At 40.1% G+C, this 72,089-nt stretch overlaps 2 protein-coding genes and 1 long non-coding RNA gene across 10 annotated transcripts; 1 reads left to right on the top strand and 2 right to left on the bottom strand.

Moving 5' to 3' along the window:
• Positions 1-7,421: 7,421 nt before the first annotated feature.
• Positions 7,422-9,273, bottom strand: LOC145450832 (uncharacterized). The gene is made up of 2 exons (XR_013918597.1): positions 7,685-9,273; positions 7,422-7,603 (listed from the first exon to the last, which is right to left on the bottom strand). It is a non-coding gene; the product is annotated as an uncharacterized LOC145450832 (long non-coding RNA).
• Positions 9,274-14,651: 5,378 nt separating this feature from the next.
• On the top strand, positions 14,652-15,933 carry LOC145449894 (uncharacterized). The gene is made up of 4 exons (XM_080328333.1): positions 14,652-15,083; positions 15,145-15,226; positions 15,284-15,513; positions 15,829-15,933. Exons 1-4 carry the CDS (start codon positions 15,039-15,041, stop codon positions 15,931-15,933), a joined length of 462 nt encoding a protein of 153 aa, XP_080184459.1. The 5' UTR covers positions 14,652-15,038.
• A 3,097-nt stretch (positions 15,934-19,030) lies between these two features.
• LOC145449853 (spectrin alpha chain, non-erythrocytic 1-like) lies at positions 19,031-69,360 on the bottom strand. 8 transcript variants are annotated; one of them, XM_080328290.1, is made up of 51 exons: positions 69,201-69,360; positions 68,104-68,259; positions 67,865-67,990; positions 65,952-66,092; positions 65,732-65,872; positions 65,467-65,609; positions 64,673-64,817; positions 63,603-63,758; positions 62,656-62,784; positions 62,413-62,591; positions 61,307-61,463; positions 60,476-60,667; positions 58,041-58,196; positions 57,325-57,529; positions 56,563-56,744; positions 55,100-55,216; positions 54,912-55,038; positions 54,319-54,441; positions 54,095-54,255; positions 53,476-53,625; positions 52,836-52,967; positions 51,546-51,775; positions 49,992-50,217; positions 49,736-49,882; positions 49,002-49,031; positions 46,893-46,943; positions 46,696-46,787; positions 45,400-45,826; positions 45,006-45,154; positions 43,950-44,074; positions 42,981-43,161; positions 41,649-41,811; positions 41,550-41,567; positions 39,970-40,101; positions 39,778-39,915; positions 38,794-39,011; positions 38,157-38,264; positions 37,559-37,688; positions 36,809-36,963; positions 36,227-36,416; positions 35,427-35,561; positions 34,866-34,967; positions 34,662-34,798; positions 33,979-34,168; positions 26,515-26,816; positions 25,677-25,694; positions 24,078-24,162; positions 23,350-23,516; positions 20,479-20,679; positions 19,923-20,070; positions 19,031-19,269 (listed from the first exon to the last, which is right to left on the bottom strand). In XM_080328290.1, the coding sequence occupies exons 1-51, from the start codon at positions 69,288-69,290 to the stop codon at positions 19,144-19,146; spliced, it is 7,629 nt and encodes a 2,542-aa protein (XP_080184416.1). In that variant the 5' UTR covers positions 69,291-69,360; the 3' UTR covers positions 19,031-19,143. The 8 variants fall into 8 exon arrangements, with proteins under 8 accessions (XP_080184416.1, XP_080184417.1, XP_080184419.1 ...); XM_080328291.1 differs by lacking the exon at positions 41,550-41,567 and having other exon boundaries at positions 39,970-40,099; positions 41,629-41,811; XM_080328293.1 differs by lacking the exon at positions 25,677-25,694.
• Positions 69,361-72,089: the final 2,729 nt, after the last annotated feature.

Raw genomic sequence — 72,089 nt, 5'->3', positions numbered from 1 at the left:
TATCGCTCTTGATGTAGTGTGATTGCGGGTCAAACTCACAGCAGAGAGTCACTAAATATTCACAAATGGAAAGCTGGATATTTCGAGCAAACTTTTGTAACAAAGCATGTGAAATATTTGAGATTGGCGGGCGCATGGCCGTTTGGTGATGTTTATTTTTATGATGCCAGCGCCATGCATAGAATGGTGCGAAGTTGAAATGCAAAGAATTTCAACGAAAGATGACGTGATAATGACGTGAAAATTGGTAATATATGAAAAAGGTTCACACTCCAGAACCTACCAAGGTTCGTTTGTGAACGTGAACCTCTAAATTTCTGAGGTTCACACACAGAACGCGAACGTGAACCTCACGTTCACACCATCCCTACATGGTATGGTATGAAATAGGAATCCAACCCAATCGTTTCATACCATACTTGACAATTTTCCATACCATGTTTGATACCTTTTCCATACTTTTGCAACTTGACCAATTTCTCAAGTGATATTCTATTTTTGATGTGGGGAAATGTTCCGGCGTTTATATTCTGATTATTTTGGATGAGATTATCCATTCAAACAGCCCCGATGCACGAATGATATTCCCTGTTTCTCTATAATATATCATCTGTCGTCAGCGATGTAAGAACGTATAATAAAGGCCTGTACACACGGGATTATTTGGATATCACATCAGAATCTCACGACATGTATATCTAGTGTGTTAACGCGCAACTATCAGTAACCCCATCCACAGAATTACATAAAACAAAGCTATTGTCAAATTATAACATGGGTTCCCACCCAACCATTATACACTTTAAAATTGCTCCTCCAATAAAATTTGGTAAGACTTTCTTTTGTAAGGACTTGCTATTGGCAAAAGTTAAGACCCCCAGAATAGAACAGGAAGCAATAAAATTAATCAGCAGTGAACTGGTAACCGTACACGCAATGCTGCGCCTCCGTAAAATGGATATGTGAGGTAGGCCGACAGTAAATATGAAAGGTTCGAAATTTTACCGAATGTACCAAGGTAGCAACAATTTACGTGTGTAAATGCGATTATATTGCATTGGTCGGATAAACTTCCTGGTGTTACGAACTTATGCGTATGGTAGAAGCCACCATAACCTACACTGTCGCACGCTACTATAACTCGAGCAGTAAGAAGTATGTCATTTCATTAGCAACGAGTCCAGCTATGCTATCAATTAGCGATTCCACGATCTACCGTGAATACCTATTCATATTATTATTCATATTATCATTTTAACGAATCAAGTGATTTCAATCACTCCATTTCGGATACGAATGAACAACAACCTATATGGGGGAGATCGCGTGCCGCTGTCCAATCGATTGTCGCTCGCGTGCCGCTGTCCAATCGATTCTCGCTAATTGGAGGCACCGATCATACGAATTGCTGAATTGCAAATGAGCGAAGAAATATTATAAATGTATATGATCGGCATTTAATACAGACGTTTGATTAACAAATTTATTAATGTAAAGAATTTTATTTTCAAGGAAGTCTATTCCAGACCAGAAGTCACTAAATTCCCCACAATTGGGGTGTTCCCCACCGGTTAGAAACACCTGCATTGGAATGTATCTTTAAATATAATTTTACATCTCTACAAGCATTTGGCGACAGCTGATCAAATGTCTAGGCCTATTTTCCCCGCCAATCTGTGGGTCACATTCATTAGCTTCATTAGCCAACATCACGCTGTCCGCTGTCCATTATATCAGAAATAACCAGATTTCATGAAGTTACAATGCGTTTTGTAGACCGGCATATCGTAATGTCGCTCCAAGACAAGCTACATATTTTTGAATTACAATGATGATTATGTCAAATAGATATTGCGCGATGATCATCCTCCCAAAGCGCAGAAAATTATTTCCAAGTTCAACAAATTGATAAAAATATTCATGTAACTTCTATATTCTCATTGGATTATCCATTGGTTATTTACGCACTGGAAGTTACGATAAGAAAAATGCAATTGTAACGCGACAGCGGTGGAATATCATTTTCTATGCTATTTAAATTGGAAAAATTGTCAATAATATTATTTTCATTCATATGCGCGTCGCGAAACTTTGTTGTCTTCAGATAGATGTTGACCGGAATCAGTGAGTCATGAATCGCAATTTGAGATATGAAGAATATGAACATCGTCAGTAAACGATTTTCTGTGGTATGCAATCAATTTGACAAAGCGAAAGAAGGATAATTGTCATGGTTCTGGAAAAACTGTCCAAGTATGGAAAAGTATGGAAGTATGGAAAACACTTTCCATGCCATACTTGGTAAATTTCCATACCATACCATACCATACTTGCACTTTTCCATATTCCATACCGAAATTTCGTTCCATGCCATACCATACTCCCATACCTGACCATGTCCTGATTAGCATTGCGTCTACGGCTATATATCATAGCCAATTTGTATCGCGCTAATTGCATTTTTGCACTCTCGTTTTGTGAATTATCTGGCTGTTGTTGTTATACCATTCTTACGTCACACCATCTATTTCATCTTCATATTTCGAATGGCAAACTCCGTATTTATCGACGGCCGCTCCCGATGATTGTCGGTTAAAAAGCTTGGTGGAGTGGATAAATAGCGAATACGAATGTGTTGTTCGTTGCAACATTCAAATTCTGTACCACGTGGAACTTATTTTACAATTGTGAATATCAAACCACTATGATGTCACATGAATATACGTGACGTCATGGCAATAAATCAAGAAGAATATTTCCTGTAGATTTATTAAACTTAAAGTTAGACTTTGAATGCACATCACGCGATGTAGCGTTAGTTCATCCGTTATAGATGTTACTTCATTCCCATAAGATTTCAATATGGATACCAACCCAAAAATATTCTAAAAAATAAGTTTTAAATATATACATAATTTAGAGAAAGGAATGTAACTGCATTCACTATTGGTGCTAGAAGCTGATGACACACTTTAGTCTAGAGACGCTAGACTTCGCCCATGCAGAACCTGCTGATGAGTGACGGTTCGGCACAGACATTTCGGCGTTTTGCCGGACATGCTAATACCAGAGTTGGATCAATTACATTACATCAGTTCAATTACAATGAAAATTACAATTACTTTTATACATGTTTCAATTACATTACAATTACAATTACTCCATGCTAAAAATATCAAATTACAATTACAATCACAATTACTCCTTGCATGCTTCAATTACATTACAATTACAATTACAATTGCTGCTGTTGAACATGTAATTCAATAATCATAAATTCAACCGTGCTCCTTGACAACCGAAGCGTCGTATTTAACAACAATTCAAGTCTAGTTCAGATTGTGTAGTATAAATGCGTTTATGTACGTACATAGCAGAGATGAGCATGGATTAGGATTACAATTAAATAGTATATTCATATTGAAATGAACCCGAATATTTTCGGCTGACACTAGGTGATACACCTAAAAATAGTACATTGAACGCTCTCGAATTCGAAATTTCATGCTGGTGACGTCATATTTTGTGATACGATTGTTGATATACAATGTTCTTTCCAATTCTCTACTAGTTGCTGACGATTACCCCTGACGAGTGTCAGCCGAAAATATTCGGGTTCATTTCAATATGAATATACTATTTAATTGTATATTGAAGTTCTGTGTACCTCCAAGAAGCTCTTCGGATTAGGATTAGGTTTTGAAAAAACAGGATTTGTGAAATTTTGTCGGATTTGGATTGGATTTGGACATTTTTTTCAGAACGGATTAGGATTTGGATTGGATTTACCTATTTTCTGGGAGATTGAAATGTCGTGTGGCGAATGCCGACAAACTTTATTCAGATCAGTTATTAATGTACTTTTGGTTACTAAGTTATCTTGAATCAAGTGAATCGTTGGTTGTGAAAGAAAACTTTCAAATCCCTCCATTGCATAAATTAGTATTTTTTCTGAATTTCCAGTTGGAATCGTATTAGGATTGGACATGGACTTGAATATAAGAATGTTATGGATTAGGATTTGGATTTGGATTGGAAGGTTCGGATTTGGATTGGATTAGGACATAGAAATTTCAAATCCGCTCATCTCTGGTACATAGTATGCTATGTAAGATGTCATTGTGACGTAATATAAACGTGTTTTGTATGCTCGGTAATTATGGCTCACGTAATTGGAAATGTAAAATGTTATTTACCTAATTTCCTATGGGTTAGGATTAAGGATAGGCTGCAGTATGTCGTTGAAAAAGTATTTTAATATATGCACGTGATGGATTTGCGTATATAGTATATAATTAAAGAAATAATATTATTTTTATCGAGGGACGTCGGAATTAGGATGAGGAGTAAAAACAAAACCGTGCTTTGTCAGATAAGGCGTTATATAATATCCAGTGGTCTGGTTAGTTAGCCAGACGAAGTAACGATGCAGCATCGTGATCTGAAATCGTATTGTAGATTGCCAACCCACGGATAGATGTGCAAGATGTGAGTCACGGATGAATGCACCGACAGACGTACTGCAGAGCCGGCTAAAAGCAGCAAACTTTGTAGTCCTAGAGCTGGCGATCCATGCGTCCAAATTTGATGCATCTGGTCTTTATCGTAAGCTATTGACGTACAAATTCCCAAAATACAAAATAAAATCTCGTCAGGGCAATGTAACTGCTCCAAAATAGCCGTTTAAGGCCGACTGTTCTGAAAAGTGAGAGCGCTGCAGCAGCATGACCACAACAATTACCAATTACGACCAGCGATTGTTCAGAACAATGCCGATTCCCAGACTTTCACGACTATTTTGGGATGATACCATTGCCTGGAAATATACTTTTATTGCGGAATCAATGCGACACTAGCTTTCGATTAGGACCATACATATCAAATTTCGACGCTTGGATCGCCAGCTATGGGACTATCAATTCTGCTGCTTTTAGCCGACTCAGCATTTCGCTTCTCGGCGTATTCAATCGTGAGTCACGTGTTACGAATCCATCCGTTGGTTAGTAATCTAAAAATTGTATACAATGGCAGCCGAGGCCAGCATAGCGGTAAAAATAAAAAAAAACTTCGCCCGCAAGGGCGCAGTCAAGGGCTTCCGCGAATGGATCCACCAAATTCGACATTTAAAGAGAATGCATTATTAGTCAATTATTTTATGTTGTGCTTGTCAGGTCTCAATAGCAATTTAATGTAATTGATATTGTAATATAGCAAAATTTTTGTCAAATTACAATTACAATTACAATTACACAAAATAAAAATGCTTTAATTACAATTACATACAATTACACAAAATAAGAATGCTTCAATTACAATTACAATTACAATTACACAAAATAAAAATGCTTCAATTACAATTACATTACAATGACATTGAAAATGGAATTAATTACATTCAATTACAATTACAAATTACAATTGATCCAACTCTGGCTAATACAACTGCGATTTAGTACAGGGGTTCTTAACCAGGGGTTGGTGGACCCCTTAGGGTACGACATACCAAATCAGGGGTACGAGATACATAATGGAATTACGCCAATACGCTATATTTCGAGCTTAACTTGTTTTGCACACCGACAAAAAGTTCACATTCCCATCAAGTCATTTTAGCTGGAATACAAAATAACTCACTCACTCTCGAATGACTTTCCACTGTGACAAAATATTTCTACCTTCATTTATTCTACACTAATATAGCTGACCGTTGCTGGATATGCGGTGCCTGTACGATGCATTTTCACCATGCATATATTTGAGTAAGCAGCCTACCACCATACCTAGATACCAATGATATCATATATTTCAAAATAAGACTGAATGATTCCTATAGTAGCGATGGGAATCTATGTCATCATCACCCGTCGTACGTAGGATATACAATGACTGTTTCATATACAATTGCCTACCATACCTAGATACCACTGATATCAGATATTTCGAAATAAGACTGACTGATTCCTGTAGTTGCGATGTAAATCCATGAAATCATCAATCGTCATAAGCCTGATATACACAATGGCTGTTTCATATACAACGGTTTGCGTTGCCGTGACGGGCGGTTCGCAATGAGTAGGTTCATCATTCTTATTCACTCTCTCATTTTGTATCACAAAGTATCTATTGTTCTGCGGGTCACGGGATCCTCTCGTATATAAGTCACAATGAACATATTTGACATTACGTAAGGAGGTTTATCTAGGCTAGGGATGGTGCGAACGTGAGGTTCACGTTCTCGTTCGGTGTGCTAACCGCGGAACATTCGGAGGTTCACGTTCGCCAACGAACCATAGTAGGTTCTACACCAGTGGCTCTCAACCCGGGGGTGCACATTAAGGTTATGTCTTGAAAAATATATTCAAAGTTTTGTGTGTCCTGAAGTTACAAAGGATGAACTTATGTGTCCTGATTCGAAAATTCATAAGAGTTAGGACTGTTTAAACAAAAACCTCCCGCACAAAGATTTTCTAGATTTCACTGTATGAAGGATAGGCTTTGTTTTGTAGGTACAGAATATAACGGCGAAGAAGAAAAAGTAACCTAAATATGATAATCGCAATTGGTCTCTGTACAAGATACAGATCCAATGCTCATCCAGTAAGTTATAAACTCAGAATTAGTGAATGTTTCCTAAGTGGGCCTACCTTGCGTCTTGTCATCTACATTACCTTAGGGTTGCCATACGTCCGGAATTTCCCGGACATGTCTGGAATTTCACTGTTCAAACTAGCGTCCGGGAGGAATTTCTAAAATATGCCAAATGTCCGGAATTTTGAAGATTTGACGACGTAGGCTCATAATTTTTTCGTAAATCAACATAAAAACATTATTTTGGGGAATATTTATGCTGATGCATGATATTTTTCCATTACCATCTCATTTGTTGATTTTTGTATGAAGACTAACACACCCTCGCAAAAACTGCAATAAAATATAAATAAAAACAACCTTCATTTACTGGAATAAGCCTAATTGTAGTCGCAATTATAGGAGAACGGTATATTCCTAGAGATCGTTAAGGCCCTTTTAATGCTTTATTCAAAGATAGTGGTTCCAAACGTGGGGGTCGTTTGCCTTATTTATTCTGGTGTTCGCAAATATGTTGAACGTAATCAGCTTCCAATATAGCCCGTGAGTAAGTCCGGGCAAAGGTGCTGACTTCTTTTAGTAATCAGCTCGTCAAATTTTAATCTGGGCCACGGAACATTTTTAAATTGGAGATGGAGTTGCGACCATGAAAGGTTGGAAACCACTGGATGTGGGGTGTTTATAAAGCTCCGTGGTGCGCACCGGAATAAGACTGATAAACGATCTTATCGGACTTAACGATGTACAATTACGCTCCCTGTATCTTCATCATCATCCTCCACCAGCTCTACCGCTAACTTATGTGGGCGGAGAGTATAGTAACCAGGGCTGTGGAGTCGGAGTCGGAGTCGGTGGAGTCGGAGTCGGAGTCGGGGTGATTTTCGCTTGATGGAGTCGGAGTCGGAGTCGGAGTCGTGCAAACTATAATAGCTGGAGTCGGAGTCGGAGTCGGAGTCGGTGGGAAAATACTGACTGGAGTCGGAGTCGGAGTTTGTGAGAATGACCCTGACTTCGACTCCGACTCCGACTCCAACTCCAACTTCTCTATCATGAAAACATTTGCTTTCAAAGAATTTTCAATATAATTTTTATGTACCACCAATCACTGTTAATAATAACCATACAGATCAGGTGCGGCCAGCCCGTGACACGCAGGCCAAATTTGGCACAGGAGAAGGTTAGGTGCGGCCTGCGAGGTAATTCCCGAAATTATTTATGACATCAGGTACAATTGCAAGGCCAACGAAAATTAGATTAACATGACCGCGAAATTTGATGATGAGTAAAACAACAGTTCTGACGCATTGACGTATCCAGGGGCCAGCCACATTTATCCCAGATCTTCGTATATGACCGTAAAGTAGAATATTTCATAGCAGATTTATTTGACTTGAAATTTTTCTCGGTACTTCGTATGATTCATTGTCACTAGATTTCTTGCATTCAGTATTTGAGCCCCCTTCTGAAAATTATAAAGACATCTTATTTACAGAATTGAGTCTAACTATATTCGCAATTAGGAGATAACGTGCCGTCCAACATGCGGCTTCGCTTGTGCACTCGCAGCGAGATCGTCGACAAAACATTTGCACAAAATGATAGAGGCATGTTCACTGATAACGTCGATTTTGCTATGTCTAAACGTCGAATAATCCTGTCCTTGCCAAATGAGCACAGTAGTATACAGATGCGACCCCCAATGTATGTTAGCGACATATTTATTGATATAGCCTAATTCAGTCGTTATCTTGCAAAAAAATTTCGCGCTTAGCGCGACCAGGGCCTGATTGCGCGCTGCACAGTTGCATGACATATTGTTGTCAATTTTAGAGCGTATTAATATAAGTCTTGTTTGCAATGTTACCTAATTCGGTTCGCTCCTATCGACGACTAAAAAAAGGTTATCAACATTCCAGTTGCCCGCGCAATGGTTCGTAAATCTCAGGTGTCCCTTTCGCCGAAAAAGTTGCCCACCTCTGATATAGATAAAATTAGACATTACTTGCAAATTACAACTCAGTTGCAAAGGGGAAGAAAATCGCAAGATGCATTTTCGTGATGCAGTCAAAATTGATGCAATTTTTGGAATTATACCATGATACTGTGGCATAGCAAATGCATCGGCTGGTTTTGTAAAATTGTAATGATGTAAATATGACCAAACGATGCTTCCCACTTGACAAAATTAAAAATATTTGTAGTGTAGCTTAGCTGTTTGGGCCGAACAAATGATGAAGAAAGACTGCAAGTCTTAGTCCGTGAATACTTGACTAAGGACATATAGACTAGACATAGGCTATGGTATTTGACTAATTACTAAATTTCATTTATCACCAATGTCTATAAGTAGTAAGAGTGTGTGTGCTTGTAATCAGAATAGTGTGTAATGAGAAAATTAGTAAGTTCAATCTCCAGTGCTTTTCAACCTTTTTGAGCTTCATTCGCACTTTTTTTGTAAAATAAATTTCATTCGCACAAACTAACCGAATATTGTTATACAAACAGAAGATGAAAATACATTTATTTGCTGAGATGTTCAACAAATTGGCTACTATCTATCTTAAGCTATTAAGTGTCTCATTAAATAGGCTACTATTTTCGCTCGTTTTGATTTCAACTATTTCACTAAAACCCTTCTACTAGTGCTTGGATGACTAGGTCTTGAAGTCTTTTCTGCACTCCTATCCAACAAATTTTGAGATTTTGAGAGCTGACAAAAAGGTCTAGGAGGCTCCAGTATGTCGGAAGTGTGAATAACTCACCTGTTTGTGTTGAGGCTTTTGCCTTATGTCTTGGAATGTAAGGTCCAAATGATCAAGGAGAGTAGGCCCATTAGAGCTCGTTACCTTATTATACGTTGCTCTAACTTTTTTTTCGATTTCCCATTTTCCGTCTCGAGAGTATGTGGTAAGACCAAATAAACTCACGATACTGTGTGTTCTGCTCTCTATAGCTCAATCTAACTTGAGAATTCCTGACAGTTTAATAGTGTTAAAGCAGTTTTTAGACTACCACTAAAATCCGAGTTTTTGTGGCATCTCGCGACCCGAGCCTCACCCAAAAAAGGAATTCATTTTTAATATTACAGTAGTATGCTATGATGTGACGGACATTGGACATGCATGACATACAGAACGCGCACACAACAATTCTATCCAACACAGCTCTACAAAATATGTCTGACGCACGCGAGTTCAAATTATGGGGAATTAAATTCCTTTGCGTGTCGCAGTTGTACTACTGTCTACTCTACTCAGGTTGCAAGAACGGGACTATTCCGAGCTGACAATGGAGCATATCCATATCTAATGAATTGGCCATCCAGTATCGGTCATTTTTTGTCCAAGATTTTGTCGACATAATGTTTTAACACCGCATTTTATCAGCTGTTTGTTGACCAAAACTTTCCGTCTTCATGTGACCCGACGCAGAAGGGGTTGGCTTCGAAATCAAAGAGTCTCATAGACGTGAACTCGCTCGTTGCACATCCCTAGTCCCTACAGTAGTTCATCCCGACGGTCTTCGACCATGTTTCCCAGAAAAACGGGCAAATATTATCATGAATTCTCATGATAAAGCTTATTAGTTCCAGTACCCAACACCGTGACCTTTGTAAAAGCTATCGCAGGATCTTTTCAATAAATTCTACAAATATTACATACATATTAACAGATAGCTCTGGCACCGTGTCGACCCAAAATGATATATTTTGCAGTCCATACTTTAATAACCCTTGAAGAGGTAAGATTTGCGTTACAGTAACCTGCAAATGGGAGTCTGTGATGATAGTATTTACTACTATCCTCGGGCCTCGCACTAATCGAACAGGTATTACGGAAGTATGATGATTGTTTAGCGAAAGTAAGCAGAAAGTCAATTTACCGTCATTTTCCCAGCCTGTCGCAGGCTCAGACGGGCTGATATACTGTAAGTCTGCCACTACACCAGGGGTCGGCAACCTTTTGCTAGTCGCGGGCCAAATTTCGGGTGTACAACTTCTTGGCGGGCCGGAATATTTCTTAGTACTATATTTTACGCTCACTTCGGTATATTATCCTACATTGCTGCAATCTCAATCATACCAATCGGAAGACACATGTATTTACACTTCAACAACACAGAATAAATGTGACAATTGACGCAGCTTGCTTTGTGAAAGGTTTTCAACTTCTGGTAACAAGTCAGATGAAACAATAATCAGACCATATTCAAAATGGACATCCGAAATACGTGATCTTAGCTTGCTCTTCGTGAATTTCATTGATCAAAACTATTGTTCACATGCGTACGTCCTTCCAAAAATCGATGCAATTTCTTTTGCATTGTTGGTCAAGCTGGGATAAAGGCCAATTTCAATAACGTACTCTTTGTTAAAGTCATGCAGCGATATGCTCTTTGTATGAGATTTGTCATTCAATTCAACTGCATCGCATTTCAGAAAGACCCATTTGAAATTTTCAGGCAATGTTTTTGGCGTCCACATTAAACGGAGTACTGAATAGTCAGAATTCATTTTGTAGTGAAGGAATGTGGGAAAAGCGGGTGAATATTCAGTAGTTAAATTTCGTATCACAGTTACAAATGAAGTGTTGGTACTAGGTTTTCTCTCCTCCAGTATAGGAAAGTGAGTATAATTTTATTTGTACTGTTGACATTTCCACAGTCACAGATTTGTTTTGAATGCGCCTTAACATCTCATGTATTTAGTAGTTTTCCCCCTGAAGTTGCAAATTCAATTTGTTCAGATGTGACGTTAAATGTACCAGGAGAGCAAGATGAGATACCCATTTTCGATTACAAGATTATGAGTCGGCGATATTTGTGTTTTCGAGGAAAGTTGCTCTTTCTTTTCTCAGTTCATACACTCGTGTAAGCATAGCTGCTCGACTTAATGCGCGAACATGACAGATATAGGCCTACATGACATCGCCATATTGATTTTCTGCTTGTAGTAATATCCGGCGTAACTGATTCAGTTAATGAGACAAAAATCATATTAACAGTTTTCATCATTGTGGCCAAAACACTATTCAGGTTTGTTGTCTTGGCACACAATGCCGTCTGGAAAATTAAACCATAGATAGGCTAACTAACATACGGAGGCTAGTTATCTATAATTGAACAGTTTGAGATTCCGTCATTGCGTCTGAGATGTTCAGAGGTGGTCAGTAACGAAGTACTTCTACTTTTTGGAAGTACTCAAGTAGTTTTCCTCTACTTCTGGTACTTACTCAAGTAGATCTGATTTTCTCTACTTCTACTTCTACTTCGTAATATTTTGTCATCTACTTACTTACTTTTCGCTATTTTTAGTTTGTCAAGTAGAAGTAGTTAAATCCGACTATACGGAAGATAGCCTGAGGAATTTCGGGGCTGTTGTCACGGAGTACCAACACTTAATATTCATAAAAGTCAAGTAAAGCCCAGAATTTTTTTTTGCGCTTCGCACACAGTAGTTATGGAGTGACAAATTTATTTTCGCGAAAGTATCAGTGAATATGATTTATGTAGCGGATTGCTTGGTTCCGCTCACACCGCACTGTTGCTCATACCAAATATTTCATCACAGTAAATATGACCAGCCATAACGTTTCAAACTACCGTTTCGATTCGCAATCTACCAATTACCTATCATATCGTAATCTAGCAGTCCATGACGTGTCTTGCTAATCTGGAAAATACAGCTTTTTTGAATGTTACACCTGTTTTAGCAGATCGCCTTTGAAGTTATATGGACAAAAGACATGAAATATATTTTCCTCATTTGAGAAGTGGTATTTGTATTTCACTTTCAATTGCGAGTATCATATTTTGAGTTCTAATTACTTTAAGTTCTTTTGTCTGCAGAACATACATGTTGAAGCATAAAAGCAAGTGTAGTAATGCCTCAATTTTCCGAAAATAAAGCAACACTAAATATAACTTTTACGACCAACAATATTTGGTATTAACGTACACTAATAGTGCAAAGTGATGAAGCCGTATCCGATACAACTTCAACTTCTACGCTCTTCGCCTGAACCTGAGGCCTTATCATATGGGGTAGAGGGTGCCATGCCATGATATTCTCTAAAATGGGGTCTTCTAGTAAATAAAGGGTCAGTATCGCATTTTCATATCAATACTATAATTTGCATCCCATGATGCGAAAGAATGCTTATTCTGTCAAAAATTGATACCTCCTGGATGCATCAATACGAATCAAGCTCTTTCTCTTCTTCTGCATATAGCTCAATTCGCAGCTTTTGACACTACATGCGAACGAATTAAGACTGTTTTCAAAACTACTTACTTACTTGAGTAGATTTAAAGTCAGCCAATTCTACTTCTACTTCAAGTAGTTTTAGGTGTCTGATTGAAGAAGTACTTCTACTCGTACTTGAGTAGATTTTTCCGTCGCTACTTCTACTTCTACTTGAGTAGCTTTCTTGACTACTTTGACCACCTCTGGAGATGTTCCAAGCAAAGGTAGGACACCTTTATTGTCACACCCCATTAGAGTGGTAAACCCTTTAAAAAAGTATGGAACACCTTCGGTTGCGAGATACACCCGATTGATAAGCACTGATCCAGTCTAGTCTATCTCCATCTCCTACTTCAACCACCTTCGTTTTATGGCGTAACAATAAGCTAATACGATGTAGGCTACTATTATATCGTAGCAATGCCGCATTTTTGCATGCAGTGCTGCACTGCAGATTGAAACTCATTATGAAACGGCGGGCCGTATTCTTGTGATAACTAATTATTATGTCGCGGGCCGGACGATTTCGCTTGGCGGGCCGGATCCGGCCCGCGGGCCGTAGGTTGCCGACCCTTGCACTACACCATCTTCCAAACCAAGCTTTTCGTTACGTAACAATTATATATTGCGAAAATATTAATTCACTACGGCTTGTGAGAGCTACGACTATAGTGGTGCGTCGTAAATTAAACAAGTTTTTACAATCGCGTCGCAACAACAAAAGTTAAACTGCCCTTGAATTTCCTATAAGGTTTATTTGAATTATTCCAGGTCAGAAAAATTGACAATTACTATTCGCGATTTTCATCCGCACTCATACGGGATTTTCATTCGCACCGTTCGCACCATGCTCGTCATTCGCACTGCAATTTTTTTCATTCGCACAGGTGCGAACCGTCACACAGGTTGAAAAGCACTGAATCTCTGTATTAGTTGCTGACTCATACACAAAAGCTACAGTTGGATTTTTTATCTACATTTTTATTATACAGGATTGGACATCTGCCATATTTGTTAGAGAGTCCGTGTTATAAAAACTTGAAAAAAGAATTTAGCAAATCATTCTTTCATGTTAATTGCATAGTGGAAAATTCGAGCTGTGCCACAATGAAACAATTTAGCATGCCACCGTTAATCATATGTTTGCATATGTTTAATGGTTGTAGTCATTCAACCGACAATGTGGCATATAATTTTCTAAGTAAATTGGTAATAATGCTGGAGTCGGAGTCGGGAGTCGGAGTCGGAGTCGGTACGTTTAAAGACCCAGGAGTCGGAGTCGGAGTCGGAGTCGGTACGTTTAAAGACTCAGGAGTCGGAGTCGGAGTCGGAGTCGGTAGATTGAAAATGTGTGGAGTCGGAGTCGGAGCCGGAGTCGGAGTCGGTGGTAAAATTTACCGACTCCACAGCCCTGATAGTAACTATCTATAGCAATATATGGAACAAGCGAACAAGCAATATTATTGACAGAATTCATTCAAAAAATTTAACGACATGATGCATATAGAAACCAGATTCATATAGCAAGCCACCCCCCCCCCCCCCCCCAGAAGTTGCATCGATTACCCTATGGGCTCAAAATCAGTGTTGATTTGGGCAGGAAAGGACTGAAAACATGAGCTTTCGGTCCCGGTTACACAGCTCACAGCCACATACTCCTGAACCGGATCGTGACCACCTCTGGTCTATCAGCAAAGCTTTGCTAGTGTGACGTCATAGCTCATTTTTAAATCCGCTAGTGGGCGCTAAAGGGTGTCCGGAATTTGTATCACAGAAATATGGTAACCCTACATTACCTATCTGTTTTAGATGTATGTATGGAAGGTAGCTTTTAGTGACATAATAAAAGATGCAGAAAGTAGTGGCTTGTCTTCGACATTGTCTGGACTGAAGATGAAGCGCTGCGGTCAAACCGAAAACGGCAGCTGAACAAACAATTTTTGAATAGTTCTGCGTCAACTGATGGCCAAGGTATACTTTTTTATTCTGTGTACTATGATATATGCAAAGCGTTTATACTTTGTATATGATGTTTTTCCTGCAAAGAAGGAACGCAATCCAAGTATTCAGATACAAGGCATGCCAATTCTAAGAATGCGATCATCTCATGATTCTGGCAATGAAAGGGTGGAAAGCAGGAGTGCTATCAATGATGCTCGCAATGCAAATTTGCCATCATTAAGCGAAAAGAGTGTTCAAGGATGGCATGATCCCAACATTGAATGTAACGGCCAGAGATCTGAGTCCTGCAGTAAGTTCCCAGCACTTTGGTGCGTTCTCGAATTTGAGAATAAAGTCTCTCTGTTTTTCAGATGCTCCTTCATTTGAAAGCATTGCTTATTGCTGAACTACAAAATTCTGACCGTCAACAATGTAGCCTGTCACAAAGTAATGGTAAGTTTATGACATATGATGGTCAAAACAACTTTATTGTAATTGAATCCTTTTTAGCTTGTGTATCAACTCCAGCATCCGCACACTGTGAAAACCCTTTGTTTTTGATGCGAAAAGAAATAAAGTTGCAGAAGAACCAGATGATGGATTTCCTCCAAGATCATATCGACGATGACTGCAAAAGACGTCAATCGAGTGCCAAAATTTTGCTGGAAGGCATAATTGAAGATTCCTGTGAAACCTTGTCACAGCAAGAACACCTTCGAAAAACGGCAAAGTCTGAACTGGTATGTTTTAGTTATTCTTATTCGAACAAAGCAATTGACAGTGTAAATCAGGGGTGTCCGCCGACACCAGGGAATCCTTTTGATAAACAGCAGGGGTCCTTTGAAATTAGTTCTATTATCAAAAATTGAATTGCCAATGGGATTTATTGCGAAGAAGCAAAGTCAACCAAACCTTGGATAAACGTGACCATGAAATTTAGAGTGTGGATGGTTTCATCTAAAATGCCCATAAATGTTATTGTTAATTCGGGTGCAAACCAATAATGCAAGGCAGTACCATCTGTATTGTGTACCACTAATGTAATATTATTACAGGTAGACATTTTAATGCGAATCCGGGGTGTACAATTGCCGGAAACCGTCGGACACCTGATGACCAGCATAGGTGTGAAGGAAGTAACGAAGTCCTACCGTGTTTAGGGTGAAAAAAGCAAGAATGACGTTCGAAAAGACTATTAGCCGTAAGATATCAACGATTATTGGTGGAAATTGAATCTATGTGAAAAAGTTGAGCCCTAACCTCGATTTTCAATACATTTTATGATTTGACGTCATATTTGGTAATAAGAATACTGTCTACTGATGTGCGAAGTTATCTACTTCAGTACTCTAGTTGTTGATGAGTTTTAGGAGAAAATATTCAGCTTTCTTGCAATATGAATGTATTATTCAGTAGTATATTGGAATTCTATACCTCCGAGAGTCTCTTATATCAATGAAACTTGTTCGATGTCTGATGACTTTTGTATAATATACCATGACTGGACACATCATCTAGTTATAGCTCATGCATCTCAAAATTCCTGATAAAAGAACTAACGATCAAGTTGCAAGATATCTAACTGTTGGCGGATCTTGCAAGGTAATTTCGTTATCAAGTTTGATGCCGGTGTGGTGAGATAGTTGTGTCTTTTATGGTATTATTTGACTGTAAGTGAATTGTTGCTTCCGCTCAGCTGCATAACATAACGCATAACATAATTCATAACATATTGCAGAATGTGGCAGGTACCCAACTAGGGTCAGGGGTCACCTAGGGCCAGGGTTCATCTAGGGCAGGGGTGGGCAACATACGGCCCGCGAAGGGATTTTGACCGGCCCGCCGGGAGTTTTTAATCCGAAAGTGAAATTATATTCTGAAAGTATTGACAGATTTTATGCGTCACATAATCAATCCAAGCTTTCCAACCTGAGAAAGATGGACATGCACTTCATCTGTATTTAATACAGTTAGCAAAATGTAATGACTTTGAATCATGTCTAGTAGGCCTATTTTGAAATTTCAACTTGACTTGACTTAACTTGACACGACTTGACTCGAGCCACCTTTGAAAATCGAGTGATTTGACTCGTCACTTGACTTGACTCGAGTCAAAATTTGCAATGACTCGAGATGACTTGTGACTCGAAGGTAGTGACTTGATCCCAACACTGCCACTATACTATGTATTTGATTTCGCACAGCGTACTGATGCGTAACGATCCTTATTAGATGTACAAATTCGACCTCATCGTTAGCAACCTAGATTCCCCATCGCGTGCTCTGAGAAACACCGTCTCCTATCGCGATTTAACGACCAAATATACGTTCACATTCTACAAATTAAAGTGCATTAATTGCAGCGATGAGGGCTGCAAGCCGCGTTTAAAATATTTTGTGAACCATATTTGTGATAAATATTCGCGGAGCGCAAAGTTGAACAGTGTTTTATTGTGTGTGTCTGCTAGTTTGAATTTATTCCAGTGCCCATAATATTAATCCAATTATGCTTTGCGGACGTAAATCGGAAAATGCAGCAATGCAGTCAAAATCGGTGTTTTAATCAGCAATCAGTTGTCGCGATGCGAGCTACTCAATACTAAATCTAAACCCATTGTGTTGGCGGTAAGGGATGATTACTGATTGGCCTTGCGCGTTTGTAATCATAATTCTTGTCTGTCCTTCGTGTTCCAGAATTTTCGTGCCGTGTTACTGCTCAGTGCTCAGTTCTCAGTCCAGCGACGAATGCCGAGTGCAATAGTCTCAGCAGGAGATCGCGTCGCGCTGCATTGTGCGATGCGATATGCGTGCACAAACGAATCTCGCTAATTGATCGCGGCTACGCGGGGTGTTAGACGTGGGACACTGATAACACGACTTGTTGAATTGAAACTGAATATTAGCGCCAGAATGGCCATTTCAAAAGATCGGGGTTTTGCGTTTCAAAAGGAGGGGGTTTCGACATCCTCCTGGCCACGCGCCAGCCGCCACCCCATGCAAAAATAAAAGTCGGGGCCTATGTCCCTGGTTATATTCCTCTAATCGGTTTTCTAGACTGCTGAAAATATCGTGAGTTGTTCTACTTTCGCCTTTTCGAACACCCAGTTTGATTAGTGTCATACAAATTGAAATTATACGATATATACAGTGTGGAGCTCTGGCCCCTTCTCTCTCCTATATCTGTTATGGTATAATACTACATCACGTGACTTATCGCATAGTTATAACCCAGTGCATATCAAAGTTGACTCAGAGAGACTCATGTACGCTAACCTATTGCTTGTACCCGAATTGATATACCGTCCGTACAATATATCTGGAAAAGGCAATTGTTTGTGTCTATTGAACTACAGTCAAGAACTACACAGGACGTTCGTGTCAGCTACTGCCAGTTAAGTATATACTATAAGCTGCTATCCGTAGACCACGGACTTCCCGTATACAATCGCAGACTGACAGACCGCTCTTCATCCCCGCAACAGTCTACATCTAAAATCGAAATTAATAATTATTTATTAATTATGTAATTTTGACTGTAAACAAGAACACGATAGGATTTATTTAATCTGGACAACAAAATTTACCAAAATACTATTCAAAATCTTCGCAACTGGAATTGTGTCAGTTAAATTCGAACCAGTCGCGAAATATATTATATAGTCTGTATCTACAAAAGAAAGCCTATCCGTCATAAAGTGAAAACTGGAAAATTTTTGTACAGGAGGTTTTTGTTCAAACAGTCTTAAGTTTTGTGAATTTGGAATCACGAAAGTTCATCAGTTGTGACTACAGGACGCAAAATTTTAAATTTTTTTTCAAGTAATAACCCTAATTAACATACTGTAGCGTTACCTACCACCCCCGTGAATCCCTATTATAGTTCCTATAGTCCCTATAGTTCTGAGGGTTGTCTCGTTTCATACTGCAGCAATAGTCAGCTAACATATGTCAGCTCCAATCTACTCTGGTTCCTTACCCCAAACATCTCCAGATATTGTGGGGCACTTTCTGCTTGCCCATCGCTGACTATGCAAAATCAAATTCCTACAAACATTTTCAAACCTCATTCACAAATTTTACTTCGAGCCACGAGTCAATCCACATTTTTGAAGGGCCGAGTCAATTCAAGTCATCTGAACAAGTTGACTCGAGCCCACTGCTCGATTCAGACTCGAATAACTCACATACACGATTTTTTCCCGGTCTTGACTTGATTCGTATCAAACTGAACTACAGTCTGGTTCCCAGCACACCTAATTCGACACACAATTTATTACTTCGTTTACAATTGCCACACTACAAGATTACACTATCGTTATGCAGTTACAATCATAAGTAAGCTAATACAGGTACAGCATTGTGGATTCGCCCTAATCCATAAACAACTGCCTCGTGAACGCGGCGTAGTCGTACGCGTTGAGAACCTCGATACCGTGCGAATCGGTGTAAGGTGGCATGTGCTTGATACAGAAGTCGGCCTGTTCGCGGGATAGGTTCTGAAAATACAACGTGATCAAGAAACGTCGCAAATACCATAAGGCTGAGGATCAGAAAGTCAACAAACAGCTAATAATTACAGAGAGATCTGCAAGTTAGCAAACTGGAGTCACGGAATCGACTCAAGTCACAATTTATTGTCGACTCAAAATGACTGGGGTCAATTTCTTGAAAATAGACAACAACTCGACACGAGTCAATTTGTGTATCGGTCAGTAACAGACCTCTACTTTGCGCAGTACTTCAAGTATATTTAATTACTCGCAGTGGTCATGATTTTAGCTTCTACTCAACAGTTTTCTGGGCAAAACTAGACCTATGTACTCACTTGTAAATCGCTACTTCTACTTGAGTACTAATTGAGGCATTACTTCTATTGAGCACAAATGATGACTATTTTGACCACCCTTGGTATTGACTCGACTTGTACTAGAGTCATTGCGCAGTCGAGTCACATGACTCAATACATTCTATATGACTTCAATTCAATTCAATTTATTGCTAAATATTTCATCACTTCAGCACCCCACAAGACAATGAAAGATAGGATGGTGTCAAAACGGCATGGAGTAGTCAATACCGGTACATTAAATTTGACATTGCGTTGATGAGGGAATTCAAATTTAGCCAAGCAACAAAACCAGACAATTACCTGACGCAATTCTTCCCTGGTAACGTACGGCTTCCCTTCGGCGCTGAGCGCCGAAAAGGCGCTTTCCACCTCCTGCAAAGACTTGACGTTCTCGGTTTCCCTGCTGATCATGAAGCCCATGTACTCTTGCAGCGATACCACGCCGTCCCTGAAAAGAGAGAGAGTTCCTATCACAATCACACAACTAGACAATTCGAACTAAACAATTTAGAGAGCAAAATGCCGGTGATCAAGTTCTGATCTAATTTGTTAAGTAGTGTCAATTATAATCTAATTTGAGAAATGTTTCTCTGCTCTCTTACTTTTTAACAAATTTCGGGTTTTCCTGAAAATGTTACAGGGGAACTGTATAGTGCGAAGTGCGAAAGTGCCTTTGATAATAAACTTGGAATCGATGAACCGAATTTAATTAATGTTGTATTCCATTCCAATTCGGAATTAAGAAAGTCTTTGCAAATTCAGTAATTCTGATTCTAATCTAATTTGGAAAAGCGGAGAATTCTCTAGGTTGTCCAACGATGGTCACTATCTCAACACTTCAGCAGGAAACACCTACCTGTTCGGGTCGACCATGTCAAGAATGGCCTGAAATTCAGGATCTTCGACGCCCTCGTCCACCATGGGCAGGTCGTATCCGAGCGAGCGCAGGCACGACTTGAACTCGTGATGCTCGAGCTTGCCCGTCTTGTCCTTGTCGAAGTGCTTGAACATCATCGAGATCTCTTTCAACGTCTCCTCGCTGACTCCGGTCATATTTCTGAAAAAGCAAACGTCATTTTAGTATGCTAACGCAAGTTCAACGACTTGGGCTGGTCACAATGATTCGAGCCTTCCGACCTGAATCGGCAAAAATTTTAATGATTTGAGACGGGCAGTGAGAGATGACCGAGTGCTCAAATGATACGATCCTTGTTAGTAAGGGTTAATTTATCAAAGACAAATATAGTTTCAATCAGGGCTTTGGAGCCGGAGCCCGGAGCCCCGGAGCCGTGCATTTTCACCGGAGCTGGAGCCAGAGCTCTACATAAAATTCAGCTGGAGTCGGAGCCGGAGCTGGAGCCCGTTATTTCAAGAGTAGCTCCGGCTCCGACGTATTTAATAAGATGCTATTATATATGCAACAACCACGTCTGCTGATTTATCATAATTGAACAGCAGGCCTGAATTTTAATGCTTTACACAGCAATGACACAGGGTAAAGTGCGTTCTAGTGCAACTATGATATTATCGACAATTGACAAGTATTTATTATGACATCACAAGCCGGCACAGCGGCACCAATGTCTTCGTTGCTACATCGGATGTTACTAACGGCTGACAGACTCCAGATTACTATAGATAACTAACCCATGGGTAGATTAGTAATCAATATAGACCAGGAATGGCCAACCTTTTCGGCTAAAGAGGCACATGCAATTTACGAACGAGTGCGCGGTCCACTAGCCGCGGCAAGCGGGTAAAATTTTCAAAGTTTATAAATAAACTCGGTCAATAATATTATTACTTGAGTATTTTGCGGGTCTACTGTATACCGCCCGCTAGGCTCAGTTTGCAAGGACACGACTATTCGGCGTCTGGCCACATCGATATCGGAGGTCTCCCATGATATGCGACAATCATTTTGTGCCTACATTTCACCGTCGACGATCTTTATGCGAGCGCAAACGCGAAAAGACTTTCCCGTAATTGCGAATACAGGTAGACTCAATCGGGTAAATTAGGCGTTTTATTTTCATTTTCAGTAGGGGATAGGCTACCAAGCAAGAAATCGTGGGACAATTAAACACGCGAAGCGTGAAGAAAAATTTCACCACTATTTTAGTTTATTGTAATGTACGACGATTTACTGAAAATGTGACTGGACCCTGGATCTGCCAATGCGTCGGAACTGATATTCTAGTCATCAACATCCCAAGTGTCGCAGCCAGACTTGTAATTTTTGGTTGGCATTGCAAGTTCACAATCTGAGCAATTCATTTTGATAATATAATAGGAAATTACCTCGCTGGCCACGCAAAACCCTCTCGCAGGCCACATTTGGCCCGCGGGTTAGCCACCCCTGATATAGACAGGCCCATTCGATAATTTCAGAGCCGGAGCTGGAGCTGGAGCCGGAGCAGTGGTAATAATGCGGCTCCGGAGCCGGAGCTGGAGCAGTTTAAATTTACGGCTGCTCCAAAGCCCTGGTTTCAATACTATTTTCCACTGTGGAAGCCTATATACCTCGATTGGTCGTATCACAGCATACAAACGTGTAGCACAAAGCCACGTACGTTAGCGGAAATTACATTTCTCCGAAGTCGTGATCAATCCACGGCATTGTCACAAAGTGCAATGAAATAAAGAAACTCGGCCTGGTGTAAATGACCATGTAGTCGAAAAACACCATCAATACCACAAACAACAACTAAGTGCAATGAAATAGGTATGGTCAAAAAATACCCAATATAATGCGCTGTAGAACTGCCATTATATTTTATGTGGTCGCATAAATATCTGAACGTTCCCCATCATTCATACTATTATATTGGCATCGTGATACTCGAATATTAGACTCGAAGTCTAATACAGAACCGAAGCACTCAGATACGCGATTCAATACCGAGTCGACTTAAAAGGTTTCGAGTCGAGTATTACTCACTATCACCCCACAGAGAAAGAACTATTCATCAAGATAGCGTAATGGTGGAGCCAGGGTTGTAACCAAGTCGCAAGGATCCGAGTCCCAAGTCAATCTCACTTTTATAGTTTTGAGTCAAGTCGAGTCATTTTCAATTTACCACCGAGTCAAGTCCGAGTCCAAGTCAGCGAGCAGAGGGTCGAGTCTGAGTCATGGAATTATGACTCGAGTCCCAGTCCAAGTCATTGTTATGACTACCTAGTTTCCAGCTAAAGTCTTGTTAAACCCACTTTTATAACTCTGTTTGGTGATATCGAATGGTTCACTTTTCGAATCTACTAATTTTCGTCACGTTTAGTCGTTTCTGGTCGCACTTTCAAGTACCAGTACCGAAACACGTCATCACAATAGCGTGTTTACTTTACTATTCTTCGAAATTACAATGAAATGTCGGTCTTGGCCGTCTGAGTCTCGAGTCATATGACTTGCGTCGAGTCGAGACATTTCCGTATATTTTGAGAAAATGACTCGAGTCAAGTCGAGTCATCAGAAAATCGTGGGTTACTGGGTTAGATCCTTGGCCGGGTCAGACCAAAGACCTGATTAATAACCATTAACCATGACTTCCACGTTAACCGCTCAGCATTACAGGGATAACACGGAGGGGTGGTGCAAGCCTTAGAAAGCCGTCAAAGGCTACATCTTCACCTTTCTTGTCCAGCGGCATATGCACATCATGCAGTAATTCAGGCATATCTTGGGAATCACTACTTCTACTTGCAATTTAATGATAATTTAAGCTATTACCTTGCTTGAATCTGCTGCTCCAGATTGTGCTGCATTCTCATGCCGAGCTGGTCCAGTTGATCCCACTGCTGCGCCAGTCCCACGGTGGAGTGTTCCGTGTGGCTGTTGTCCAGAATCAGGGCCTCTTCCATAAGGGCGCCAATCTCTTCCACCACGTCCAGTTGGCTCTGCAGACAGAATGGAGAATATTGGTTAATCAAGAGCCGAACGCCATGTATACGAAACAAAAATTTAGTTGTCGATTTTATAATATTCTCTTAAACATATTCCCGAGTAAACCATGTTTCTGCCGATTCTTTCGCCTAAAGTGTCGTTTAAAAATATTATTTTAAGCATTTTAAACTTTCAGCAACCTTGAATAATAGATGGTATTTATATTGAAATAAACACTAATATTTCAGCTGACACTATCAGAGGTAACGGTCAGCAACTAGGAAAGAATTGAAAAAAAAACCCATTGTATATCAACAGTCATACCACCAAATTTGAGGCCACCGGCATGAAATTTCGAACAATCGAGGATAAGAGATCGCTTGAGCTCAATGTACTATTTTAGACTCGGTTAGCATATTTTGGTGTTACGGTTGTTGATATACAACATTCTTTCCAATTCTCTCTAATGCTAGCGATTAACCCTGATGAGTGTCAGCTGAAAATATTGGGGCTCATTTCAATATGAATGCTATTCAATTCAACAAAATTGTTAAAAAGTTTTATTATAATGCAACCTTGGCTTCTTTCACTTCCTTCGATTTCAATTTGGTGGCTTCCAGCTGAGATTCCAGCGTCCCCGATTCTTCCACCATACTGATCCTGCAATGGTATTGTAAATTATAGCTCAAATTCCGAACAAATGAGCATTTAACATCAGAAACGAAGCAATACTTCATCTAATTACGAGCATCGATCAGATTTGGGGACCATCAGATGTTTCCAGTGGTATAGTTAGGCTACTTTAGAGCGACAGACAGACAGACATTTATGTGTTATTTGATATGAGCTAAGTTTGATTCTAATTGTATTTTTGGTTCGGGATTTGGTACAATTTTCCCAGTTGTTCAGAATTCAGTAATTCTAGTATAATTTGGAAGATGGAAAGTTTCAAGAAGCATTTTTTGGATACTCCCACTTCTACTTTGGACTTGTTCAAATCCAAAACACTTTCCAACATTCTAAATTGTGTGTGAGAATGAGCAGTTTCTGGACAAATTTACATGATTTTCGTATAAATATAACCAACAACAAATATAATGTCTGCGTTGCGATCCTTGCGACTTGGAAAAAATCACAAATCTTAATATCTTTTAGGTAACACATCGTGAAGAATTGATGCTGCCACTGTTTACCAGCACAAAATATTGATGCATCTAATATCATTATATATTCAGCTAATTTTATTTGTTTTAGCCTGTCTTGAAGTGCACTAATTCTACTTGGATACAATTTTACATGTACAGTGTTGATTCCTAGCGAGTAGCGTCACTGACGAATCTGACAGCCTCTTATTAATATATCAAAATCATACCCAAAAATAAATATCACTACAAAGCATTCTAAACACACAGAAAACACAGGCAAAAGAGCTTTACTGCCGGGCAACAAGCAGATTAGAGTGACTTTGAATAAGTTTTATCAGTTCGGTTTAGTTTTTGAGTTTTTATACAGATTTTCACGTTGTTAAAACAATTGGACTTGATCCAGTATAGCACAGCCTAGTAACACTGGTGTGCTGAATTTCTATGAACTTTTGCCAACGACATAAAAATGGAATCAGGGTAGCTTATGTCCATTTATCACATTTAGAGCAAATTAAGCTGTTGTAAAACTTCTTCCTATAAACTCTTTGAAAAAATGTGACAAGCATAATCACGGCCAAAGATACGACCGAAACGATATGAAAAATTTACAAAAATTTGCTGGATCTCAAAATTTGAAAAACGGACATAGGCTACTTCGATCTCACTACGGCGATATATGCCAAGCACACTCAATTGAGATTACTTATTAAGAGCAGAAAGAAAATTCAAACAACATGCACAGCGGAAGACCGAAGAGTTATTTCACTCTCGCCAAACTCCATCAACATAGCACAGCTACATATCCGTACCAAAGCAGTCTCTATACACAATTCCCTTTTAATTGGATCGTTCAATCGATTCCAAAGGAAGTGTGTGTTACGCAACACAAGAAAACACGCGTTAGCCCAGGCCTACATGCGCTGAGGCCGGCGTTAGTCTGTCACAAGATAGAAGCTTTGACACGCATCAGCACAAATCTAGTTAGCAAACATTTTAAAACCATGCATCGGCAAATAAAACCAGGTATACCCGTCGAGTAGCTGCAATCTGAGAAGAAGACAAAAGAAAATCCGTCATTGCAAAAAAAATATACTAATTACAGCTGCAGAGACCTAAATATGGAAAAAAGACGACGCTTTTCAGCCACATTGGAAATGCTGCAAATGAAATTTTCGCCAGCATGTGGCAGATTGCATTTGATTGTTGCATAAGATCGCATTTGCCAACGCAAAACCGGTCCGCAAAGTGTACGACACAAAGCCAACGCGAGTAGTGAAGAGTGCTAGGTGTAAAGTCCAGTATCTGAGTTTTTCGGTCCTTAGTTGGGTATTAAGCTTCGAGTCGAATTGATGTTTGAGTACCCTCTATTATAACAGAATAACAGTAAAAAAGACTTAAAAAATTTGAATACCATCTTACAGCCACTAGGAAAATGACGCCTCGCTGCTCTACACGAATCATTACAATTGATACTGGACTCATATTCGAGTAGGCCTACCAACCCATCCTTGTTCCTAAATCGTCAGCAACTAGTAAAGAGTTCAGAAGAAGTTTATATCAGCAGTTGCATCACCAAATATGACGTCACTTGCATGACATTTCCAATAATCGAGGCAAATTTGAACAGATGGCAATAAGGTTATATTATTCAATGGTACATTGAATTTCTGTAACTTCAAAATGCGATATGTTCGCCCCGAAGATTCGAATTTTTAGGCCAGTGACGCCATATTTTGTGAGTCAACTGCTGACATACAATGTTCTTTCCAATTCTATACCGATTGGCGACTTTCTGGTATGTTCGCGTCAATAAACTTCAAATTTAGTACATTAAAATATTCTGTTACTGGAACTCGAAAATACAAACCTGGTCTCAGTGAGCCACTTGTGAAATCCGTTAGCTTCATTCGCGAACCGCAACCTCAGCTTCTCGTTGGCCTCCTGCCTCACTCTCTCCTTTTCCAAGCCGCCGTCTCTCTCGTCCGCCAGGCGCTGCACGTCCTGCCACATCCCGTCCAGGTCTTTGGCCGTGAACCACGTGTACGGGTTTGATGGAGGGTGTTCGCCAGTCAAGGCGGACAGACGCTCGTCAAGATCCTGGAGGCTTTGCAGGTCGTCGCGGGCTTGCTTCAGGGAATCGCGGAAGTCTTGCTGCTTGCCGAGCATGCTCTGAAATCGAAAGGAAAGTCATGACTACAGTTAGACAACTAGAAAATTTTCAGCATTTCCTAACCATAGATTAGAATTAAAATTATAGGTAGTAGCTACAAGGGATGGTCAGTTTACACTGAGCATAACAAGTAGCAAGGGCATTTTATGAAATATTTCACAAATCTGTGAACTATATTGTTACCAAACAATTTCTTCACCAATATGTGTGTCAAGGTCTCTTATAACATGTGTTAAAATGTTGAAGTTCAACTCTTGTGGGAAACCCAGAAAAAAGGCTGTTAAATTTGACAACTTTGAAAAAATTTAAAAAAATTGAAAAATTATTTTTATCGGCTACAAGTAACCAAGGATGGGTTTAATAATGGTTTTTCATGTTTCTCAATTGATTGTTAAAATTTACATTTTACTACAGGCTGTTTTGTGGAAATATATGTAAAAGTATGGCACTGAGGGCATAGTTATCTAGTCATAAGTACACCGTTCAGTAATTCGATACCGAACGATTCAACAAATTCTGTATACTGTAATACTGGGTAACACACACATATATAGGCTTAAAACCAGTTCAGTAATTCCTTAAATACAGTTCTAAGCCCTGCAGCAAGGTCTAAAACGGTATTTTCTGTATCATTCCGTTCTATAAGATGGACGCAATTGTACCGAAGTAAAAAAGCGGCTATGAATCCAGCACGGCCTTGTGTGAGTTCATTGTCAATTGTTACTGAATGGTTCGTCGCTGTTTCACCATAATTTCTGATCCTTGGCATATACATCAGATTGGATCAGACGCTCATCTATCCAGGTAACACACTATGAGCAGCGGTTTGGGTTAATAAAGCCAACGATCCTGATAGTTTCAACATTCCAACTGGAATGGCTGGATTAAGAGAATCAATGGTAATGATGCAAAACAGCGCGCACAGATCGAGTTCCTTCCAGTTATTGAAGGAGACCCTGATGACCTCAAAACCTTCTTCGCCAGTCTTAAAGAGTGCACACAGCGCGTTGGGGTAGCTATAGTGACCGTCGATCTTCCGATTCGACTGAAGGCTATATATATAATGAAGCAGACAAATTTACCAGTCATTCCAAGGTTGAGTGGTTTTCACCTATTGAAATCTTTTCTTGGACCAATTGGTGACAACATGGAATATTCTGGGCTACTAGATGTGATCCAGTTGATCTATGCTGGAAGCACAACAACAATCCACCTCATGGATGAAGGATGTTTTGACAAGGCAGTCCCTCCTCACCAGAGATGAGCGGATTTGAAATTTCTATGTCCTAATCCAATCCAAATCCGAACCTTCAAATCCAAATCCAAATCCTAATCCATAACTTTTTCATATTCAAGTCCATGTCCAATCCTAATCCGATTCCAACTGGAAATTCAGAAAAAATACTAATTTATGCAATGTAGGATTTCGAAATTTTTCTGTCACAACCAACGATTCACTTGATTCAAGATAACTTAGTAACCATAAGTACATTAATAACTGATCTGAATAAAGTTTGTCGCCATTCGCCACACGTCATTTCAATCTCCCAGAAAATCGGTCAATCCAATCCAAATCCTAATCCGTTCTGAAAAAAATGTCTAATCCAAATCCAATCCAAATCCGACAAAATTTCACAAATCCTGTTTTTTCAAAACCTAATCCTAATCCATGATCATCTCTACTCCTCACCTCCTCGTCGATGCAGCTATCTATCAACATACCATGGAAATTGCCTTAACTGAGGATAGACTGGTGACATGAAGTCCTTCATGGAAAAGGTGACTGGTGGGGAAATCGGAGCCAGACACTGTGACCCAGTATTGCGAGTATTTGAGCGAAGATTTGAAGAAACGTTCAATCGATTCGCAAAAAGAGGAAGAACACCTGCACTCTAGGTGGAGTACCAATACATGGTAGATATGCCCAATGTCTTTATCAGAACCGAGTGACTCGCAGACCACAATGGAAATCTGTCCTGCATTGTTACCAAGATGCTTCCAATGTTTGCAACCCCAATGCATTGTTTGGTGGCGCGGGAGGTATTTATGGCTGTTGAGACACTTCTCAAATATGTAGTTGCAGTTGAATAATTGATTAAACATAAGCATGTGCAATGATAACATGTAGCACATTGATATTTTAGCGATTTTGGTGCCTAACCCCTTCTATTAACCCACTTGATCTTAACTCGAACGGACCTGACCAAAACCTAAATCAAAATCCAATGGCAGCTACACGCATTTACCAGTTACACTTCATTCAGGGACATCTTCTGATTAGGGCAAGGTTCGGTATCACTCAAAATCTAGCATCGCGCAGTGTGTGGATGGTACGGCGGAGTTATGACATTTGAAATCGAAAGGCCTAATTAGGATTATTTCCATTGTTGAAACAGGAGGTTTCAGCACAAATTAAACTCATTCCGAGTTCAAGAAAATCATTTCTCTTAGGCGGCTTCGCGCCTCCCCTCAGATGCTTCCACGACCCCCCACCCCCAGTTTGAGAACGTCTGCCCCTCACGGGAACCACGTTGGTGAACCCGCAGAGGAAGAATGAGCAACAGCTTTTCTGGCCACAGATGTTGGGTGCCCACTCTCAGTCATCTGTCAGTTGTCAACCGACGAATGGAGGAGGGCGTCAGCAGACATGTACCCGTTTACAGAGAGCTTACCAAGACACAGATTAAGCGAGATGCAGGGGCCATTGAACTTGTCCTAAAATGTTTGAAGAAATGAAGCCATTCGTTAACGATGAATAAAAGAGGTTGCTCATGTATTTCTCAACTGGATTCACAAGTATACGGTTGATGACGTAGTCGAAATACTGAGGGAGCAGCTGAATTTAGGATAGCCATTGGCCATGCAGATCAACCTGGATGAAAACTCAGTGACGCCGACCATGGTTGTCATGTCAAAGGTGAAAGCAGGGTTTTAATGACTCGAGTCACAATTTTTTATGACTCGACTTGACTCGAGTCATTTTCTAAAAATACGGATCTGTGTATTGACTCCACTTTGAGTCATTGCGCATGACTCAAACCAATTGATATGAGCTGAGACTCAGACGGCCAAGACCAACATTTTATGGTAATTTCGAAGAATAGTAAAGTAACCAAACTATTGGGATTTCGTCTAATAGTACTTGTACTTGAAAATGCGACCAGAAAATGCTAAAAGTGAGGAGAACTAGTATAATATAAATGCGAACCATTCGATATCACCAAACAGAGTTATAAAAAAGGGGAGTTAACATGGGCTTTAACTTGGAAACTGAGCAGTATCAACACAATGACTCGGACTCGAGCCATCATACCATGACTCGGACTCAACCCTCTGCTCGCTGACTTGGACTTGACTGGGTGGTGAATTGAAAATGAATCGACTTGACTCGAGTCAAAACTATAAAATCGAGATTGACTTATGACTCGGAGCCTCATGAGTTGGTTACAACCCTGGGTAAAAGCCCTGTCATCGCAAAGAAAATGTCCTAAGATTTACGAGTAAAACATTCACATTGACTCATTGAAGTTTGCTTTCAGAATGTCATTGTGGTCTTTGATGGTTACAGCAGTTCACCAAAACATACAACATGTTCTAAAGGAAGGCATCGACAGGAGTGATAAAACCGGAGACACTACCTCTAACAGAGGGTGCAGCTTCATAACGTTCACTCCGCGAGTACCTGCAGACCCGGGATTTGATTCGTTTACAGAACTTGTCTCCGAACCCCAGCGATTACGGATGGACAATAGGCGTGCATAGATATGAGCCTGATGAGCTATTGCAGTTCAGAAGCTATAAGGCTGCTGCACACTGGCTTTGCGACACGACTAAAACAGGTAATTCCCCGATCATGTCGCGCTCACGATCGCGGTAGTTGCGTTCTGCTGCACATTGGGACAACGAGTCGTAACGTAGGCCTATCTGTTCTGTACCAACTTGATGATTTCGTAATAGTATAAGTTCTCGGTTATGATATTGAAGAACACATCAAGATACTTCCTACACATATGTGTTTTCTATGTGTACTGACAGCATTTTGCTGATGCTCCGAATTTTGATAAGGAATACACCATAATGCCACTAAGATATTCTCAAATTCGAAAACTCAGTTTATTATTTCAACTCAAGATGCAGATGCCCAATATACAGTACCCAAGATACAAAGAATATAAACAAGAAGGTGTCTAATCGTTGAAACGCCCTGACATAGTCCATCAATCAGATATCTTTATAATATATAGGCCTACTCTTCTTGGCCTACCGGTAGTTTCGTAATGTCAAGCATGTCAGCGGCATTGGCGGGCTGGGAGTCATGTTTTCTGTTATTCGTCTTGTATTGTGAACATATAGTGATCTAATTATCAAATATATCTTCATTTCGTTCTTCCATCTTTAAGTTGTCGACTTGAGGTTGAATCATTCTTTTTCTGGGCATGTTGGATATCATACAGTGCACTGCGCCAATCCCGCACAGCCTTCATCGTGTAACCCTAGATAAATTACGCATCTGGCATACGAGAATGTTAAATTAGGAAATTGAACGATTAGAAAAGATTGCAACAGCACCGTCGAAATAAGAGCGCGTGATTATTTTCGACTGCGACTGAGCCCACAACTCGCGACAAAGTTGAAAATTTTCAACCTTGTCGGCGAGTTGCGCAGCCCACTCGCCGACGCTTTGTTGCGTAGTCTGGTGACGCGGTGTGCATGGTTTTGTCACAGACAGGCGCGATTCTCTTGTTTTGTCATGTCTCGAGAGCCAGTGTGCAGCAGGCTATAGTTGGCATAAAGATTGCAACAACCGAATATACAGCTGCAAGAAGAATGAGGTCACGTGCATTTCAGCCTGTGGAGTATGTAAAGACCCTATAATGCAATAATTGCAGTTACGATGATGTTTAGTCTGAAGAAGGCATAGGCAATGCCTGTTGAAATGTCTGATATTGTGCATGTGAAATAGGCTACCTCTTCAGTGAACATAGCTATGCGAAATAAAGGCGATTTTGTGCATGAATATAAAAGTGGGTGTGGCGTTTTTCACAAAGCAGAGCCTGTAGTGAATTATAAGTGTTAACAATCAATTGAGAATCATGGATAATCATTATTAAACACGTCCTAAGTCACTTATGGGCGATAAATATTTTTTTTAATTCGTCAAATTTAACAGCTTTTTTGGGGGGTTTCCCACAAGAGTTGAACTTCAACATTTTAACACAAGTTATTACTAGGGCCATTTTTATATGACCTTAAAAAATCCATGTTATGACTTTATTTTTCGGAAAATATGACTTTATATGACTTTATGTGAAAATCGTGTATTTTTACATGCTAACAACGTCACTCACGGAACTAACGAGTAAAACATACGCAACATAACACATCCATTTTTATTTGAAACCACTGTTGTAGTACAGTTTCATGTAGTGCGGAATGTTAGAGTCTTTCAAGTTACGATTTGGACGTAAAATGACTTTAGTAAAGAAAATGAGCGCTCCACAGACGCTGATGTGGCTTGACACTTCTGCAGTTTTGCATAAAGCGATGGTGAAATGTCTCGTCTTTGTAGCACCATAATTTTTTTCACATCGTTTTTGTCCAATTGCTTCGTAATTTTTGAGCTCAAGCGGATCTTTTCCGAAATCAAGGGCATTTAGATCAGCATGGGCGTGTACGTAGGCTATAACTTTCCATTACAACATCACATCAGGTTGACGGTGTACGTAAGCTATAATTTTCTATTTTCAGTATTAAGTTTGAAATATTGTTATAGTGGAGGCAAATTGGCTGAATAGTCAACTTTGGATCGTTGACTGAATTTTTGATGCTCTTTACAATAACTTCACCTTCCTACGTCTCGGCATAATATTGAGCAGCATTCGACCAGCTACCCCAACGAGTAACTGCCTTAGTTTCTTAGTGCTTGATTGCTTCACCGCTTAAATTGGTCCTTTTTATTTAAACTATACTAAAAATATGACTTTATAACTTTTTATGACTTAACCAGCAAAATATGACTTTATATGACTTTATAACTTTCTTAATATACCCCATAGGGATGAAAATTGATTTCACGACTTACTGATACATAGAAAAAAATATGACTTTAATGACTTTAAATGGCCCTAGTTATTACACACCTTAACAAACATATTGGCGAAGAAATTGTTTGGTAACAATATAGTTCACAGATTTTCACAAGTTTCCCTTACTAAAGTGGATTATGAAAACTAGGGCGATTTTTTTTGACATGTCAAAATTTGTGAAAATTTTGTCGAAATTGTAGCGTTAGGTCAAAATTTGTCAAAACTGTTAAAAGTCAAAATTTTTTTGACCTCTGCATTTCGTTTGTATCGTAGATTTTGCGCTATGTTATATTTTACAGCTTGTAGCCTATTGAATAGGCCTGCCGTTGTAGACAGCCCATTGTCTGCTCATTGTGAATCATAAACGGTCAAAGGAAACAAATAGGTCAGTATGGTGGCATGGTCAACGTACCGCAATATCCTTACTGAAGCAAGACTGCTTGGGCATTGAATGTTTCTTATATCGAGAAGCGCAAGATGAAAAATTGTGATGTAGACAATACTGTCAGAATGAAGTGTTGCCAACCAACAACAGCTACTGTTGAACGTTCTTTCCCCATTCTTGGCAAGCTACTTAGTAAGGACAGACACTTTCTACCCGAGAATGTAGGAACGTATCTTTCGTTGTTGTACTACAACAAATTTTAATTATTTCTACCATAATGTGTGATGTACCTACGGGAATTCTTGATAGGGCCAGATTTAATTGAAATACTGTTTTTTTCAGATTAAAATTTGTCAGTTTTCAAGCCAAAATCGTTTTTTCAGGCCAAAATACTTCGTGAGGACAAGGAGTTCCAACCAGAAATGAAGATAAGTAGTACAATTTTAACCTTACGAGGGAAAACACCTAATTTGCATACAAGAAGTCAAAATTTTGTCAAGATTTTGATTTTTTTCAGGTCAAAATTTTCCATTTTTTAGGTCAAAAAAACAATCGCCCTAATGATAACTAGTGCATTCTGAAAAAGTTCAATTACTTCGTCACTGACTGCCTCCGCTAAGGATTCTAATTACCTAGTGTGATATTTACAAACCATTACGCATAGTCCTGCGCGACAAACTTGTGCCTCACCTCAATTTCCGCGATGGAATTGCACCGGACCGGGTCGGTCAGGTCCTCCTCGACATTCTCAAACCACGAATTGAAAGCCGACGCTCGCTTGGCGAACTGCAGGAAGAGGTCGTCCACGCCTCGGGATTTCTCGCGAGACTCGAGCAAGCGGGCCTTGCGCTCGGCCGACGCCTTTTTCAGATCCTCCCACCTGAGCGAAAATGGGGCAAATTGTCATGAAATCGGGCACTTTAAGCTGTGCTGTTGGCTTGTTCAAAAATTACTTGTTCAAGTTTTTGCTGGGTAGTTAATAAAATGGTTAGATTGTCTAAAAAAACTGTTGTACATCAAATTCGGCTACCTTCTGACTGTAGAAACATAGTCTACATTCTATCATTAAGCTATGCTCCACCAATGACTTTGCTTTTACGGGTTGGAATTCAGCCAAAATTGTTACTTCTAGTTCCCTTCGACAACATAACAATTCCGTGGGGTACCCACTAAAATTTGAACAATTTTCTTTTCTTAAAATGCATCCAAAACTCTTTACTTTAATTACTATGCTACTATGGTTTGAAGGGACCCAAATTTGGCATACAGTTTTTTTTTTTCAAATAACCTAACAATTTTATCAACTAGCCACTAAAATCACAAAAACAGTAATTTTTTCAAAACTCTGCTTTACATGTGAGGCATAAACTTACCTTTTGATGAGAGCGTCATGCCTGGCTTGGATGTCTTCGGATTGCTCGTGACCCGAGTCGAGCAGCTGGTTTTTGAGCGCGGAGATGTTGGCGATTCTCTCTTGCTCGAAAGCGGCCAGGCCGGCGTCAAAAGTTTCCTGCGCAAGAATTTGAGAAAATTTTATTCGCGCACATAAACATGCAAATATCGCATTAGACGCGCACCTGCTTTGTCAGCAAACTCTGCACGGAGGACAAATCCCGTCCGAAATCGTCAGACTTCACCACTTTCTCTCGTTCCGCAATCCATGATTCCACGACGTCAGCCTACGAAAAATAACGGCTATCATTAAAACAGCGGCAGATACCATGCATGGGGATAGAGACATGTCAGAAAAATCAGTCAATTATATTGAATAACTGTTTTGCATCTGACTAAGCTCAATAACAAATTGATGCATGTTGATAGAAAACAGGTTCAGTGCTCGACTCATCTCAGCCTGAAAGAGTTAAGTAGAAGTAGTATATAAAAGACCATCTGAGAATGTGAAAATAGTGGATAAACAAACTTGAATGTTATGGAAAAGCAGAGGTAGCCGTTCAATATTGGCCTCTAGTTTTTAGAGGGGGCGATTTTAATGTCATGAAAGCTACAAGTCCAAAAACGTTCTGGGAACATTGGAATACAGAATGAAAAATTCGAATTCACGATCGCACCTCTGGTCTTTTGAAAATCGCGCCCCGCGCTAGGGATCAAAAGCCGCAGTAAAACAAATCACACGTTACCTCCCAGTTGAACTGCAGAAAATCGTGGATGTCCTGCAGTTTGGATCTTCGCTTGCGAGCCGCCTCGTCAAGCTTCTCTTCCTTGTCCTCCAGGTCGTCGAGAATCTCTTTCACTTCGTCTTTCTCGGGATTGTCCTGAGTCACGTTCGTAAACGATTGAAATAGGATATCGCGTCACAAATAATTGCACGGCAGAGATTTTTTTAGTTTGCAAAACATCACAATTCCTGACTACGTATTGACACGAAAACTTCAACATACGGAAGTAAGTCGCGCAAAATGCAATAATCAAAAATATAGTGTACAAAAAAAAGAAAACATTTTTAGCCTATGTACGATCGATGTCGGCGGCGATACTAAAACAGTGTCATCATTCTAAATAGGCAAACTTGGACAACCAGTAAATTCTAGTCTAATTTGCGAAATGAATTCAAGCTCTAATATTAATTCCAGGTTAATTCGTTCCAAGTTATAATATTGCAAATTTAGTAATTACAGTTATAATCTAATTTCGAAAAAACTGCAGCTATAACTCTAATTCTAGTTCAATTTGAAAAAAAAACTTTATAGCTGTAACTCTAATTCTAGTCTAATTCAGAAAAGATGAAAATTACTGCAAAGACCACAAAGAATGTAATGTCGGTACAGATTCTCCTCAATAATATATCTCATACCGGCGCAAGGACCATATAATTAAGATATATTTGAGTAGTAGGGCCTACCCTAGATACAATACCGCGCTTTGTTAGCAAAACATAGACATGAGATTTAGGAGAGAGACTATCACACGGAGTACCTACCTCTTCGATCAATTTCTTTCCTTCCTTCTCTACATCCTTGATCCTGTCCTTGTGCACGGCCAGATCGGTTTCAAAAGCCTCGTGCTTTTTGAGCAAGCTCGACGCGGCCGCCAAAGACTCTGGCGATTCCGGCTTCACGAGCACGCCCATTTTCTCGTTGATCCAGCTGGTCTCTTCCTCGCAGTCAGTTCTGAAACAGGGGTTGAGAGTCGTAAACACCCAGAGCGTGAAATGTTGTTGCGCCTCTGCGACTAACAAAATGACTGATGACGCCAAAAATAGGCACAAACTTCTAAATACTTTCAAAATACTGTTCGTTATAACAATTTCACAAAAATATGTGTTACACTTAGCCTACTGCAGGTACAAAAACTTGCACTCGCAACTGCCATACAACGTGACATATTGTTGGTGGTGAATTCAAAAACCAGGCGACATGCATCCATGAAGCAAACGGAACACAGAATCTGGAGTTTGCCGTAAATATCAATACAATCCAATCATTCTCACTATCATTATATTTATAATATTATATTTAATAATTTTCAATTATAACATTATAATTATAATAATCAAAATCACCTGAATTGCTGATAATCCTTTGCCCGCTGCAGCCTTTCCTTGCGTTGCTTCGCCAAATCCTTCAACTGATCCCAGTTTTCGATCAAATCATCGACGCGTTTCTCGATCTCTTCACGCTGGTCTTTCGCGTCTTCCGCCAACTTCTCTCCTAGATCCTGTGGACGAAAACAGAACATTTGAAAATGAAAAACAATTTCGACCCTGCGGAAAGGTAATCAACCTCCTCACAGAGTCGGAGTAACCAAAGCGGTCAATGAACGGAAACAGTGGGTCCATATGTGGCCAGTAACGAAGTACTTCTACATCTTCAGAGTACTCAAGTATCCTTGCGCTTATAAACTACCTCTACTTGTCACCTTTGAAAACAAAACTACTTGCCTTGAACACTTACTTAGACTTTGTATTGTAAAAATTAGATTTCGGATACGTTTGTGTTGCTTTTACGAGTGAAATGGTCATCGCAAACAAACTAAATAGCTCATCTAAATAGCATCATGGGAAGTTGGTAATTTATTTTCAAAACTGCAAACTTCAAAATTTTGATGAAATTTTCAGAAAAGGCAGTTCTTCGACGCAAGCATGTCTCTGTGGGCAATATCTAATTACGAATTTGGGAAGCTTGGGATCTGATCTTTTTATAAAAATGAAACGAAGGCGATTCTCGGAAAGTGAACTTTACATCAATTTTAGAATGTTTGTAAAATCGCCTGAGCGTATACTCTGTTCCCATGTTGCTAGGAATCGCCACACCTTCAATCGTTCCACGTTGGGCTCGTGCGAAACGATCTCCCCTTCGATACGCTTGTGCCGCTTCACCAGGTTGCTGACGCTGATCACGTCACGCCCGCAATCTTCGCTGCCCGCTTGCAGTCTCTTTTCGCTGGAAAGATGAGTTTTAAAACCGAATGCCTGCACAGTATACGGAGACAATCACATTCAACGCTTTCAAGTCCAAAACCCGGTCCAGATTTGACTGCTGTCATAGCTTCATTGGATAGCAGAGTCAAAATTTTTAAATTATTCAAGTACAAACCCATGACGGCAACCTTCAAATCGATCGTTTCTCAAATCAAATCAAGCCCAAACATTCCAATTGATTTTATCTCAAATCTGCCACATCATCTTTAACTATGGGTTTGGAACTAGAGTCAGGATTCACAGCATGAACGGAAATGCAGCTAGAGTCAAACTAGTGCCGAGATTTAGTACGAACTGAGATCGATTTTAACAGTTGTAAACGATACCAGAGTGGGTCCATGGTATTAAATTCTTCTCCTCATTCGACGCTGACACTCGATTTAAAGCAGACCTTATCGACTAATCCCTTGTGAAAAAGATGCAGACTTACTTGATCCACGCCTGTTCGTCCGCAACGTCTTTGTAAAACTGGTGAACTTGCAGGGATTCCTGTAGTTTCGCACGGCGTTCGCGGGACATCACCTTGATCTTTGCAAATCTGCAAAATGTAAGATCCGTTAGCGGAACAAAAACCCACAAGTCTGCCTGTTGTGAAACGGGATGTTTCTTATGACAGATGGAGCCCTTCAGTGTGCCATTCGATGATGTGTGATCATTACAGGTCAACTGTCAACCGCGCGACAGTTCAATTGAGGTACAAAATTGTGATTTCGGCGATGACACATTAAAACGAGCCTTCTTTATCGCTTCTAGTGATAGAATTGTGGAAACATGGAATGTTGAAAAGTGCCGATATAATGATTTTAGTGAGATTTAGTTATTTCGAGCTACAAGCTAGCATATTTTATTTGAATCAATCCAGTCCAAGCATTAGCCTTAAGCCTTATGATCAGCATTGGCACTCAAATGAACCGCCATTCCAACGAATTTGATTGTGTTTGACATAACTTCAATTACAATTTCTATTACACAGATGAGTTAAGCTATCACTCAAAATTATGAATATGATATATTCACAATCAGACCGTAATCTCGCAAAGTAAAGCAGAACAACATATCCAACAAACCTGTCGTTGATTTCGTTTTTCTTGGCCTCCACGTGAGCAGGGTCGAGAGCGTCAGACTTTTTGGCGTTTGCAAGCAAAAGTTCAGCTTGAGAGGTCAGTTCTTTCACCCTGTCCTCGTTAGCGGCAACGTCAGACTCAACGTGACGCTGATTGGCGAGTAAGTTATTCACCGACGGCACGTCGCGACCAACGTCTTCCGAAGCCAATATGGTCTCGACCTGCATACAAAAGAGAGTCAAGCCAAAACCCAGAACTCGTCCTGTGGCCGTATCCAGACTTAAACTAAATATTTCTAGTTGTCCAGTTAGACTAATTAATTCAAAATGTCAGTGATGTAATTATAATCTAATTTGTGAAATGTTTCTTTGCTCTAATTTTCATTCAAATCTAATTTCTGATTTTGTTGAAATGCTGCAGGAATTTGGTAAACACTGTGTTGCTATCATTCTAATTCTAGTCAAATTTGGAAAAAACGTGTAGTTATAATTCTAATTCTGTTCTACTTTGGAAAACACTGTGCAGTTATAATTCTAATTCTAGTCTAACTTGGCAAACACTGTGTACAGTAGTTATAATTGTAATTCTATGCTAATTAGGCAAAACTGTGTAGCTATAATTTCTAATTCTAGTCTAATTTGGCAAAAACTGTGTAGTTATAATTCTAATTCTAATCTAGTTTGGGAAACACTGTGTAGTTATAATTCTAAGTCTAATTTCATTTCGAAAAAAAAACTGTATAGTTATAATTTTAATTCTAGTCGAACTTGGTAAAAATGGTGTAGTTAGGATACTAATTTAGTCTAATTTGGCAAAATCTGTGTAGCTATAATTCTAATTCTAGTCAAATTTGCCAAAAACTGAAGCTATATTTCAAATTTTAATCTACTTTGGAAAATCTAAATATTTTGGAGTCGAGGTTCGACCAGCACAAGCAAAGCACACGTCAGAAACCCAGTCGCCACGCAAAACGCCATCAAAACCCACCTCAGACATCCAAAACTCCAAATCCTTAACGGCGGTGATGAAATTCTGCTGCTGATTCGCCTCCTTCAGCTTCAGCGCCTTCTCGGCCGATTTCTCCCTCAAATCGGTCCACTGGTCGGCCAGCGATTCGATCCGCGCCTGCAACGTCACAACATGAAGCCAGCTTCCGAGAAGAACATTAGCCACGCTCACTTTCACGGCGTCCTCAGAGCCAGCGCATTGACGAGCGTCGATAAGTTGTCGGCCGTTGTTGATTACCGAACCTACTCGGTCTTCGTTGGCGTCAAGCTCGGCTTCGAACGCTTGATGTTTCTGATGTTTGCTCTATACGAGACAGGTTGTTGGAGTGTAAATGAGACGAAAAGGCAGATATTGCAGCAATAGCTTGACATACTGATTGCACTACTTTGGCTTAAACGTGGGGCTGGGACTGGTAACCAACTTGACGGTACTTTTTATAGAGTGTCATTCACCGTAACATTACGATTCGATCAAATTTCTACATATGTTAGCCGAGTTATCATGATGATGTTTGTCTTTAAAGAAATATTAGTACTGGTCAGATTTATCAACCTTTCCATACAAAACTATAGAGTAGTATATCCATATTGAAATAAACCGAATATTTTCGGCTGATAGTAGAGAATTGAAAATAACATCAATTGTATGTTGTATATTCGGGTTTATTTCAATATGAATATACTATTCAAATGTATATTGCAGTTTTGCACCTCCGAGAAGCTCCACAACTATTCCAAGTGATAGGATCATCGGTAGCCTACTGTTAAGTTCTGATACTGGTGGGAGTTCGATTCCTGCTGAAAAGTCGTCTTCCCCTAACTACAATATGCATCTGTGAGACTGAAAAAGCCTATTTCTTGCTCGGTTGGGGTTTGATTGTATTTGAATGAAATTATATGAGATCCATCTTCCAAAATAGGAGTTATTTCTGAAACACATCAATTATTTTGTTATCTGTTGAAAATACTGAACCAGTCAGTCTTGCGTTGTATTAGATGGACAATACACCACATATTGATATCGAGTGAGCTACCGCAGTATCTAGAACAAGCTACATTACAAATTGCTTCGTAACATCAGGTATGATATCTAGTGAGTAATTATCGGACTACATTGTGCATGCAATGCTATATGTGAAAAAATCATCGAGCACAATTCGTATTTGCACAAATATTCCTGTATCCAGCAGTGTCAGAACCAAGCTCTTCCGAGCAACAAGTCTTGTTGGGCAAATTGAATAGGTAACATGCATAAAAATGTTGGGCCAGAGCAAGTAAAACTACTTGAGAAACTGAGGTATGAATCGGACACTACACAAGCAAAATCTGTCTGCTGTCTAAAATAGTAGGTAGCTTCACTTCTAACTACGAATTCATATCACTCCGTGCCATCCTCGACATATTAATAAAACTATATCATCATTGGCTTTAACTACTGTCAGGTTCATATGTGCTCATATCTGAACCACCAAGCGAGCAGTAGTAATGAAGGAGCATGCTCCACCGTAAAATGTGCGAAATAAGAGGCCACCAGCGAAAGCTCAATAAACAGAGCATATTGAGGAACAGTAGCACTTGCTTATTTAAAGGTACCATACAGTTATCGGAACTTTTAAAGCTCTTTTGTCTCACCACGTAAAAAAGCAACAATTCGTAAAGCGGTAAAACTAGACGATTAATTAATGCGATGTTAATGAAGAATTGAAAGTGCGATTCATATTACGCAATGGCATACCACCAGAGTTATCTTACCCATTCTGCGGTGGAATTCTGTCAAATTCGCGGCGGGGTTATTGAGCTACAGTCCTGGTACAAATATTCGGTCCGCCACTGACTTTGAACCGGGCCTACCTGGATGTTGGTCGGGTCCTTGTAGCTGTTGTCGGTGGCGGTCTGCATTTTCTCGGCCATCCACGCCTCCAGTTCGTCGGCGTCCCGGCTGAATTGCTGCAGGGTCTGGGTCTCGCCTAGTTTCGAGCGTTTGTCGATGAGGGCCGCCTTCAATTTCTGCCACCTGGTACAAAACCGAGACGCGTTTGAGTTGGAGCGACGTTTGGACCAGAAGCAAACATTAATTTCTACTACAGCTAGTAGTAGTTTGGGTCTTGGTATTAGCTACTTTTACTTGTAATTGCACAGATTTATGGCATTACTTCTGCTCAAGTAATATTTCTGACCACGTCGACCACTTCTGTGTATGTCACATTTCGGAATGCGTCAAAAATTGAAATCTAAAATTTGGGCGAATCTCGAGTCTGCTAATGAATTTGAATCTGAATCCAGGATGACTCGTGACGAGATTAGAAAAATAGAGATAAATTTGACTTGAAATATTCAATCCGGATCAAGCCTGGGGAACAGGGGCCACGACTGACTTTGTTGTATGTCTTTGAAGAGTTTGTTTGATGTACAGAACTTTAATATACAACTGAATAATATATTGATACTGAAATGAACCCGAATATTTTCGGCTGACACTCGTCAGGGGTAGTCCTCAGCAACTAGTAGAGAATTGGAAACATTATTGTATATCAACCCTTGACCCATCCCCTGAATCTTGATTCAGAACAGGCAAAGGCCATATATTCTGCCATGGGCGAACATTTGTTGGATAATCCTGTTTGCGGGAAAAAATTATCGGGACAACAGATTTCGTGTTGGCGGGAGAGGCCGTTCACACTTTCATTTGTGTGCCTTGGAGTCGACTTTTATCAATTTAAGCCATCCTAGTCCGTGCCTACAGAAGGAGTTTGTGTACCATCTAAAAATAGTATATTGGCTTATACGCTCTCTCCGCCCTGATTATTCGAAATTCCATGCCCATATTATGTGATACAATTGTTGATAGGCCTATACAACGTTCTTTCCAATTCTCTACTAGTTGTTGACGATTACCCCTGGTGAGTATCAGCCAAAAATATTTGGGTTCATTTCAATATGAATATACTATTCAATTTGTATGTGTTTGCGAGAGTATGTGTGTGACAGAGCACATATACCAGTAAACTAGGTCGGCTAAGTCAGCACTTCTCAACATGTTGCCAGTTGCGAACAGCAAGCGAAAATTCATACCCCTCAATTTATAACACCAGCGCTATATAATAATTTAGCCAATTACGTGCAGATTTATAAATAAAGTTTACCTGAGTACTCTGGCTACATTGAACGTCTTCGCAATTTTACCTGTCGCGAACTTCGTCGGCTTTGGCTTCGATAGCGTCTGCAGCGTAATGAGGTGGGTCCTGCTCGCAAAGCTTTTCGGCAGAAGACTGCAGGGCCTGCATCTTGTCCTCTCGCAGTCCGATGGCGCGGTCAAAGTCCTCGTGTTTCTTGATCAGAGACTCCACGGAATCGAGGGTGTCTCCTAAGAACACAAACAGTGAGACGTCGCTACCTTTCGCTTGCGTTTTGGATGGGTATATCTCGTTTGTTGTGCTTGAAATTAGTACACAGCTTAGATGGAGCAGTTATTAGTCACCCTGTATGCTATTTTAGGCGGGGGATCGCGAATTTGGGGAGATTTTACTCTGAAGAAGTAGGTAGGACACATTGGAATAATTTGGCTGGGGCACAATGGTCCATTGATATGCAAAGGCAGATTTTACAAGATATTTACAAATCAACAGAAGAGTGCGCAGAAGCAAGATCGTCACCAACACTCCATTAAAAAGCATCCATTGAGGACATTAAGGTTCTTTGTGGATCGACGAGTCGGCAGTGATCTTAATGCAAGTTTCATTACGATTCCAAACTTCGGAATGTAAACTAAAACTGGTCTTGGACACCTGCTGATGAATCCTTTTCGACAGTTCTCAGTTTCTTGCTAACTTATGGGCTGTTAAATTTTAAATACTGTCCCATTTTCCCCGCCTAAGGTATGTTTTTCAAGTGGCAGTGCCTTCGTTATTTATTAGTATTTTCAAACCTTTCTGGAGATTTATGAGGGAGTTCATCACTACTGAATATTGTAATAGGTTGTGTTTCCAGTACTATTAGATTGCATGTAGGACTCGAAGCACTAATTTCTTAATCAGCTAAAGTTTTGTAACAAAGTTAATAAGGGTTGCATTTTTCAAATTGACGCCTCTAATCAGACTAAGATTAGATGAGATTAAGTAATTCTGCCCGGTTTGGGTCAAGAATTTCACGCACCTGCTTGGTCGCTGGCGAGAGAGTCCTCGCGGGCCTGCATCCAATTCTCGGCGTTGTCGCAATCACGCAGGAACGAATGATACTGCGAGCACTGCTCAAGCAAGATACGTCTGGCAGCCCATGCCCTGCAGACAGACAGACAAGGTTAACAAAAGAGCAGATCCACAAGTCTGATATCATCGCGACAGCGTAGTGCTGTGCGAGCAGGATTTGCAGTGCACACACTCACTTTTTTCTGTCTGCTCAGTAATACATATTTACCGGACTGCAGCTAAGCCGCATTGTTGTGATTCACAAAATTTTGCAGCCAAAATACGAAACAGTTACGAAGCAAAGACCACTGAGCTGCTACTGTCTCATGCAAGAATTATGCTACTATCTTATTAATAGGGTGATAATTTTTTTACCTAAAAAACGGACGATTATGCACTAAAAATCAAAATTTACACATTTTTTGACATTAAAATAATTAATTTTTACAAAATTTTGAGTTCAAGTATTTAAATTTGGCATTATTGCGCACAACGCCCGAATTGCAGTACATTTCTAGTTGAAATTGTCTGTTCTTTTGAAGTAGCTTGCCAATAATAGAGAAGAAACGTTGATTTTGTAAACAATTATGACAATATTTTTGACTTTTTTTGCAGTGTCGAAAAATAATCGCCCTACTTTTATATAGGCTATTTATAATATCAATGATGAGCACTAAAATATCACATTAAACGGACAATATCTTCAGTAGGGAGATTTTTTTACCAAAACAACGAAAGATTTTGAACTATAAAATCAAAATTTTGACATTTTTTTACCTTAAAAAGCTTAATTTTGACAAAATTTTACCCTCACGTATGTAAATTATGTGTCTTCGCGCATAATGTCAGAACTGTGCTACAGTGCAAATGTCTACGATACAACGACAATTTTTCTACCTGACGCTACAGTTTTGACAAAATTTTGACTTTTTTTGACTTGTATGAAACGAAATACACTTGGTCCACAGGCTATTAATGTCGACGCGACTAGTTAATTGTGACAATAGAATGAGACCATGCTCACTTTTCCAATTCTTCGCGTTCTCTGAAGGTCTCCTGCAACGCAGCGTCAACATCGCTAGCCGCGTAATGATCAGCTTGCGCCAATGTGTCCGCTTGTTTCTCCAAAGCGCTGAACGCCGGCGCCCGAGCGTCGATCTCCGAACGGTGTTCCTACGGAAAAACAAGGCACCGACTTGATCATTTCATCGTTCTTTTATCCTTGCAAATTTAGTCATAAGAGCAGTTTGCAGATGAAATGTTGTCACTAAAACTATAGCATTCCGCAGATTATGCGACCAGCAATAGGTCTGACAAAAATTTCATAATAATAATGACTCAAGTCGAGTCGAGTCAACAAAAATTGCGACTCGAGTCGAGTCATAGCAATCATGTCATCAATCATCGCCCCAACTCACTTGATGCCTCTCCAGCAACGCCTCAGCACCAGCCATATCATCAGCAACCTCATCGGAAGAAACAAGTGTGTACATGTGCCTCATCCATCTCTGAATCTCCCTCCTGTCCGCCATGAACCTCTGCAGCTCATACGAGTCTGCAAGTGCCTTCTTCCTCCCCGCAGACTTGTCGTCAAGTTCGCGCCAAGCTTCGTTAATCTCCTCGCGTTTGTGCTGTATCGCGTCCTCCTGTTCGGGGTGTTTTTCGGCCAGGCGGGAGGCGTCCGCGTCCAGGGTGCGTACGTGGTCGCCGAGGGCGGTGAGGTCTCGCTCGAGAGCGTCGTGTTTTCGCTGCAGGGCCTGGACAGTGGGCAGGTCCGTGCCGAGGTTGTCGGTGTCAAGCGCTTGGCTCTTCTCGTCGATCCATTCCTTGGTTTCGTCGGCGTCTCTGTGAAATTGATTAGGAAGATTATAAGTCGAATAATTTACCAGAAAAGACATTGGGTTAGTTACACAGTGCAGGTAGAAGCATAAAATATTATTCTCCGAGATTCAAGCCATTTTCGTCTTTTAAATTATGCGAAATTCAGAAAAATTCTTGGGAATAGATAAAATACGTTGAATAATTCTTCGGAAAAGGCACAAGTCTGGGTCGTAATGCAGAGTCAGCAGAGAGGAGCATAGAATAATAGTGTCTTTGCAATGGCGTGAAATTTAGTAAAATAATCTTTTAAAGTAATAAAACACGTTCCCTGGAAAATCCGCCAGTTGGGGCCATAACGCAGTGAGGAGCATAGAATATTATTCACCCCTGTTCGAGCTGGTTTTTGCCATTGAAATGGTGCGAAAATTCAAAGATCTATGAAATTGATCCATATGAATAATTCCCTGGGTAAAGTTGCAAATAGGGGAGCATAGAATATTATTATACTTAAATCAAGCCGGTTTCGAATCTGCGATGGAGTGAAATTGATAACAAATAAAAGTTATCGGTTGAATGTTTTCCCAGATAAGCCGCGAGTCAGGCCCATGGGTTCATCTTGTCGCGCACAGCCGGCGCAATTCAAGCTGTTTCTGTCTTTTCAATAGCGAGGAATTAAGAAAAAACTTCTCAATTAAATATAACATGTTCAATAACCCCCCTTCGAAAAGCCGCAAGTCGGGCCCAGGGATTCACCCTACGTGGCAAAGTGGAGCTTAGAATATCCTCCCCCGATTCAAGCTGTTTTTATTACTTTTTCAATGGAGCGAAATTGAAAAAAAAATTTATAAAAATCAAACGTTTCTAGTGATGCCGTCAATCCTTGTTGTGCGTACCTGAAGTAGCGTTGCACTTGGTGCGCCGATCCCAAACTCTCATTCCGCTCCGTCACCATATTGTGCAGAGATTCCCATTGTTGGTTGAGATCCTGAGATCAAAGCAACATCGTCATGTATCAAGCGACGATCAGGCCCAAACAGGACCGATATCGTTTACGACTACCACGAAATACCAACAACTATACACCATGTACCTTCATGAAAATGAACCGTTGCGTGTAGACAACGGTCGTTTTTTTCACAGTCTTTAGCAGCATGAAAACAACGTATTAAAGAAAGTTAGGCATGGATTGAAGTACTCCAAATTATCTGAGGTACCAGTCGCGCCGCACATGTAATCATAAGCAAAAGACATCCAGCACATGTAAATATTACAATACATTAATTTGCTTGTTGCGTTTTCACTGTGATAGTCGTGGTGACACACTTTGACACTTGGAGGATGATTGGCAACACTTCAGTTTCAATATGTCTTCGATAACAATCAGAAAATAGCAAAAAATGCTCATACAGCCAAACAATTCTACTTTTCGACTGCATATTTACACGGGCTATCGAACCAGATAACCTTATTAGCAGATGTTGTATGTAACAAAGTACTTCTATTTACGTTTACAGATTACTACCACACTACCTACTTCATAAATTTTCCGACCTACCCACTGACTTTTACATCTTAGATGGATTTTCAATACTTTCATGAGTGAAATTTTCATAAAAAACAGGCAATGTAGCACGTCTACAGTGTCAACACATCATAAATTTAGGAATTCCGCCAATTTTTGGCACCATTACTCATTCTACTTTAGTCAAAAACATGTGTCTGCAAATTCCAAAGGCAGTCCCCAGAGAATGACCACTGTTAAAATATTCTGTATCTACAAGACTTGAACTGCTACTCGTAATCGAATAGAAATTTATGGCATTACTACTGCTTCAACTTCTACTTGAGTATCATCGATGACTAACTTTGATTAGCTCTGCTGATCGGCTGTAACGCAACAAACCTTACAGGCAAATTCACGAAGAATTCAGGCAATTGTTAGGTTATAGAAAGTGTAAATTGACAAAGTTTGACATCTGATATTTGCCAACCAAGCAACACAACGCCAATACACCTCTCATATATTCTCAACAATCAGCATACGTTGCAAGTCGTAACATTGGTTGAAATATTTTAGCAGACGGCAGCAAAGCAAACGAAACACATTTAAAATTCGAAGTGTAGAGAATTGAATGTGCTATGCTGGAAACAGGCAGTGATTTCATACTACAGTCATTAAGATATTCGTAGCTAGCCAAACTTCATTGCTGTGGAAACAGGCATATTATTGTCGCAAAAATATGTGGAAAAAGTGATCATAAACGTCACAGGATATTAATCCAGCCCGATGCGTTCACAACTCTATATCCCCCACCTCAAAATATAAGGTTACGCGCGATGATTGGTCAAGGTGTCACAAGTTTTCAATCAAGTGGCGTTATCTGTTGCATTATAATGCGAAAACGCGTTATTGGCAGTCAGTTGTCAATTTGTCGAATGAAACAGCAGCCTGCTGATAACGATACTGCCACTGTAATAGGTAGAATTATCATCATCAGGAAATAAAAGTCGTGTCTAATTCGTATGGTACAGCTAAGAAACGGATTATGGAGTACTGATATCTCTCTGCAATGGTGGGTACACAACATACATTACGTAATTCGTTGATTGTTTAGTGAAACCATTACATAGGAGACAATCGGCACGATCATTATCGGAAATATTTGCGCGTAGGAATGGTACGCAGTTTTTATAGATACCTAGTTATCTATAGTATGTGCCGGTTTGTTAAACTATGAGAATAAAACTATAACTTTATGCACTGTGATCAACTGGCTTGGTTAATCCTGGGTTGATAAGTCCTGATCAACGCAATAATCGACTTTATGGCTAATCCAACTTTATTATCTCCACCCTTAGATATCAATTCAATACGATACAATAATGTTAACAGGCTAGTGGTTGGTGCTGTCATGTCTAAAATTAGTTGCACTTATCTTCGAGTAATCAATTGGGTCGTACTAACCGGACCGCAAACAATATGTACAATTGTACACTCACGATAAAGCAATTAGTAAAAAATAGCAGAGACAGTCAACGACACATTCAAAAGACTTGTGCAGCTACGGTTGTAAGGTAATATAGTTAGTAAGCAAACGTTTGCCATGCATCATAATAATTGAACGGGTGACATTCGAGGATGGTGTCGCGTCCTTCCTGTGGGGGATACGATCATACGCAAGCGCACAAGTCTACAAACCTGCAGACGCGTTCTGGTCGCGAGTAGGCCCTTCAAAATCGATTCGATATTACGGCAACAATTTTAAAAAGATGGCTGCCCGACATTTGAGCATTCGACACAATGAATAGCAGCAGTTGAAATTGCGACACTTGAGCATGTGACTCTATAACGACAAAATTAATGCTACGATTGACACTTAATATAACACAGGGGTGTCTTAACCTTAGTTTCAAGGTGCCCATGACATTGATGTCGAAACTACATTGTCCTCCTTTCGATGATCTGTCGTAAACTATCTCGTCTTATTTTCAGTACTAACTACTCAGGTCACAATAGCCACAGGGACTATATGAACACCAAGAACTGCTAATCAGGCCGTTTTTCGTATTGTACACCCACAATTTCGCAGTTAGGGGGTCGATAGAACCGGCCGAAATAAGCTAACAAAAATCTAAAACAATTCCGTCAAGTTGAGGTTTGGCAACTAAATTCGAAGTGAGAGACAAAATGGTCTTACCGTCGAAGGCGAATAATTAGTAGAACAGACGGTTGATACCCAATCTACTCAATTCATATCAGAATATCACATCGAGTTAGTACTAGCCAGTTGCGGTGATCCATAAGTTTTCAGTTAATTTGTCTCGGCTGATGTAAAACGTGTTCGGCACCGTATGATGCAAAGTATGTCAAACTTTGAAGAGCAAAATACGTCCACAACACACACAAGTTTGTAATACAAATACAAAACCTACCTCGACTTTTTTGGCCACAATCTTATCGTCATCATCATCGTCGTCGGAGCTGTCGGAGGACGAGGAGGACGAAGAAGACGAGTCGCGCTCCAGCGCTTTTGCCTCCGCATTCAATTCCTCCATTCTCTTTTCCTTCGCTTTCAATTCCTGGGATTGCAAAAAACAGGCGATTAAATCGCAAGCGACGGAGGGAATTACTTTCTCACAACCACGATAATGGCAAATGTTGTGTCCGAGTCTGTTACACCAGCGTTACCTTTTGGAATTCGTCCAGTTTCTTTTGCTGCTTCTCCACTGCTGCGAGTCCTTCGTCGTCGTCGCTGTCTCTCCCTTCGTTTTCTCTCTCCTGTTCGGCGGCCTTGGCGCGTTTCTCGTCCATCCACTTCTGCAGGTCGTCGCACTCTCTCGACAGAGCGTGACGGCGACGCGATCTCTCCAACGCGGCCAGGCGTTTCTTGGAGTCGATTTTCAAACGCTCGTACCTGAAAAGCAGCACAGGCCTCCGCTACCAACATGTTTTATTTTAGGTGATTAAATTATTCTACTAAATAGTATATTCACTACCGAATAGTATATTCACAAGTTATTTGAGTTTTTCGTTAATAATACTAGGTTTACCCACCGTCAATGCTATATATTTACAAATCCAAAACTTTGACCTGCCATAACTTGGAATTTTGCCAAAATGGTAATACATCGTTCTTTACACAACTTGACAAGTTCATGGGGAGCCAGTAAAATTTGAAAAAAAATATGTAATATTTAATATTAAATTCAAATCTTTCGAACTCATGCATCTTCAATTCTACTGGTTGGAATTGCGCCAAATTTGGGGTGCGACGTTTTTACAGCCAACTTTATCAATTTTTAGCAAATAGCCGCAAAAATCGGGAAAAAAAAGTTAATTTTGAACAACCCGAACATTTTCGGCTGACACTCGTCAGGCGTAATCGTCAGCAAGTAGTAGAGAATTCAGAGTACAATCGTATCATCAAATATGACAAGGGCTGCACACAATGATTCGAGTACTTGAATCTCAATTGAATATTAATTTTAATGATTAAAGTGAAAAAAGATAATTTATCAATGAAAATTACATAATTTTGATAGTAATTTAAACTTGAAACCTCACAGCACATGAAACACATGGTATAAAGGTACGCACGTTAGTGAAAATGACATACCTGTGAAGTCTTAATACGGCCCACAGCATTGTCACAAAATTCAATGAAAACGGCATAATCAAAAAGAAACCAAATTACATTTATTGCGATGTAGAGCTGGCATTATCTTATTTATGTTAACATAAACATTAGGGTTGTAAAAAATTTGGACAAATTTAAAAAATGCTTCATTGCAACGTTTTAAACTCTTTCCATCATATCTTAACGTCTTTTCTGTGAGATTCTTGCAGGCTCCTTAACGTTTTTTTTTATCTATAATCTATAGAATGAGACGTTAAAACGCATCACGATACAAATTTCCAAGTTTTGGACAACCCTAATGAGCATATTTGAACTTCCCACATCATTCATACTGCTGTGACATGTCGAAAGTTATACCCGAATACTTGACTTGAAGCCTGATACCCCATTCAGAATCGAATCACTCATGCACTGGATTATTCCCAGCCCAAACTGTAATCGTTTGCTTCGTCCTGTGCATTCTATTCATACCTCAGTTGCTTATGTATGTGTTCGGAAGTGCATGTCTTAGCTACTTGTAGCCGTATTCAAGAAAACTGTCAAGCAGATTCGTCTATGCCTTCTTGGAAATGTGATTACTCCATGAAATCAATTCGATGACTTACTGGTCTTCGATTTGTTCCTGTCTCTTCTTAAGCGTAGCCGGATGGCCGCTTTCTTTGACACCGTCGACCTCTTCTGCCGGTCGTGATTTGGCTTCGTCGTCATCACTACCACTGCTGCTGCTGCTACTGCTTTCCGAGCTGCCAGACGATTGCTTCTCGTCCGAGACGGCTTTTAAAACGGACGCCGGCACAAAGCCTTGTCGATCCGCAGCCTCCACTTTCCACCAGTCCTGTGTGTCATGAGATAAGTGTTACTTTATTTTCATATTTGATTTTATTTAATCACTGTTATATCAGTATTGCTATAGTTTTTATACGTCACTCAACAATAATATAAATAAGTGGCATAGTTATACGAGTATATGGGCAACACTTGTCGCCAACCAGTAACGAAGTGCCTCTACTTTTTCAGAGTGCCCTAGTGGGTTTTGCCTACTTATCCTTATCGGTTTAAGCTGGCAAAACTACTGACTTTTCATGCGAGTGAAAGTAGTTTCGGGATAAATTGTCTCAAATTCTCTAGGCGATATAGCTCCTGTATCCCGTAATTCAAATATATTTTCAATATTTCCAACAAAATAGCATAATGGTGAAGCGTGCGGCTTCTTGATCGGTAGGTCGTGGACTCGATCCTCGGTCGCGTCAGGCCAAATACCTGATTGGTAACGCTGGTGTCCATGACTTGCCCGCTTGGCGCTCAGCATTACCGGGATAGCATGGAGGGGTGGTGCAAGACTTGGAAAACCTTACAAGGCTATATCGGCACCTTCCTTGTCCAGCGGCATATGCACTTCATGCACTCATGGTATGCATATGCAGTAGGCCTATGCACAGATTGTATGTATGTCATATCAAAAGTCCGTGCATATGCCGCAAAAACATCAAGGACAAATTTAAACAGCGTCCTATTCCTAATTGCGACTTTTCATGGCGTCGTCACGTGTTTTGCGTTGATCGCAGAACGTGAAGCGCAATCCCGGCTAACTGATTAACCTTGACTGGCCGACTGGCTTCTATGGCAAAATTTCAATGGGTTCACAAAAGTGTTCATAAAATCCAAACCACAGGACTTGAACCGACGACCAAAACATTGCCAGAAACCGTGTTTCAATGCGCAGCCGTCTGAGCTAATTTGATGATTGCTGACACGAGATCATGGTACAATAATATAATAAGTAGGGGAAATATACTTGATTCTTCAAAAAAATAGAAGTACTTCATTACTGGCCCCCTCTTCTTTGACGTCTACTCAAGTAGCGATGCTGGCTTCTTTAACACCAGGAGGCCTACCTTGTTGTGTGCTGACAAGAGCACGAGAACGTCGCCTCTCTTGACAGACAGCTCTCTGGCAGTCCCGGCTTTGTAGTTTTGGGTCGCCACCACTTTTTCTGACTTTTCGTCGCTGGCCCACGGATCTTGCAGCTGAGAAGATAAGGTTTCGAAATGATCAGGACGCAGACTTGTACAAACAACTGGGAACAGAACTAGGAATAGAACTAGAACTAACGGCCTCTAAAAATCCTCACCCAATTAGCTAAAACACAACCAACTACATTTAATTCCTAACTTTGGAGAGATAATCAGCATTTCAAAAGGACAGGGTTTCCAACTTGAAATGGAAGGGGTTCGACCCAAAAAAAACCACTCCCTGCATACACCACTGTTAGTAGTGACGACTCTGAGCTAGCAATGACTACAAGAACATCACACAAAAGAACACCGGTACCTAGCTGTTCGGCAACTACTTTTTTAAATGGGCAACTACACCTAGAAACAGAACTAGCCGACTCACTTTTCAAACTCTTCAACTAGAACTAGAACTAGAACTAGAACTAACCCCCCCAAAAACAGTACTTTGTTGACTTTCAAGAACAGAATTGGTAGTTTGTACAAGTCTGTCAGGACAACACAGCAGTTAACTGTGAATTACCTTGCAGGCGTCAGCCTGTTCGTGCAGCGCTTCGACCGTGGTGGAAAAGGCGTCGACGTCAGACGCCAGAGCCTCCTGCTTTTTCAGGAGAGAATCGGCCGAATCTTCGTCGGCGCCGAAATCCGTAGACGCGATCAGCGCACCTTTTTCCTGGTTGGAAAAAATATTGAAAAATTTGTATCGTAACGGAAAGGTTCCTGATTAGGGCAGTACTGAGATGACTAGAGTCAGACCAGAGTTACGTTTTTTGAAAGACTCGACTCACTGCAAGATCAAGAACTAGCCAGCATTTACTGAAAATTGAAATTTGAAATTGATTAAAAAATCCAAAATCTTGAGACGTCTAGAATCTTAATTCGAAGCACTTGGGAATTTTTATGACTCGTCTCCTGAATTGAAAAAATTCCAATCGATAGTTGCGGTGACTAGAAATGAATTGCGACTCTCAGACGGTGATTGAACTCAGCCCTGGATTAGATGCCTTAATACATGATGTCCACGTACGTCGTACACCACCCAAAATCATAATTTGGGAATTGATAAAATCTTGTTTGCCACTATGTCAGTGCTGTTCAAAAACGCCGGTAACCGGTAAGTCAAAGTGACTGTTTCCACCTACCTCCATCCAGCTTTGAGCCTCGCTAGCATCCGCTAAATACTGCTGAGCCTCGAGCGCGTCGTCGAGATTACTCTTCCTGTCCTCCGCAGACTCTTTCAAATCGGCCCAAGCGTTCTCCAACATCTTTTCCTTGGCGTCGATTTGGTCCGCCTCAAAATGACCTAAGAAAGGAATTCCGTGGGACTCGCCTTGTCTTGTTTTGTGATCAAATGCGGGCAGCTTACCTTCTTCGATTAGCTTCTCTGCTTGATCGCACACGGCTAGTATCCTGGATTCATGTGCCGCCAATTCAGCTTGTAGCGCGGCGTGCTTCTTCACCAGGTTGTGGGTGCTCATTAGATCTTTGCCTGAGGTGAATTTTGCAGTATTCAGGTCGATGAAAACTTGGTAGGTCAGACGGGACTTTCAAAATGCGGAACCAGAACTCGAACTGCTCACTTTTCGAAACTCACTACTGGAACTAGAACTAATTACCTCCAAAAATTTACAACTAACTAATTAAATACACAATACCTAGATCTAATTCCGAAGCAACTCATCAATTTTTATTTTATTGTAATCGGATTGGCTTTCCACATGAACATCAGTACAAGTTTGAAATGGGAGGAGTTTCAACCCCCAAAACCAACCCCCTGACTACACCAATGTCAGTATTGTGATGACTCAGATAGCAATATCTGCAAGACATCACACATCAGACCAGCGGTATTAAGATTTACGCCAAATGATAACCATTGTGTGTTCACGAAATCTTGTTGTTCGGCTATACCGTGACTACTTTGCCGACAAAATATCAACAGAAAGACAGACGTCAAACCTGTGTTAGTGGCGGTAACGAGCGGCCGCTTGTCCTGTATCCATTCCATTTCGTCCTGAATATCGCGAAACACTTGCTTCCCGACCAAAGAGTCTGCCAATTTCTCTCCTCTCTCATCCATGGGAGCCTGAATTGAAGCCGCACATGAAATACGACAGTACACGGCCGCCGCACCTGTTTACGCCTACCTTCATCTTTTCGTATCGTTCCGATAACTGCTCTTGCTTTTCCTTGATGGCGTCTTTGTTGAAGTGGTCGTCGTCCTCGAATTTACGAGCCTGGACCTCGACGCCGTCAATTCGGTCCTGTCAACATGTCAAGATATTGTTTATAAGCGAACTTGATTTCATTTCCAAAGAATCGGTGAATATTAATGTCACCGTTTACGTTTATGAGTGTACCGACATGAAATTTCTCAAAATCAAGACGAATACAGCAATTATTCCCAATCAATTGCTTATACTATATTACATTTAGAGTTCCCAGCCTGTGGACCATGGCCCGGTAGGGGGCCATCAAATTTTTTCAGGGGGACCATGACATGAAAAGAATTTGAATACATTTATCATCTTCAATTCTACTTCGTTATAACAAAAGAAATTATTTAAAATTTAATAAAAATTACCAGCATAGCAAGGAGCTACTTCTTGATCTTAACTTTATACTCTCTTCCCTCTAACACCAAACTAGCAATTAGGACATTATCGGAGCAAAAACAAACTAACTGCCATATCAGCAGAAATAACTAATTTATTCACTATCATGTTTATTGTCTGCTGTGTTTATATCATTTTATCATTCTAACTACCGGATATCGTATAAACCAGTTTATTTTTTTATTAAAATAATGTTTCTTAATTTGTTTAAGGTTGAAAAAGTGGGCCACGGTGTGAAAAAGGTGTGGAACCTCTGTATTAAATTGCATACTGTGCCGCATACTTGGAACAGAACCTGGAACCACTCAAGTTGAATAGAATAGAACAAATACTACGATAGTAGCACCGCCTATGTAATAATTGATTTTGTGCTACTTTCCAAGCCAAATATTCAACGATTGAAGTTTAAATCATTCGGATGGCCGGCCTTGGCAATGATTCATGGTTTCTTTGGATGAAGCTATACAAATCGTTTGGGATTTTCCAGTTTGCGGAATAGCATCAGGGGTAATCGTCAGCAACGAGTAGAGATTTTAAAAGAACTTGGAATATCAACATACAGACAATTTGACAATCGGCACAGCTATTTCTCAGGACAGGGGTTTTCGAGCTTTTTTTAACAACGTACCCTTTCGAATTATGTGCATGTGTGACGCGCCCCGTGAAATTAATGTTGCCCGAAGTGTATGCAAATCATAGTGGCATTCATTTATTACCAAGCGCTCGGCTTCTGAAAGACCTGATTTGTAAATACTGTTTTCCATGGCTTCCCCGCTTGGCGCTAAGCATGACCGGGGGGTGGGGTGGTGCAAGACTTATAAATCCTTACAAGGCTATTTCTGCACCTTCCTTGTCCAGCGGCATATGCATACAATACATTCAAGGTATGCATATGCACAGATTGTGTACGTGTATATCATGGATCAGTGTACCCTGTACATGCCGCAAAAACATCAAGGACATTAAAAATACACAACGACCAAGCGTCCACATACTTTGTGTACGGCAATATCCGCATCCATTAGCTGATGGCGTTTCATGAGACTTTCAACGGACTCCACGTCTTTCCCGGTGTCTTCGGAAGCTAGTTGAGCTTCTACGTCGTCCATCCACCGGTGAAGATCAGCCACCGTTCGATTGTAAGCTTGCTCTGCACAGGCAGCTTCCAGAAGTTCGCCTGATGTTGTTCAATGATGTTAATATCTTTTGTAATGATTCCACCCGAGTAGCGAAAAACGAATAACAAAAATCTATGCTTTCACAGCAAAGAATATACTTTCCATACTTTATTGCCATTGTCAAGTAATGATAGATCCTAACAATGGTCACAACGCGCTATGATATAGTTTTGGATGATGTGTCACTGGCATTATTTCCTTGTGGCCACAAAATAAATGCAGATTAGAACTTTTCGAGTGATTATTACTGTCATGGCATCAAAATAGGTGGTACTCAAATACTTGACTCAAAGTTTGGAATCATACCTGTCGCTAAATTCTTGAAATGGCTCAGTAAAAAAGTTGTTTCCGGCACTGAGTGTAGTAAACCATGAACAAACACTTTTTTTCTAATGTCTCCGTATGGCCGTCTAGTCTATCCTTGTTTTTATATTTATTTACAAATTTTCCCCGTAAATCCCTACACTTTGAATACTCCTACAAATGGGAACTGAGTATTCAGAGTATTTGTGGCCCCTATTTTCCGAAAATCCATCATTTGCGTACAATATCACAGATATGCGAGATACAACACATCACCTCTCTCCTTGGCGCGAGCCAAGAGCTCGTCCCATTCCTCCTTGACTACGTCGGCGTCGTGTTCGATTTCCCGAGCCGCGTAATGCCCGTCCTGCACCAGCTGTCGGCCATTGTCGCGACATTCCATCACGCGGCCCTCGTTCGCCAGAACCTCCGCTTCGAAAACGGCGTGACGCTCGGATTTACCTTCCAAATTAGACGGGTCCTGTTTGAAACAAAATGGCGGCGTGCTGAATTGGAATTTATAGAGGAAAAGATCTTCAATATACAACTGGATAGTATATTCATATTGAAATAAACCCGATTTCCGGATGACACCCGGCAGTTGCTGACGACTACCCCTTACGAGTGTCAGTCGAAAACATCAGGGTTTATTTCAACATGAATATATTATTCAATTGAATAAGAACTGCGTTGATTATGGAGTTTGTCTGCGGCACTCGAAAAATCAGGAGCCCTTCTGGTGATGATTGTTCGACTGTTCGTCCAGTAATGGAACTTGAATCGGACATACGACAACAGACAGATTTCATGCCTTCGGTAACGTATGGCATGTTACTTGAAATAGATAACTGAAAGCAAGACAATTTGTGGACTCGCAGATCTGGCATTACAAATGTAATAATTATCCACTCAACTCGATTCATTACAATCGACACTCGACTCAGATTGTCGCACCCAGCCCTTATTACAAGTAATCAAAATCCTGCTCGAACCTTGTGAGCCTCGTCGGCCGCGATCTTGCTTTTGTCAGCAATCCAGGATCGGATGTTGCGGACGTCCCGTTGAAACGATTGCAACTTCATCGAGTCTGTGAGCGCCGCCTGGCGTTCTCTCAGCAGTTTCTTCAACGCCTCGTGCCGACTCAGAATCTGAAGAAGATGGTCCCACGTCACCAGCAGATTGAACGTGATATTGCTGATAATTGATAACACTAGAAATAGGTACAATCTCCGAAGATGTTATTCGAAAAATAATATTAGATATTCAGTTACCGCAATGCAGGTGCGAATTCGTGCGGTTCTTATGACAGTTTCACTCTGTGTGTGATGCAGAGATATCCCAAATCAATTTTATACTTTTCACATTCCTAAGTGTATAGTATTGATTTTCTTATCTATGAAAATTTATTAATTACGGAGATACATGGGCTATTCCACCCAGTTCTTGCGACAATTGCGTTCATAAAAGTCACGCGAACTCATCTTAAAACCACATTGAACTTTAAATAGTCCGAATTATATAAAAAGCATGTAATTTTGCCTAAAATCTTTTCAAGCAGAAGAGGTTGTAGTAGAAAACAGACTCACTCGAGTAAATATGGCAAGCAAGCCTCGGAAGTAGGCCAAGCCTAAGGGGCACCATCACTGAACCCCCTGTCCATCAGAGGTGTTCAAAAATGACTTTTTTATCAAATTGAACCGGCCACATGATAAAATTGTTACGTTACCTAATTTAAGCCTACACACCAAATTTGGCTCACCCCGTGAAAGTGTTAGGTTGTCTATAGAAACGATGTTCACCAAATTTACTTCAATTCCAACCAGTGGAAGCGGAGTTATTGCCGTCGAAAAAATTTGGATTTGAATAAAATAGTATTTACGGTGGGCACCACTATTATAAATAATTGAAGAATTGGTCACCGTAAATACTATTTTATTCATGATCCAAATTTTTCGACGGCAATAACACCGCTTCCACTGGCTGGAATTGAACCAAATTTGGTGTGTAGGCTTAAATTCGGTACCGTAAACCGGGGTAACTTTGAACAATTTTCAACAATTGCGATTTGTATCTTGGAAATGCTAGGGTGTAGGGGAGGCAAGTTTTGTGTTTTTCATGGGTCATACTCATGGAGCAAAGATTAGAATTACCTAATCCAAAATCTTCATGGTCATAAATAAGTACCATATTTTCGTAAATTATCCGTGTCCAAAGTTACCCCTGCATGTGGGGTAACTTTGGACAATGTAGTTTTTTGTATGCCTTTACACTCTATTGCTTATGAAACCTCGTAAATGAGGCTTATTTGGTAAGAGTTGATGAGAGCAGTGGCTAAAACTGAAACCAAATAGTATATGTCTGGCCTATTACATGATTTTTATCTAATCCGCCCTCCCCCCCCCCCCCAAAAAAAATAGGTAGTTTATGAAGGGTCATGCCCCCTTTTTCATCCCTTATCTCAATTATCCCTCATGCCTTCACCAATTGGTACTTGTAAATGACAGATGGTGATAAGGGGTATCCCACTGGCAGTGTCAGAAATCGACAGCAAACATTATGCATGTTACCATGATTTATTGCCGATTTCAAATATACTACTGTTCTTTAAAAGATACACTTTCCCTTTCTTATGTCCTCTGATGAGTATATTTGTCATAATTTCCGTTATCCGATATTCAGCAGGCACATCTTTAGGAGTATGTGATAAGTTTTTGAAGTAGCTTACACCCGATTACAATCTCTCAGCTCATTGCCTACCGATTTTTCATATATTGGCAAACTCCTAATTTATTAACCTTCTCATTCCATTCTAAAAAGCCATCAGGCCGGTCATAAGGAATATAGTTGACGATACACTTTGACACAGATGAAGCAGCCACTTTCCAGAGCTATAAATATCACATTTTCCACTGTCCAAAGTTACCCCGTTCTGATAAAATTTGACGGGGCAACTTTGGACATCACATTTTCTTGTATTGATCTAAGGGTGAGCCCACTGAGATTTTTGCCATGGATTAAGACTACTTAGAGGTATCTGCTGCCAAGTTTTGAATCTATGAATCACATGCTGTCTATGTTTGGTTGTAAGAAGTTTAATGGCCATCAATTTTGATGAAATTGACCCCCGCCATTAATTTATCAATGTTGGGTCAAGTTCAACTGGTAGTGAAATGAATCCATCTTTTATTGAGACTACTTGTGGTACTGTTGTCTCATGAAAAAGAATTGGACATCCAGCGGCAACCCTTTTCCATCAACAACCGCTCAAATCTTTTACTGCTTAGTGTCCAAAGTTACCCTTGAGTCCAACGTTGCCCCGGTTTACGGTAACCTAACAATTTTATCAAGTAGCCAGTACAATTTGAGAAAAAAGTCATTTTTGAACACCCCTAATACTACTCATGAATTTCGGTCGAGCGCTACTTACAATATCCCGTCTGGCTCCGATTTCGTCGGCATCATAATGCCCGGCGTCGATCAGCTTTGAGGCGTGCTCGTCCACAGCCCGAATCTTCTCCTCTTGAGCGTCTGCAGATTTGATGAGGTCGTCGTGTTTCCTTAGCAACGCCTGAACGGAATCCAGCGAGTCGCCGAGGTCGTTTTCTTTCAACAGAGACTCCTGCAACGAAAATTTGATGATAAATCGAGGGCGAAAATCTGTCGGAAAGAATATTCGGAAAATTTTCAGGCACAGTCGCGTAGTTTCCAGCTACACTACATACATACATAGATATTGTTCAAAGCACTAGTGCATTCTCCTTGTGGTTTTGCCTCCTTCAAAAGTGTCTACTCCCACATAGGCTCGAGTAAATTATTCAAATAAAGCAATGATTCAAGAACTGTAGTCTTGGTCAAGCAACAATTATTATTCCGGTCAAGCAGTATAATACCTTGATTTTACGAATACAAAAAAAATCCAAATGACGAAGAACTATTTTATCAACATGAATTATCATTTTAATACCATAGATTCCTGAATCATCTGTTGACATTCTTACAGTATTTATAATATGTAGCAATAGGCTACGCACGTTCATAGCAATAACTATTCTGTGCAGCTGTTTTGTGAAGTTTAAAATTCAGTCGTACAGTATATGACATTACGAATGGTACTCAAAAGCTAGACTTGAAGCTTAATACTCGTTTGGATACTCGATCTCGCCAAGCAGTAGTAAAGCATCACTCGGCTCTATCTAGATTTGAAGGCTACTCTCACTAATATAATCTTGCATAGAAAATGATGGTATCTCCAACCCACCTGAGCGGTCAACCAGGCCTCGGCGTTATCTGCGTCCCTGTTGAAGAGCGCAAGATGCAGGCATTGATCGAACAGCGACTGTCTCTCTTCCCAGACGCGCAGCACTTCTTGACGTCTCTCCTTCACTTCGTTGAGTCTTAGCGGTATGAGAGCGGGCCTGCAAATATTGGGGATTGATGTATCACCATAACAATGCCTAGTAAAAATGGACAACTTGAAAGTTTGAATCTTTTCCAAGTCAGATTAGACTTAGAAGTGTAGCTAGTTCTTTTTGTTTTTTCAAATCAGATTAAAATTACTGAATTCGCGAAGGCTATGAAATAAAATTACATTATGAACAAAAACCAAGTTCAGTTCATATCAAACAGAGTTCGTTTTCATAAGTATGAGGACGATACTAATTGATCTTTATGTGACGTAGAACTGGCACTATCTGCTTTGCGTTCACATTAAGGTCCGTACTTCAGGTGTGTAATCAAGTCACAAGCTCCGAGTCATAGTTTTGACTCGAGTCAAGTCGAGTCTTTTTCAATTCACCACCGAGTCAAGTCCGAGTCCAAGTCATCGAGCAGAGGGTCGAGTCCGTGTCCAAGTCATTGTGTTGACTGCTCAGTTCCCAGTGAAAGTCTTGTTAAATCCGCCTTTAATACTCTATTTGGTGATATCGATGGTTGGGATTTGTAATATACTCATTTTCCTCACTTTTAGCAGTTTTTGGTCGCATTTTCAAGTACCAGGACCAATAAACAAAATCCCAATAGTGTGATTACTTTACTATTCTCCGAAATTACAATGAAATGTCGGTCTTCAACGTCTGACTCTCGAGTCATATGACTTGGTTCGAGTCATGCGTAATGACTCAAGACCAAGTCGAGTCGAGTCATTTCCGTATTTTGAGAAAATGACTCGAGTCAAGTCGAGTCATCAGAAAATTGTGACTCGAGTCGAGTCATTACAACTATGCCGTATTTGAATTTTCTACATCATCAATTCTCCTATGACATCATAATAATTTACACTGGAATACTCGACTCAAACCCTAATACTTGATTCAGAATCGAATCACTGAGGTACTCGATTTTGTTCAGCCATAATACCAAACGTACGCTGCTGATTTTTCCTGCTCCTCGTCCGATGAAGATGAGCTCGAAGAGCTTGAGGATGAACTGCCAGAGCTTTTCCTTTCGCGTCCGACCGGCAACGAAGCAGGATGACCCTCGTCGATCAAACGCTCGCCAAACGCAATCGTATGATTGAATCCGCCTTCATGAGCTCCGATTTCTCCCTGAACGTTGAGAAACGGGCAGGTTTAAAACATGTACGCGGCGGCATTATCGGCAAAACGAAACCTTGTACTCTTGGTGCTTGTCTAGCAAAGCCTCCGCGCCGACGACATCATGGACCAGGTCGCTAGCAAGCATCCGGTCCTCCATGTCTTCGCTCCACTGGACCAGGTCGCGGCATTCCGCCAGAAATTTCTGAATAAGTGTAATTTACTGACACTGCCGTATCGCCGATCTTAAGTAGCGATACGGGATGTCAAGATACGACTCGCAATACACGTAAGTGACGCCGAAAGCCGTGAATCTCGTCAATAAATATTACCTCAATTTCTCTCCAAGTATTTCAATTTCTCTAAGCTTCAATTTTCGAAAATTTTACCCAGGTCGAAGCCACTTTCGAAGTAGATCACAAGTCGGGATTTCGTTTCAATGACAATAATTTCAACAGGCTGCATGTAAGACCAACTTGGTGCACAATTGAGCAATGTATCCGTATTGAAATAAACCTAAATATTTTTGGCTGACACTCGTCAGGGGTAATTATCAGCAACTAGTAGAGAATTACAAAGAGCGTTGTATCACCAATAATGATATCTCATGCATGAAAATGCGACTGTTAACAGACTGAAGATATGTTAGTGCTGACAAGTGACGAGTGGCAGCTGAAAATATTTATGTTCATTTCAATATGAACAATTGAACATACTATTCAATAGTATATTGAAGTTTTGTGCCTCCAAGACTCTCAGAATTGGTTGTGTCAACACTCATGAGTATGAGTATGTTAATCTTACTGAAGCAGCTTCATCTCAGATACCTACCTTTATTAGATTATCTCCGTGTATGAGTCATGTCAAGCATAACAGAAACTGGTACCACCAGGTATTTGTGTTGAAAAAACAAGTTGATTTGGAAGACAAATTACAGAAAGTACCGTCAGAGTCAAATTGTGCTATGGCCTATTTCGATTCGCTCCTAAAGTTTTCGTGAAAACGGTCTCCCGACAAGCAAACCTGTAGATCATAACTCTCGTCCAAATCCTTCTTCCTTTTCTTGGCCGCGTCGGTGACACGTTCCCAGTGTTCGTTGACGGCGTCCTTCTCCTTTTCCACAGACAGATCTTCGTGTTGGTCTTCCAGTCTGTCGGCCTCGGCCTGGAGCTCGGCGACCTGAAACGCGGACAGCGGACAGGTTTTTGCCGCGATAGAATTGGAAAAATTCCTTGTGATTAATCAAAATCACACGAACCTTCCGCCATTACCAGGAATACGAATGATTTGGAAATTGCACTGATGAATACAGGAATTTTCAGGAATATAACAACACACTGGGCATGGCAAATCTCGCTCAAATTGTAGCTTTGACATCTGAGATAACAATCGGTTGTGGAAATGTCATCAATAGAAACTATTTACAGGCACAGGCCGGTGATAGGTCCGAGGTTATCGGATAGATGTAAACCAATTTCTAAGATATTCTGGACAATTGTACGGTGCCGGTAGAGGTTTAAGTAAGTAAGTGACGCATCCGCACTGATGTCTTGTGTCAATATTGATCGAAGCATTGTGCCGTACGCGAAGATACTCGAACAGTGGGCTACATGAAAAATGCTATTCATCACAAATCGGTAAATCGGTATCATCAACTAGTAACTTTTAAATCCGTCATTTGAGGAAAGGTGAATAGGCTACCACTTTTATTGAATATTGCGAACAATTTTCGTGTTGCCCTTATCTAGAGTTACGGCTTGTTATTGTGACATAAACTCTTGATAAGAGGGCACGCGAAGGGGACCTACTGCAAAGAATGTAGTCCTGAAATCAATATTCAAATTTAGTACCGCCAGTCACATGTTTAAGTATTTTTATTGAGAAATTAAACTTGTTCGTAACAGTCGCAGACCATTTTTCAGCGCATCCCAGTCAAGTTCAAACACACATTACTTTCCAAAAGGATTCAAACCGTACAATAAGCAACGGTAACGGATAGGGCAGTTCGTTTCTTAATCAATGCCGTTGAATAATTCATGGCACACACCACCTCTGTGGTATACTTCTGCGTCAATTGCAACGAGATTCCATACCTTCTCTTCCAAAGCTGCCAAATCTCTCTCCACGCCTTCATGTCTTCTTTGCAGAGCTTGCACGGAGGGAACGTCGTGCCCCACGTCGTTCGACAGAAGTACTTTTTCCTTTTCGTTCATTCTGCCGATCGTTTCTTCCACATCCCTACGAGGAACACAAAACATTGAAAGCATAAATCAAAGAGAAACTGATTAGTTCACCAGACAAAACTGGCAATAACATTGTTCAATTATGGTTATGCCTCAGTCAGACATTGTCAAACTATCAGTCTAAGTCATTGTGGTCAATTAACTACTGATTTATTTAGTTTTAGTTGTAATTCCAGATTCTAGTTCCAGTCGCGTATTTAATGAAAACTTAGTTGTCGAACAACTAGTAAACATGTGTTATCGCTATCCGTGAAACCAGTGTTCTATTGTGTGACGTTCTCACAGCGATTGCTAGCTCAGAGTCATTACTACTAATAGTAGCTAGGGGTGAACTTTGGCTGTCGAAACCCCTCCCATTTCAAAGTCGAATGTTATATCTTTAATATTTCATAGCTCAATAGTTAGTTCTAGTTGTAGTTGCGAGGTAGTTGGATAATTGTGGATTTTAAAGGTCACCAGTTCTAGTTGTAGCGGCCTGCTTTGAAAGCGAGTAGTTCTAGTTCTAGCTATGCATTTGAAGTTTGTACTATCTGTCCTCATAACCTCGTTGAAACACTAATGTTAGACTCAGCCGAGAGCTCTTTGGAGCCTGCGACTGGTTGCTGGCCCATGGTTACGTGAGCATCAGTCATAAACTTGCAAACCTTTTGAATTCTTGAACTTCAGCGTCCGCCGACAGGTTGTCACTCTTCTCTTTTGCTAACTCGTTCAAATGGTCCCACGAGTCGGCGACTTCTTTCTGTTTTTCGCGAATTGCGTCCGCTTCAGGGTGATTTTCCTCCTCAACCTGTATCGATTTCGGAAGGTGAAATGGAGTAGCTTTAGGCTCGATCCGAAGCAGAAGATGTCGATTATTGGATCAGATGTTCAAAATGATTAGGACTAGTCAGCACTCAGTATTCCACTCACCATACGGTCTGCAGTTTCGTTGACTTCTTTGACTCTGTCGCTTTGAGCAACGATTTCCGCTTGAAGCTCGTCGAATTTTCTCTGCAACATCTGCACGTGCTCCACATCTTTGCCTTCTTCTCCAGACGCAATTACCGCTTCCTTAGAGTGAAATCATTTATATGGATTAGGGCTGTAAAGAAAATCAATCCAATAAAGGCAGCTTTGAAAAGGAACCCACCTTGTCTTTAATCCAAGATAAGACTTCGTCACATTCCCGAATGTAATCGACAAGTGCGCGCATTTGTCGGAGTCTTTCCCCTTGATACTTTAAGGCCGCGAGCAATTCGTCCCAAAGCTTGTGAAGCTCCTCCAATCGATCCTGCGACACAAAGGCGGAATTTCGGGTAAATTGGTAAATGAAATGCAAGAGAACAGAAATGACTTATCGTGATATACAGAGATAGCCAGAAAGAGTGGTAAGCTGAGATGTTGAGGTACTTGAAATTGAAACTAAGTAAGTGACATCAGCCTGAGCCGCATTTAGTGGCGGGAGTGTGAATTCGGTACTTGGTGAATTCATCACTTGGCTGCCCCTATTCCTAACCTAAACCAAAATCTAACCTTAACCATCATCCGAAAAATAAATACATACCAAATGCAACAAGTGCTCAACTCAAGATATCTAATACACCAAGGGCAGAATATCACAATGCATATCTGATACCAAATTCGCCATGTGCCTAAATTCAACACGCCGAATTCACCAAATGCCATATATCACAATGCACACTCATTTGCAGTGAAACATTAATTTTAAAACTTATTGATACAATATTGATACATCGCTTTCATAATAATGATTGTTATTACATTTCCAGTGCTAAATTTACAGGTAACAGACAACATCTGCTTGAACAGTTTTTGGCGGCAAAGTGCTCATACTGCTCAACGCCATTGATGTTTGAAGTGTCAATAAAAAATCAAATCATTATCCCCTCTGTGGTATTTGGCTTTTGGACTGCATCTCAAGGTAGCACTATCAGTGATCCAGAGTTGGTTGCTGGGATTCTATGCACCATCGTACTGATACTTCAAAATCGTTAATTATTCAGTACTGTGGCCATACTACATTGAGAGCATGGCTGGGAGTAACACCCACGCACTCAATGCTACTTGAAACACTTTGAAATGATCTTGAAATGCGTCATCAGACACAAGGCAGATATGAATCATTCGAAACTACCTAGACACCAAGCATGTGCTATCGGCGACTGCATCTATCATCTTTAAAAATACGCCACTAACCGCTAACTAACTAAAACACAACAAAATAGATTCAATTTCAAAGCAACTTGTTAGTTTCATTTTGTCGGATCGACTTTCCACATAAATATCCTCACAAGTTTCAGTTTCGACCCAAAAAAAAAAACTGGCCACGCCAAAGTTAGCAGTGACGGCTCTGAGCTAGCAATGGCTGCATGAGCATGACACAGCAGTACGATTCATGCTAAAAATGTTTTCTAGCTGTTCGGCGACTAATTTTTCTAAAATAGACAACTAGAACTACTCATATTTCAAAATACGCAACTTGAACTAGAACTACTGATACAAAAGGTAGTTTGTATAATCTGCTTAAAAACAGTGGGCCTGCTCTAGGATAAATGCTATAAGCTTATTAAAACAGGCTTGAACAGCTTAACACCAACACTGGGGCTGTTCAAAAAGGACTTTTTTCCTGAATCTTACTGACTAGGTGATAGAAGCGGAGTTATTTAAGTTTTTCGATGATAATTCTTGAATTATCCACCGATCAAGGATAATCCAAGAATTATCAAAGAAAAACTCAAATAACTCCGCTTCTACGGGCTGGAATTGAGTAAAATTTGTTTTGCATCGTTTTTGAAGACAGCGCAACATTTTCATGGGGTTTACAGAAAAAATTCCACTTTTTAGCAAATTAAAAATTTCCAAACTGTAAGAAATCCGCGATTACCGGTTGGAATGAATTCAAATTTGGTGTGTGTCGTTTTTTAAGGCAAATTAACGATTTAATCACCTAGCCAGCAAGATTTAGGAAAAAAAGTTTTTTTTGAACGGCCCCAACCAACACATTTCCAAAGTAAGAAAACATCGCAGACAAGAAAAACTTACAGTTACGCTATCTTTTCCAAAATGATCCTTTTCAATCATCTCCTGCCCAGCGTCGTCTAGCTTCTTCAAAGCTCCTGCATTCGCGTTGATTTCCGCTTCGAGCGCGGCGTGTTTTTGCAACCGATTCTGGAGAACATGAAAAATTTAGATACTTAAGCCTTCATTTATCATAAAAGGGGAAAATTCAGAATACAATTGAACTCTAGGTAATTGAACAAATTTTTCAGTAAAATTAGCACCTCTAAATTGGTCAAGTCCTTCCAGTTCTCATCGTTGACAATCGCCATCTTCTCGCCGATCCATTTTTCCAACTCATTCGCGTCTCGTCGAAAGTTTTGCAGCTCAAGGACGTCCTGTAGTTGCTGGCGTCTCAATGCCAGAGCATCTTTGAAAGCCTAACGGAATAGAGGTGCCGGTAGCGTGAAATTTTTATCAGAATAATATATACTGGCACAACAAACGTGATAACACAAGGGTGAGAATGGGTGGAGTGAAAAATTTGGAAAATTAATTTAAAAAGGCGGTCCGCAGTCGCGCTGTGGAATAAAAGTAGCTTTATCGTCGCAGTGGTATCCAAGTAGCATATGTTCAATTTTCAAAAATTAGGTTTTTAAAAAAATTTCCAGTTTTTTCGGCCATATCATAGCCACGGTTATTCTCATTAATTCACAGTCCGTCTCATTAATTTAAAGTTAATCAGGGCCAATAAATGGCTGAAAGAAGATGAAAACTTTACGTAAAGACAATTTTCTCAAAATGTGTAAAATGAACACAAGTCACTTTGATACCACTGTGACGTTATGTCCATTATAATTTGAGAGAATTAAGCTCTAGTAAAGCTTCCGTTTCATTTCGGACAGATCTTAGACATGTTCAACTTTGAAACAATGTGGCAAACGTAACAATGGCCAAAATATGGCCCTAAAAACTTGATTTTCTCAAAATTTGAAAAATGGACATAAGCTACTTAGATTGCACCGCGACAAATGATAAATGGTCCTAAAAATCAAAAATGGCTAGGAGTAAATGCCATATTGTGCAAAGATGAGATATTATATTATACAGGTACTAAGTAGCCTTGTGCTAAATAACTTTTATTATAAGGAGCTTAAGGAACCAGTGCATGCAAGAATAAATATCAAAAAACATTAAACTACTGGTAGACTTGGATAATTTAGTAAACGATTCAGTCCTCATTGTTCTTGTTAACAGATATTCCTTCACGACAAGATAATCGCAGCCACGTGTCTATTGTATTACCAATATATCACATGTTGTGAAGAATGGCAGTCAATATATATCTTCGATACGACAATCAATCTGCAAAGCCACTCACCTGATATTGTGACAATACATCGTTTCTTCTCTCCGCTATGTCGCTAGCAGTCTCCAATGGAACAACATTAACTGCAGTTGACGTACTCATATTCTAGCAGTTGTGTTTACTATGATACAGTTGTCTGTAATGTAACAGAATGTGAATGTCGTGTTTGTGAGGATGCAATTAGCACCGATCTGCTACAACAAAATTATGATCACGACTAAAGGAAGTTGTTGACTGTCAGATCATTTCCTTGCTGGTGCGTAAAAATTTCATAACATAAGCTGATAGCACTAGAGTTGATTGCAACAAGACTAACATGATTTTGTCCCACTAAGAATATCCAAAATCTAGGGTTGTATGTATTATGTAAGGTAACCAAATCACAAGGTTAAGAGGGTTGTAATGACTTGAATCATGACTTTTTGGTGACTCGAGTCATTTTTTCAAATACATTAAATGACTCGACCCGAGACTAGGACGGCCAAGACACACATTTCATTGTAACTTCGAAGAATGGTAAAGTCACCAAATTATTGGTATTTCGTCTATCAGTCCTGATACTTGGAAAATAGGGCCAGAAACTGTTAGGACTGAGGGAAAATTACGATATTACGAATACGAGCCATTCTATATCACTCGAGCAGAGTTGAAAGAAGTGGATAAAACCGGATCGGTCTCGAGTCACAACAGTGACTCAGACTCGACCCTCTACTCACTGACTTGGACTCGAACTTACTCTGTGATGATATGAAAATGACTCGACTTGACTCGAGTCAAAACTATAAAAGTGAGATTGACTTGTCACTCGTAACCTTTATTGTGACTTAGTTACAACTCTGTTACAAGTCAATTTGACCTATATAATTTTGACTCGAGTCACGTCGAGTCGAGTCATATTCAATTCACCGAGTCAAATCCGAGTCCAAGTCAGGGAGCATCGGGCCGAGTTCGAGTCCAAGTCGTAGTGTTCACTAGGCCTATATATCATCGCTGGAAAACCAAACTGCGCTATGTCCACTTTTGGTGATTTTGACTTTTTTGGCTCTTACCACTATTTGGACATAGATCTTTCATTTGGCCCGGGTTCCGTGTTTCTAGGTAGTTGGGATCTCTAGTGAAGTGGACATATTCACATGCATTTTCAAGGTAAATTGAAAACCAAACTGGCCTATGTCCAAATTATATAGTCATAAGCCTCTTTGACCTTCCACTTGACTAGGGTATTATGTCTATTTGTGCAACATCAAAGACAAAAATAAACTACGTCCTTTCCTTTCCTTTCCGGTAAGTAAACTTTTAGGAACCTGATGCCGTGTATAATATACGTAGCATCACTTTTTCTCAACAGTTTCCTTTGTTAGACCATTGTAAGCTATCGACCAATCCTAACTATTGGGATCTTCTTGAGGATGTATGTTTATGGAAGACATTCATCTCTGATGCCATTACATGTCGGAAGAAAAGTCATAGAAAAAGTGAAATTGCAAACACAAATGACAACAAAAATTACGAGTTTGTCAAGAATGTTTTCTCGGTAGGCCTACACTAAATATTTTGCAAAAAGGTATCAACTGCAATGCGAAAAATTGCTGAGACTGAGAACATTATTCCAGACAGTAGTTGTAAAAAAGGAAGGACATATAGCCTAATTGTGGTTCTAAATAACACGATGATAGGAAATGCCAATAAATTTTGCATTCAAGAAGCATTCTGCAGATGTCGAGGCCTTTTAATTATAGTGATGGCTGATGGGATTAACTTCAAATCGCCCCTCGGTTTACCCTAGTGTCCCTCAATTTGGAAGAACAAATCCACCTAAGTTACTGATCAAAAGTACGGCAAATGAAATATTCAAACTGGTCTAAACCAGCAGTATTTTCAAGTATAGGCTAATGACAGTGAGTCTGGGTTGATAAAGTTGCAGCTGTTCAGTTTGAAGCCATCAACCAGTACAACTGACACATTTCTTCCATAACTGTATCTGGACATGCTAGGGATTTTCGTAGACACCAAGTGCTGCCGAAACGTTGTGACAAAAATTTAGTTCCTTGCAGCCTTTTCTTTAAAAATATTCCAGTGATATGCAATAGTGTGGAATGGCCGAATTAATTTTTTGATGATTTTGTGATTATGTCCCATAATATGTATTTTCAATACCAGGCATTGATTCCCTTCATTTGTTGTGTTCATGTGTTTCAGTTTCACTCATTTCTGTCACAAAACACCTCTAAACTATATGTCTGATGCAATTATTGGTACGCTGAAGAGGTATTATGTCCAATAAAATGCTTCTTTGATTGACACTATTCGAGAACTGAACTGGCCTATGTCCATAAATGGGGCTAAAAAAGGGGGTTACTCTTATTTTAAGGCAGTAAAAATTATGTGATATCTACACTATATGCATATGATTCAATATCCCAGGAGCACACTTCCAATGTATTGGTAGTGTGACCGTGACAACCATTGAAAATCTTCTTTTTCGATTATCTCAGTTTGTCATTTTGGGACATAGCGCAGTTTGGTTTTCCAGCGACGTTTATGTCCATGTTCCGTATTCAGTTCAATTATCATCATTCAATGAGAGCTTAAATGGTAGGCTACACCAGCATAAAACCTACCTATATGACACAATAAATATTTATCAGATATTTATCATGGATAAATTCTTTCGAAGTACACAACACACACAGCTGTATACAGGCGTAAGGGTGCAGCATACATAAGATGCGTGATAAATCCGTTTCCAACAGAATTCAAAGTCAAATTGCAAATTATAACTGATACGTGAAAGAACAGAGAACAGACGAATTTATCGCATATTTATAATCGTGACTGAACAATATTGATACAGTAGTACAAATCAAAACAGACCCCACTCAACCAATTCAACAACCTGCT

The sequence above is a fragment of the Botryllus schlosseri genome, chromosome 11 (genome assembly GCF_051294905.1).
Source record: "Botryllus schlosseri isolate E-star chromosome 11, Bs_hap1, whole genome shotgun sequence".
Lineage (NCBI taxonomy): Eukaryota > Metazoa > Chordata > Ascidiacea > Stolidobranchia > Styelidae > Botryllus > Botryllus schlosseri.
The sequence above is the reverse complement of the archived record's forward strand: the minus strand, read 5'-3'. Positions and strand labels throughout refer to the sequence as shown.

Excerpts from the sequence above, each read along its gene's own strand:
- LOC145449894 (XM_080328333.1), top strand. The coding sequence starts at position 15,039 with ATGATCCCAACATTGAATGTAACGGCCAGAGATCTGAGTCCTGCA. Across the intron at positions 15,227-15,283 it reads TAGCCTGTCACAAAGTAATG|CTTGTGTATCAACTCCAGCA; the intron begins GTAAGTTTATGA and ends AATCCTTTTTAG. Across the intron at positions 15,514-15,828 it reads AAACGGCAAAGTCTGAACTG|GTAGACATTTTAATGCGAAT; the intron begins GTATGTTTTAGT and ends ATATTATTACAG.
- LOC145449853 (XM_080328291.1), bottom strand. The coding sequence starts at position 69,290 with ATGAGTACGTCAACTGCAGTTAATGTTGTTCCATTGGAGACTGCTAGC. Across the intron at positions 57,530-58,040 it reads CGGCCGACGAGGCTCACAAG|GACCCGTCTAATTTGGAAGG; the intron begins GTTCGAGCAGGA and ends TGTTTCAAACAG. Across the intron at positions 39,916-39,969 it reads GCTCTGAGGACGCCGTGAAA|GCGCGGATCGAATCGCTGGC; the intron begins GTGAGCGTGGCT and ends GTGACGTTGCAG.